The 72,089-nt window shown below is 47.1% G+C and overlaps 1 long non-coding RNA gene across 1 annotated transcript; it reads left to right on the forward strand.

Annotated features, from left to right (window-relative positions):
* Window positions 1-6,353: 6,353 nt before the first annotated feature.
* LOC122464785 lies at window positions 6,354-26,804 on the forward strand. Its single transcript, XR_006289149.1, has 3 exons — window positions 6,354-6,506; window positions 7,146-7,335; window positions 26,678-26,804. It is a non-coding gene; the product is annotated as an uncharacterized LOC122464785 (long non-coding RNA).
* Window positions 26,805-72,089: the final 45,285 nt, after the last annotated feature.

Consider the following 72,089-nt stretch of genomic DNA (forward strand, 5'->3'; position numbering starts at 1 on the left):
TCTGACACATCCACACCTCCTAGAACAGTGTCTGTTTTACCACCAGGAGTAGGATGATCAGTTGCAGTCTCTGACACATCCACATGTTCTGGAAAGGTGTTTGTTTCACCAATAGAAGAAGGGACAGTCTCTGAAACACCTACAGGTTTTGGAAGGATGTCTGTGCTACTGAGGCAAGATGGTGCTTCAGATGGATTCACTTTGAAAAATGATGTCAGCTTTGGAAGATTTTGGAAAATTTCACTGGTTTTTTGTTTCTTTTCTTCCGCCAGTTTATGTTTCTGTGCTCCACTCAGTTGGTTACGTTTCATCCTGCCCGTTATCTCAGTTATCTGAACTTAAAAAAGACCCAAATTACACAACGTACACTATTTTTATGTCTATATATATGATATATATATGAGAAAAAAAACAAATCAAGTAGGTATAACTCAGAAGAATATATCAATAATAAAACATAAATTTATTGCAATACATGACAGGATCTGATTTCCTCGCATTATTTCGATCTGTGTTAGTAGGACGCCCCCCTGGTTTAGGTGGTGATAAGTAATAAAAAGAGATCAGAAAAACAGGGGAAAGAGTGTGTAGTTGAGTGTAAGGAAATCTAACAAAGTTCTGATTTTTCCCATGATGACAACTTCAATGCTTTTTTTGAAATATCAAATTTTTTCAAAAAAAATCTCATTTTTTTTTGGTGCCCCCTGCTTTGCTGGTGCCCTAAGCACGTGCTTCATCTACCTATTGGGTAATCCAGCCCTGCACCCAAGGACTGTGTTTTCCCTCTTGGCTACAAGATCACACTGGGAGCTCATGTTCAACTGGTTATCTACCATATGTCCTTTTCTGAGTCACTCTTCTCCAGAATACAGTCCCCCTTCGTATAAGTGTGACCTACATTCTTTGTTCCACAATGTATGACCTTGCATTGGGCTGTGTTGAAATGCATATTCAACAAAAAGAAAAGGAGTACTTATGGCACCTTAGAGACTAACCAATTTATTTGAGCATAAGCTTTTGTGAGCTCAAATAAATTGGTTAGTCTCTAAGGTGCCACAAGTACTCCTTTTCTTTTTGCAAATACAGACTAACACGGCTGTTACTCTGAAACCATATTCAACAAAGGAGCCCACTTTACCAAGTAATCTAGATTATTCTGCATAATTTACCTATCCCCATCATTATTCATAATTCCACCCATTTTTGGGTTTTCTGCAAATTTTTCCAGAAACATACCATCTCTCTGAAAGTTTTCCTTAACATTCATACAAGAGATGAGACTATGGGTCTGCAAATATTATAATGTTCTCTGGCTATTTGCTCTTCCAACTCTTTCTTACCTAGGCCCTCCTAACTCCCATTTTACATTTCACCTTCCAGACCTTTTTCCTTTTATTGGCTTCATTTGGCTTGGATTTCTGTTTTCTGAAGGATACTTCTTGGCTTGAACAACTGGACAAAATGGCTGGACCTTGGTCCAAAGCCCTCTGAAGGCAATGGAAGAGCTTCCATAGGTTTCGTATTAGGTCTAGAACACTTGTAACAGGTATCAGTCCCGCACTGGCCCAGAGAGGGACTAAACGGACTGCAACACAGTGGCGGTACTCAAAAAAAATTCTCTCATTTTACCCATTTCAGTGACATTCCCTACACTTAAAATGGGGAGCTGGTAATCTCTGAAAATAGAAGAAACTTTTCAAGGGCAACCACTGGACTTTAGTCTCCCGTGTCTGTGCTTCCTAGCAATGGGAAGTTTTCCTGATAGTCAAGCAACTGTCTTTTAAAAGTGTTTTCTCACTATTCCAGATTGTTGGCAAATAGGCAGGCTTGGTAAATGTCGTTAGACATTTGTAAACACACAAACGGACAGAAAAATATTTCCATCAAGAATAATTGAAATTTACAGACAGGCAAAGAAAAATGCTTCTTGAGAGTTTATTAGAGTTTGATTTAAGGCTCTTTACTTTGTATATTTTGACATGTGATGTTGACAATTTGTGTTTTTACAGTTATAAAACTTAAATTTTTTGAATCTCAGCGTCTATTGGAATTAAATAATTAGTGTGCTATCCCCCCATAATCGCCTGCAAGTGTGAAAATGAATATAGATAAAAATTGAAAAAAGGCATAAAATAAATATCAATATTATTAACTGAAATTATGAAAAGTAAATCGAATTAGGGAGCAAGGGAATTGAACAGCTGCAGACTAAACTAAAATACAACAGAAACTTTTTGTATAGATGGGTCTGAGAGGCAACTTGGGATGTGGGTCTCAGTTTATCATAAGTTTGGAAATAGAGGCATTATTGGGAATAGAACTGAACAATTGTAGAAGGAACTGAAAGCAAAAGGTGATGTTTCTAATCTTGTACCCTCAATCCTGGGGTGGAAAGTAGTGGGCAGTAATGAATTGCCCAAATAGGAAAAATAGACAAGAGATGACTATGTATAAGTAAAGTCCTGTGAAAATTGTGATTTTTATGCCTCTGTGGAAATTGTGAAATTAGCCCAATACCACAATTTTCCCAATATTATTTTTTTTAAAAAGAAAGAAATGGAGACCATGGTCACATGATCTTGTTGCTTTCTTTCCGTCTGCTATTTTAGGTTGCATCTGTGACGGCGCCATAATAGCAAGAGAAGGAGGCACAGTAGCCAACTGCTGCTGTCACTTGGACCATGAGTAGCCATGGCCTCAATGAGGAGGCAGAAATGGGTATTTGTGTGCACCGGTCCCCCGCTGCCACCACTCAGCACATTAGCGGCCGCGGCCCCAGCGGGGAGGCAGAAACGGGCATCCGCGCATACTGGTCTGCCACTGCCACTTGGAACGTGAGCAGCCACAGCCTCAGGAGGGAAGCGGAAACGGACATCTGCACACTCTGATACCGTTCTCAGCGTGGCTCGTGGCATGTGGCAGCATCATGTTGGAGCAGCGGTTTGTGGGGGGACTTGCCACTCAGTTTTATGCAAAGGAATGCAGCAGTGACCTTTTGCTGACTACATTCCATGCATATTGTGTGAAACTCAATACTTTATTCATGATACTGCTTTGAATTTTCTAAAAAAAATCCACACTTTTCACAGGGCCTTATATATAAGTAATAGAGAGTCTCAGTGTATTTCCAGCCCAGGTGGAAACAGGAAGTACCAAGCATCTTGCAAGAGCCAGTTCTTGAAAAATTTCCAGGCTACTTTTGCAGACCCAAGAGGTTCATATAGATAGTTTTGATTTCATCATAGATTCGTGGTTTCCAAAGCCAGAAGGGACCATTGTGATCACCTGGCCTACCCTCCTGTATAACACAGGCCAGAGAACTTCCTGAAAAAAGTCCTAGATCCTACTTTTTAGAAAAACATCCAATCTTGATTTTAAAATTGCCACTGATGGAAAATCCAGCACAATCCTTGGTAAGTTGTTTTAATGGTTAATTACTCTCACTGTTAAAAATTCATACCTTATTTTCAGTCTGAATTTGTCTAGCTACAACTTCCAGCCATTGGATTGTGGTATACCTTTTCTCTGCTAGATTGAAGAGCCCATTATTTATTCCCCACGTAGGTACCTATAGACTGTGATCAAGTCACCCCTTAACCATCATTTGTTAAGCTAAATAGATTGAGCTCTGTGAGTCTATCCGTGTAAGGCAGGTTTTCTAATCCTTTAATCATTCTCATGGCTCTTCTCTGAACCCTCTCCAGTTCATCAACATTCTTCTGGAATTGTGGACATCAGAAATAGACACAGTATTCCAGCAGCAGTCACAACAGTGCCAAATATAGAGGTAGATTCTCTTGTTTATGCATCCAAGGATTGCGCTAGCCCTTTTGCCTGCCACAGCATCACACTGGGAACTCATGTCCAGCTGGTTATCCACCATAGTCCCAAATTTTTTTCAGAGTCACTGCTTCCCAGGAGAGAGTCCCCCATCCTGTAAGTATGACCTATGTTCTTTGTTCCTAGATGTATACATGTACATTTAGCTGTATTAAAACACCTCACAATCTTTAATGTATTCATCCTCAGAGCAGCTCTGTGAGCCAGGGCAGTGCTATTATCTCCTTAATACAGATGGGGAACTGAGACACTAAGAGAGCCTAAGTGACATGCCTAAGGACACACAGGAAGTCTCTGGCAGAGCAGGGACTTGAACCCCAATCTCTGGCTAGTCCCCTAACCACTGGAACTGCCTTCTTCTCTTCAGGCCATATGATTGGCCATCTATGTCACATGATGTGGTTTCTGTTCTCCCGACTGGAAGACCTAAGATAATATAAAGAGAATGCTACTTGGTTTGCAAATGATTTGTGAACCTTCATCATTGTTTGGATCTATTGTGCAAATAATAAAGAGCTTTTCAAAGTGGCCAGAATGAATGGTCTCATGCATATTTATTTGCATTAGTATTTGTTCTCCATGAAAATAAAAATCAGCTCACCTGAATAAAAGAGACTTTTTTTTGGCAAGGATATTTTCTTGTTTGTATCTAGCACTAGACACAATATATTCCATTTGAGATAGTAACTTCCATGTAACTAGAGTCTCTGTTGTAATGCCCTAACTAAGCAAGAATATGTCTCCCTTTTTTAGCTGTAACAATCTGCTCCTTAGTAGAGTTTGCATTTGGCTCCAGGGGTGGTGGCCTGTGGTTTTGCTGATGAAGATCCTGAATTGTATTTATACAAACAACCACAGTATCTACATGTTATGGCCATAGTGCATTGCAGAGATGTACAATGGGATAGAGCTGAGGTTCTAACTAGTTATGTATATGGCCCCTAATGCGGTAATAGCTCATTGCCTTGCAAACATTGAATAATTTATCCTCACGTCCCTGTGAATGAGGTAAACACTATTTTCCCCTTTCACAGATGGGGAACCAAGGCACAGAAGGATTAAGTGATTTGTCCAAGGTCACACCGGAAACTTGTAGCAGAGGCAGGAATTGAACTTACATCTCTTCTATCCCACTGCCACCGTCATGACCACAACCTCGCCTGTCCGCTCTGTGTGAGCTGGACTTCCAGCCCAGTGCCTTTGCTAAAAGGCTGTCCTGAACTGGAATTTCCTGGCTTTGGAAATTTTGGCTTTTGATGGCTTTTGGTGTTTAACTCTGCTACCTTAACAGTCACTGAGAGGCTTCTTCTTTGTCTGCGGTTTTGCATGGCGAAAGAGGTTTCTGGTGATATTATTCTAACCCATCCATCAGACAGCAGACAATAATATTTAGTTGCTTTGATCAATTTATTGTTACAGTCTATTTAGACAGCTTGCTGCAAATTCCCCAGCAGAAGCAGCAGCTGTTAGCAACGTGGTGTGTGAGGCAGCGCCCAAACTCAAAAGGATTCTTAAGTGCTCTGGAGTGGCGCTCGAGCCTCAGCCAGGCAGCATGACGTCACCACTCCTTTAATTTGTTTTCCAGAAAATTCATTTCGAAAAGTGCTCCATGAATCACTTGGCAGCAGCAATGGGCTTGTAAGTACTTCAGCTGCCATGCTCCTCTTCAGCTGCAATATTCATCCGGGGCCAGATCCTCAAGTCCAACCGCAGGGTTTATGTAGGTCAGGCTAGATTGTAAGCTTTTGGGGGCAGGGACTGTCCTTTTGTTCTGTGTTTGTACAGTGCCTAGCACAGAGGTGGGCAAACTACGGCCCGCGGGCCACATCTGGCCTGCGGGACCCTCCTGCCCGGCCCATGAGCTCCTGGCCCGGGAGGCTAGCACCTGGCCCCTCCCCTGCTGTTCCCCCTTCCCTGCAGCCTCAGCGCGCCCCGCCGCGGGTGCAACACTCTGGGCGGCCGGGCAGCACAGTTGCAGCGCCACGGACTGACCGAGTGCTCTGGGTGGCGCGGAAAGAGGGCGGGGGGGGGGGTGGATAGAGAGCAGGGGAGTTCGGGGGTGTGGTTAGGGGTCAGGGGTGTGGATAGGGGTCGAGGCCGTCAGAGAGCAGGGAACAGGGGGGTTGGATGGGTCAGGAGTCCCTGGGGAGGCAGTCAGGAATGAGAAGGGGGGTTGGATGGGGCGGCAGGGGGCAGTCCCCTAACCGGCCCTCCATACAATTTTGGAAACCCAATGTGGCCCTCAGGCCAAAAAGTTTGCCCGCCCCTGGCCTAGCAGAACAACAGCCTGGTCTGTGACTGGGGTTCCTAGGTGCTACTGCAGTACAAACAATAAATAAGTCAATGGCTCTGTAGAAGCCGGTGAGAGTTTGGTTTGTGTAAGGAATGGATAAACAAAACACACTGTATAAAGATGTCAGAATTAAGCCCTGATGTCTTTTCTGTCCTCTCTGGACCTGCGGAGGAACAACTCTCCATCTCACCTATATGGTCTTCATCCCCCACAGACTCTGTGCACCCAGCGCTATCCAGTCTCCTCCAGCTACCCAGCTCCAAACCATTCGTAACAGGTGAAAGGATGTGCCGTGTGCACTGGGCCAGGAGATATGGAAGAGGAAAGAGATGGGCAAAGTGACTCCCACAGCAGCCTTGTCGGTGGTAGCTTGGTGAGTGGTTTATCTGTCCCTTGGCACCCATGGAGGGGGTAATGGGCCCTTCTTTCTTGTGGGAGGGAATTTCTTCCTTCAGCCACGTGGTAATCAGTTCCTTCCTACCTGCACTGCTATTGGTAATGTGTATTATGACGGTGCCCACAGTCCCACACTGAGACCTGGGACCCTTACACTTTCCATACACACAGTAAGACGGTCCCTGCCTCAAAGAGTTTACAATCTACTTCGCCAAAACTGACAAAGGAAGACATGCTAGGGAAGCTGACATGGAGAGGGAGGAAGTGACTTGCCCAACGCTACATGGGAAATCTGTGATAGAGGCAGGAACTGAACCCATATCTCCTGAGTCACCTCCTGCCTTACCATAGCAGCCCTTCTTTCCCATAGCAGGTGTAGGCTCTCCCTCCTTTCCTCTCCAAGGCAGGGATAACCCCCTTCTTCCCTCTCTTGGAAGGACAGTGGAAGAAAAGCTGCTTCTTCCCGTGCAAGGTCTTTGACCTAAGTGTTGTGTCTAGCTGTCTGGTGTCACATGGGAAATGTGCTGTACGAATCTAGAATGCATAGATAATGAATGTCTTTGGCCTTTCCTGGGAGGATGGGAGCTTCATTGTGTCCATCATGTTTTATCCATAGGTACCTTCCATTCTGCCTCCTTGGGGAAAGAGGCCAGCCTTATGGATCTGGGAATTGGGATTCAAATCCCAGCCCTGCCACAGGCTTTCTCGATGACCCTTGATCACATGGGCACCTGGCCAGCAAAGCACGTCTAGGGTGGAAGCAGAAGCATGTGAGCAGTCCCATTGACATCAGTGGGATTTAACATGTGAGTCCAGTTACGCACGTGCTTAAGTGCTTCGACGGAGAGGGGCCGTGGTTGCCTAACACTAGGCACCTAAATAAGAGACCTGATTATTGTAAAGTGTAGGGCACCCACTGCCCCCATTAATGCAATCAGCTCTCAAAGTCAGCCTCCTGGGGCTTGAACCTGGGTCTGTAGGGACTCATCATGGGACCCGACAGCTTGCTGGCATTACCTAGAACCAGAGCTCCTTGAAGCCCAGCCAGTGCTTAATTTGTAATGAAAGAGGTACCAGGGCTCAAGCAATTAGATGCCGGGACTCAAGCAATTTTTCTACATTCATAACTAATACCGCAAGCCCAGAGGTGCCAGGGCTATGAACTGCCAAGCCCAGAGGTGCCAGAGCTCAGCCCTGGCAAGCCCTGGCACAAATTAAGCACTGAGCCTAGCTCAGATAGGAGGCTCCACCCTTGGGCCCCAACTGGTGTAACACTGGAGCTCAGACTGACCTGCTTCCCCGATGTAAGCCTGAAGGAGGAACAGGAAGTTGTCTGTACAACCGGGCTCCATCCTGCTTTGGACTGTTCACCCAGCACTACCTGCTCTTGTATCTTGGTCCTGATCTCTTGGTGTCCTGACTTGACCTGATTCCTGGTATCTGAATCACGGCTCTTCACCTGGTCCTGAAGCTTGGCTGGTGTGGGGGCCCAGCCCCCTACCCTAAACTAACAATTACCCCTGGCCCTGCCAGTCAGGCTATCATTATTTAGGCTCCTAAATGATGGATTTAAGTGCCTAGGTGTAGGCACTTAAATCTTTGGCCTAAATTTCCCTGATCTTCAATTTCTCCTTCCCCAACGTGGGACTAGTAGCACTTACTTCACAGCGCTGCTGTCCAGCTGAGCACATTAGCATTCATAAAGCACGTGGAGACCCTCATCTGGACGGTACAAGAGCAGAGCCTGATCCAAAGCCCCTTGTCTTCAATGACAAGACTCCCAATGACTCCCAAGGGCTTTGGATTGTGCCCAAGTGCCACGTATTAAGGCTTCCTGCTGTAGGTGATTGGAAGGGCAGTGCATTCATTCCAGCTACCTCTCTGCAAGTCACCTTGCCCATAATTCACCCAAGTCATTTGCTGGTGTGGGCGGAAGGGGATATTTGAAGAATTCAGTTGGCCGGAATTGGGGTTTTGTCCATTTGGAAAAATAATGACATAGCGATTCTTTCACTCGCCCTCTCCTCTGCTGCACCGGTAGCTGTGCTGGCAGCATCTGAAGCTGATTGATTAGTTTAATAACAGGCAGTTGATATGCAGCCATAAAATTATGCACTTTTACTCATCAGCCTGATTGAACTCCTCTGCTGCTGACAGACCAGGAGCAGAACAGCAGGGTTATAATAATGAGGGAGACAGCTAGGGGAAAAGCTAGGGTGTGGTATTTTGTTGTTGTTTTTTCAAGCCAAGGAAGAAAATGACCCTGAGGAGCTGTCTTTGGAAAATAAGTACCCAAATACATAAGGAGATGTTCAGATGCAATTAGCACTGGAGTGCCACTAAAAATGCACAGAGCAGTGAGGCATCAGCATGGCTTCTTTTGTACAAACCTTGCCTCTGGCTTCCAAAGGTTGTGGGGCCTGATCTTGCGAAGTGCCGAGCCTGCTCCTGCAAACAGCGGAGCCCTCTCCATTCCCACGGATGCCGGTGGGAGTCATGGGTGCTGAGCGCCATGCAGGATCAGGCAGATTCAAGTTGGTTGCCATATCTGCTGGGACATGAATATGGGGTGCTGGACAACGTGGGCTTCCGTTCTTGCAGACTCCTAGCAAGGAGGAAGGGATAGCAGAGTGGGTTGGGGGGGGAACAAGTGTCTGCAGTGTGAAGCGCTTCCTCCATGGCAGTGCTAAAGGGGGTGATTGCTAGAGCCCAAGTGGAGAGAGAATGGAGTAATGAGATCCTGGGAAGATATTCAGTGGGACTAATTACTAGGGCTCATGCCGTCTGGCCTGAGCCACGTGTGAATCTTCCCCAGCCCACTGATTATGCTCTTCAGGCTGAGCTCTGCTCTCAACATCACTGGAGCCACTCCAGATTTACACCAGTGGAACTGAGATCAGATTCTGGCCCTTATAAATTACAGCATGCAAATGTAAAGCAGCCACGGGGGAAAGAGAGGCTTTATTTGGCAGCAGATCAATGTACCGGGGGAGGGAGAGAGCTTTCTGATGGAAACCAGTGCTCCTCCCCGATCCTGCATGGATGGGCTCTTAAGCGTTTATTTCCCTTTTACTTATTTTTCAGCACTATGTTCCCCGCTTGGGTCTGCAGAACTGACTGTCAGGCACGGTGACTATTGCACATTTTGTTTATAAGATTGATTTGTCTCCGAGCAAGGCAGCTGCTTGTTGTATCTGGGATCCCTGTTTGTCTCACTGCCACTAAATGTTTTAACGGAAGGTAACCCTGTGCTGCATTTCCAACAGGTGTATCAAATGAGAGCAGGGGCTGACAGGCAGGCATGGGCACAGCAGAACTTAGGGTCTGATCCAAAGCCCCTACCAGACTTCCCATTGACTTCAATGGGCTTTTGGATCAGGCCCTAGGCTGTATGTGCAGCGTGGTTGGACGTTCTACATAGCAGCAATATGTGTCCCCTTTCAAATCCATGTCAGTGGGGTGTTTCTTCTTCTCCTCCACCTCCCATTTACCCCAATTATTATGGGTTCTGTCTCCTGTGATTCTGATCTGTTCTCAGGGGTGGCGCGTAATGGAGGCTGGGGGAGGATAAGCCACCCCAAACCTTGTGCTGCTGGGGGGGGGGGGGGTTGGGGAGGGCAGTGGCAGATTTGGGGCCCCCAGAAAAATCGCCCCCTGCCACGGCCCTGGGGCTGGAGGAGCTCTCCCTCCCTCCCATGGCAATGGGGCCACAGCGGGGTCTTGAGTCCGCAGTGGGGAGGGAAGGAGTGAGCAGGGGGTGGGGCTTCGGGGGAAGAGGTTCAGTGGGGATGGAACGGGGGCGGCGCCACAGGGAAATGGGCAGAATGGCGTGGGGCCACGGGCAGGGCCATGGGCAGAGGTGGTGAAATGGGGGAAGGACTCTGGGCTCAGAGCTCCAGCCAGAGCTGAGAGCTCCACCACGGTCCTGAGCGTGGCTGAAAGCTTGATCCTGGCCAGGGCCGAGCTCTCAGCACCCCCCTCCATGGCCCCGACTGAGCTCTCAGCCCCCTGTCGTCCGCCCCAGTGAGGGGGGTGTGGCCTTGGCCGGAAGAGGCAGGGCAGGGGGCTAGTGTCCCCAAGGGGAAGCCTCACCCGCCGCCCATGCCCGTTCTCATTCTCCGCTTGTCATCCATGGTCTCGCTCTGTGTCCACGGGCTACCACTGAACCTATTGGCTACCACTATTTCTATATATAATAGAGATCTGGATGCTTTTGTTGCAGACATAGGTCTGTAGTGTGGACCCGGCCAAAGTCTGAGGGTGTTTATAAGTTGATGGAGTCCACAATAAGATTCCAGCACTCAGCGTAAATAGGTTAGGGAGGCGTGACTAACATTACATGAAACCCAGCCTAAGCCTTCTCCCCAGGCATTGTTGCCACTGCCCTCAGAACTGTCTGTCCCCCTGCCCCTCCCCCCCCCCCCCCCCCCCCCCCCCCCCCCCCCCCCGTACTCTTCCAACCAGCTACTTCCACCCCCTTTGTCTAATGGGCCACATCTGCTTTGATTCAAGCATCATTACCATGCAGCTCCCTACAGGGTCCCAGCACCTGCTTTAGCACATCTTTCCTAGTCTCTCTCCAGCTTCTACCCTTAACACTGGGCCTAGTCCAGTGCCGACTGAAATCAGTGGGAGGCTTTCTGTTGGCTTCAGTAGGAGTTGGGTCAGACCCGAAGAGGGGTATTCCTGTCTGATCCCAAGAATTGGGGGAATGGGATCCTAGGCCTAGAGGTGAATTAAGATTTATTGGGGCTCTGGGCACAAAGAACACTTGGGCCCCCCACATCCCGGGGACCCAGGGGCACCGGAACCGGGGAGCCATTCCCCCCTCTTTTAACATGCATAGTAGTCTTGCACAGGCTCAGAGTGGTGGTGGCAGGGGCTGTGCTTTCAGGCAGGGGAGCTGATAAGATGATCAGCTCCCTCACCACAAATCACAGCCTCTGCTAGCAGCATCAGACTCTTCCCAGTGGGGGGCTGAGGTGGGCCTTAGTCCCCCCTCGCCACAGGGCCCTGCCCTTGCTCCTCCTCTTCCCCCTGAGGCCCTGCCCCCAGGCCAGGCAAGAAGCCAGAACTGGGCTGTGTTAAGAGCTGTCCAGGGAGCTGGGCTGCTGTTGAGAACTCTGGATGGCGTGCCCCAGGGGATGGGGACACTAGCCGGGGGCTGCTCTCAGCCCCCTGGCCCTCCACCCAGGGCAGATGGAGCAGGGGCCGGGCCCTGGGGAGAAGAGGAGGAGAAGGGGGCAGAGACCCCCCGCACACACTTCTACACAGTTTCCGGCACTCCCGAGGCCTCCAAATTGGCTGGGACCCCTGGACACAAGTTCCATGGGCCCATGCATTAATCTGCCACTGAGCCTAGACCACAGAAATAGAAGTCAGGACTCCTGGATTTAGTTTCTATCTCTGCCAATGAATTCTTGTGTTGTTTCTAGACACAAGCTCTCTGTCCCTTAGAGGAATGATTTAGAATGGTCCAAGAGGAAAGTAATGGCATGGAATGTCATTGCTGAAGATACTCTTTAGTGTTTATTATTTACATAACACTGTATCCTTTCATGGCTTGTCACAGAGATAAATATGTGCTTCCTGTCCCAAACAGCCTATTGTCTATGTTACACCACATAAGAAAAGGAAGACATGGTGTATGTAACTGAAACTGTTGTGCCGTTGTTTTCAGAGGACTGCACCTTTTGAAGCCTAAGAACTCTGCCTATAGGCAGCCATCTTTCTCTCAGAGCTGTTGCAGCCTGTTACAAGGGTGCGTTCTTACATACACTGTGCTCTCTGACAAAGACTTTGCTTTTGTTCTTTCTTAATGTAAAATGAAAGTAGAGCTCTTCAAAACTTTTCAAACAAAAATTAATGCAGTTGAAAAGTGACTTCTGTTTTAAAGAGATGACCTTTGCAAAAAAGCTTTAGGTTTGTCTGTTTGTTTTTAAACAAAATCAGAAAACAAATTTAGCTGGTGTCTCAAGGTCCATTTCCTCCCTCAACTTTTCAGGAGTGAATTGTGGAAAAAAATAAAATTACCAAAATGACAAATTTTCACTATGCAAATTTTTCATGAATTTTTAAAGCAAAAAAAAAAAAAAATCACTCCTTTTCAAAGCCTATGGAACAAAAATAACTTTTAAATTCTTTGTGGAAGTTTCCTCCTCCTTTTTTTCCCCAACCAACCCTAAATGTCAGTTCAGATGGAAACAATATAATGACACATATATGGAAAGCATAAGAGAATGACAAGGCAGGTGAACGTAACATGTGGACAGGGGCTATGGCCAATAAAGATCAGCTGAGTCAAAGGATGTTGCACAGAAATCTTATAAACTCAGCTGTATTTTTAAGCAGAGGGGGCAAAAGGGGAGGAGTAGATAGCACAGGAGCGGAGGGCAAAGAATACAGGGTTTGAGTTGGGAATTCAAAGAGTGAGGATTAGTAGTAGCTCAGAGGAAGAGGGTTATTCTTTCAGGGCTGGGTACAGCATGAAAAGAGGTGTGGGCAGAGAACACAAGGGAGCGTTGAGATAGGAGAATGGACAGAGGTGACATAAGGAAACTGTTTTGGGGGCCTACAGTGTGGCCTGAGATACCTAACTCTAGGCAACCAATTTTGGCCTTAGTGAAGTTGCCAACTATGCCATCATAATAGTGTATTCCTGTGGGACGGGGCATGTCAGGCAGATAACAGCTCGGACTACTGACTTAGCAAAGACACCTATCACCAGTGCACTCCTCGTTTGACTCTCTGTTCACCTCTTACACTAGGGTTTAGATAACAGGTAAGTCACACCCACTCAGTGTGGTGCTCTGTCCCCTCATATCAGCTGGGCCACAGAGATTGGTGAGTCTGTTGCAGCCTTGGCTAACAGAGCTGGGGTCTTTTAGTTCAAGCAGTAGAGGCTCATGCATTTAGATCCAGAGTCCTCAGGTCCGGTCCGTGCTGTTGATGGGCCACCCACAGGCATGGTGTTACACTAGATTGTTAGCTCACTGAGCCAGGGATTGTCTGTTTGGACAAAAACAACGAGGAGTCCTTGTGGCACCTTAGAGACTAACGCATTTATTTGGGCATATTGTCTCATTAGACTGACCTCCCATTTGGTAAGACAACTCCCATCTTTTCATGTGCTGGGTATTTATACCTGCTACTGTATTTTCCACTCCATGCATCTGATGAAGTGGGTTCTAGCCCACAAAAGCTTATGCCCAGATAAATGTGTTAGTCTCTAAGGTGCCACAAGGGCTCCTCATTGTTTTTGCTGGTACAGACTAACACGGCTGCCACTCTGAAATCTGTTTGGACAAGGGCCCTGAACCCTGTTTGGGATCCTTAGGCATGCCCACAATAGTAATCATAAATGATGGCTCCTGCACATCAGGCTTATCAACTGTGAGGAGGAACGCCACCAAACACCATGTCTCTGATTTTAATTTAATCAGATTCATTTTATTTATTGGTGTTGAGGGTCAGCAGTGTAATGCCGTAGGGAAAGTTCCGAGAGAATTTAATAGTAAATGATCATCTTTCCCTAGAGTTTTAAAAGTCTCTAGGATTTTGGAGTAGTTCCTGCAGAATCCAATTTTATTTCTATAAAGTCCTAGCCATTTCATCCCTTATTTTTTCCTTAGGACTTTCCCCAGAAGGATAGAACAACTCGCTCAGCTTGAGACAAGTGAACAGCGCACCCAGCCAGCATATAGTTACATGAGAGCTTTCAGTCTTGCTGTTTGCCTCAAGCTCTTCACCATTTTGTTTTCCTTCATTAGGCCCCTGCTGCCCTTTCTCAGAACTCCCCCTCCTCTCTGTAACACAAACACCAACTGCAATCCAGCCAGAGCTGACAGGCCGCTTCCTCTCAGAGCTGAAAGGTCAGGCCTCCTTGCTGCAGCACGAGTTCCTGAGCCCAGCCACCTTCTCAGATTCAGGGACGTCAGTTCTTTATTTTTCCTCCTGCACCAGAAGAGCCCTGTGTTTGCCAGGGAATTCGGAAAGTTGCATGGTGAGTGGGAGGGAAAGTGCCCTGTGGTGAAATACAGCTGCGGGTGTGTGTAGTCACCGCTATTTTTTCAGCACTGTTAATGAGAGTGAATGTTATAGAATTGTCCCTGGTTTTGCTTTCTTCTGGCTGGTTACTGTACTGCATGCCATGGCCACTTGCAACTTCAGCACTGGAAACAGAATTCAGACCCTCGTTCGTGCTCCCCTTGAGAAGGCTCTGCCTGCCCATGAAGAGAGCCTCCATTAGCAGATGAGAAGCTCCATTAGAGAGTAGAAACAACACGGGACCTAACCAGATCAGCCACACCATCTGTTGCGGTTCATTCACCTGCACGTCCACCAATGTAATCTACGCCATCATGTGCCAGCAATGCCCCTCTTGCTATGTACATCAGCCAAACTGGACAGTCCCTACGTAAAAGGATAAATGGACACAAATCGGATATTAGGAATGGCAATATACAAAAACCTGTAGGAGAACACTTCAACCTCCCTGGACACACACTAGCAGATGTAAAGGTAGCCATCCTGCAGCAAAAAAACTTCAGGACCAGACTTCAAAGAGAAACTGCTGAGCTTCAGTTCATTTGCAAATTTGACACCATCAGCTCAGGGTTAAACAAAGACGGTGAATGGCTCGCCAAGGACAAAAGCAGTTTCTCCTCCCTTGGTGTTCACACCTCAATTGCGAGAAGAGGGCCTCATCCTCCCTGATTGAACTAACCTCGTTATCCCTAGCCTGATTCTTGCTTGCATATTTATACCTGCCATTGTAAATTTCCTCTACATGCATACGACGAAGTGGGTATTCACCCACGAAAGCTTATGCTCCAATACGTCTGTTAGTCTATCAGGAGCCACAGGACTCTTTGCCGCTCTAACAGAGGATGGGATTTTCAGACGCACTCCGTGTTGGCCTGGCTTTGCTCCCATGGAAATTGATAGTAAAACTCCCATGGTCATCAACAGGAGTAAAGATAGGCCAAAGGTAAATAGTGCAGATGGAGCCTATGGCACGCAGCCAACCAAGTTGATTGCCCTTAAAATTAGTGAGGGCCTCTTTGCTCTTCATGAAGGCTACATATCCTGTGTGGCACTTTCAATACAAGTCCAGAGGCAGCAAAAAACCTAACTGTATTGAGGAGTCATCTTTCCCCATTCCTCTAGTAAAAAAGGCAGAAGAATCATTCTCCAGGGCCGTCCTTACACATACGCAAACTACGCAGCTGCGTAGGGCAGCAGGAAATTTGGAGCACCAAATTGCCCCAAATTTCCTGGTGCCCTATGTAGCTGCGTGCTGCTCCAGCGGCCAGCCCGATTCCCCAGCCGGCTGAGCTGGCCAGGAAAGCTGCCCCCGCCCCGCCCCGCCTCTTCCCCAAAGTCCCCGCCCCTGGTATGCCCCCACCCCGCCTCTTCCCACCCCTGCTCCGTCCCTTCCCCCACTCCACCCCTCCCTAAAGCCCCCACTCCACTTTTTCCCCTGAGCTACATCCCAGGGGACTACAGCAGGGGTCAGGTGTGCCCTGCACTCACTGGGCGGCGGGAAGTGGAGCGACCCAGCCCCAGCCCACTCTGCTCTGCCGGCTCGTGCTGGGGGGCGGTTTCCTGCCTGCTCCTGCTCCCCACGTGGAGGCCTGGGGCCATGCCCCATCCTCTCCCGCGGCGGGAGGGGTGCTGTATAGGGCACCAAAATGTCTAGGGAGGGCCCTGTCGTTCTCCATGGGTCAGTTTTAAAAAGAAAGGAATCTACTAAGTCCAAGTCATGGAATCAAGGTGTGACAGACAGCTGGATCCTTGTATGCAGTGTTGTAGCCATGTCGGTCCCAGGATATTAGAGAGACAAACTGGGTGAGGTAATATCTTTTATTGGACCGCCTTCTGTTGGTCAGAGAGACAAGTTTCGAGCTGACACAGAGCTCTTCTTCAGGTCTGCAAAACTTACTCAAAAAGAAAAGGAGTACTTGTGGCAAACCCACTCTCCTGTTGGTAATAGCTTATCTAAAGTGATCACTCTCCTTACAGTGTGTGTGATAATCAAGGTGGGCCATTTCCAACACAAATCCATGGTTTAACAAGAACGTCTGAGGAAGGGGGGAGGGGGGTGGGAAAAAACAAGGGGAAATAGGTTACCTTGCATAATGACTTAGCCACTCCCAGTCTCTATTCAAGCCTAAGTTAATTGTATCCAATTTGCAAATGAATTCCAATTCAGCAGTCTCTCGCTGGAGTCTGGTCACGCGATTACAGACATGAAAGTTGCGATATTACAACAGAAAAACTTCAAAACCAGACTCCAGCGAGAGACTGCTATTATCAACAGGAGAGTGGGTTTCTTGAGGAGGGTGGGGAGAGAACCTGGATTTGTGCTGGAAATGGCGCACCTTGATTATCATACACATTGTAAGGGGAGTGATCACTTTAGATAAGCTATTACCAGCAGGAGAGTGGGGTGGGGGGAGAGAAAACCTTTTGTAGTGATAAACACCCATTTTTTCATGGTTTGTGTGTATAAAAACATCTTCTGTATTTTCCACAGTATGCATCCGATGAAGTGAGCTGTAGCTCACGAAAGCTTATGCTCAAATAAATTGGTTAGTCTCTAAGGTGCCACAAGTACTCCTTTTCTTTTTGAGAATACAGACGAACACGGCTGTAACTCTGAAAACTTACTCAGAGTGTCACAGCTAAATACATGATGGAACAAATTGTTTAACATAAGTAGTTAACACATATTTCAAGGGACCATTCAAGGTGAAGTGGCCCATTAACAAACAGCTATAGGGTAATTCTTCATTTGGTACCTAGCTACCACAGAGATGCACACATTAAAAATAATCCAACGCTTGGTGAATTCTGCTTCACAATGATAGTAATGACAGATTTCAGAGTAGCAGCCGTGTTAGTCTGTATTCGCAAAAAGAAAAGGAGTACTTGTGGCACCTTAGAGACTAAAAAATTTATTTGAGCATAAGCTTTCATGAGCTACCGATGCATCCGATGAAGTGAGCTGTAGCTCACGAAAGCTTATGCTCAAATAAATTTGTTAGTCTCTAAGGTGCCACAAGTACATTAAAAATAACTAGATCAAAAGACAAAAGTTTGCCCAAGGCCAGGAGCTCAAGTGTAGATAAAATGCCAGTGGCCACCGCGTTTCTAACACTACATTGATTAGATTAATAGGCTTCATATGTTTAAGGCCAGAAAAATATGAATTATAACTGTGCTAAGTATGTTTAAGAACAATTTACTAGATGCCCAAAAAGCCACAGCCCCACAATTAAGAAAGAAGGCCATACTGGTTAAAAAATCCAACCTGCCTTAGAGAGGAAATGAAGGGAGCTCTAAAAAATAAACTAACAGTATATAGCCCATTGAAGAATGAAGAAATTGATAGTAGTGAATATAAAGCAGAAGCTAGGAATTGTAGACAATTGATAAGGAACGCAAAAGGACACAAGGAGAAATCTATGGCCAGCAGAGTTAAGGACAATAGGAAGGAGTTTTAAAAGTATATTAGGAACAAAAAGAATCCTAACAATGGTATTGATACATTGCTAGATGGGAATGGTAGAACTACCAATAATAATGCAGCCCAGTAACTCATTCATCTTTATCCATCATAATGAGGTACAAAATAGAGTTGCCTTATGTTGGGTACAATACCTTTTGTGTTAGAAAAATCATCTATAATTTTTTAAAACTCTAATGATATTTTACTACTGGCTGCCTGCATCTTCAAGCATATGTCTCCCAAATTGAAGTTCCCCAGAACAGCACAGTGTTTCCTTCCACACATAACAGACAGATGCTTAGGCAATAACTCATCCTGGTTTGGTTCAGTGGTCTGGAACAGACCTCCACAATTACTGCCTCCTGGGCTTTGTTAGTTAGCACACTGATCTGTATGCATTCAAGATCCTGCACTTCTGAGCGAACTCTAAAACAGGGAATGGTGTCTTTAATGTAGAGCACTACCCCCCACCTCTGTTATGCTCTCTATCCTTGCTGAGCGGGTTATAATGAGTGATTTTGGCATTCTAATGTTACGAATCATCCCACCAAGTTTCAGTAATGCCTGCTTACCCAGGCTCCTAGCTTCGGTATATAAACAGTTGGAAAAATTTCCTGTGTCGCACATTTCTCCCATCAATACCCCCTCTTGTGTTGTTAGTTTAACGTCCTCCTGTCTGCTCCAGCTAGCCTCCAGCTGAGGAGAAGATTAGCCGGTTGTTTGTGAGATGCCATCCTGTTCCTACAGCCCCCTCTCCCACTGGAATGTGGCCCAAAGCATCACAAAACCAAAATCTTAAGCTTCAGACCGATCGTGCTACCACCAGTGGTTCACATCCAGTATTTTCTGCCTTCTCTCGCTCATGAGACCGGAAGGATATTTGAAGATATCACTTGGACTTTCCTCCTCTTCATCTGCCTTCTAAAATCCTGAATCTCTCCCGAATCTGTGTAATTCCACGTGGTGTCAAGTCATTGGTTCCAATGTGTATCATCACCAGTGGAGACTTGCCAGGTGTCTTCATAATCCTGCCCAACCTTGAAGTGATATCTCGTAATTCAATCTATTCTGACAGAGTACTACCTGCATTACTCTCAAGCCTGCCCTGGACTGGTTGTAGGGGAAGGGGCAGACATGAGTCCAGCCAAGTATACCCCATCTGCTGTTCTTCACCTGGCATGCATGCAGCTTTCTGAACAGGTGATGAAGCTGGTTCCCTCACCTGCCAAAGCTGTTTCTGAAGTGTAGCACGGTAGGATCGCACCAGCGCTAGCTGTCTGCAGTGCATGGTAATGGAGGACACAGTGCCTGTCCGCACTGGGTGCATCTTCACTCACCACCAGTGAGAGCAGCAGCAGAAACTGTACTGTTGAGCGGTATATACAGCCTGGGGTCTAACCCTCAGAGTTGGCAGAGCTGCGCTGCTAGTCTATGATGTGTCCTGCCTTATGCAAGCAAAGCCCCCTCGTTGTCCACCTTCAGATCCCTCCTCAACATTCTCCTTTGCTGTGATGCCTAAAAAAACAATGACAGTGATTAGGCTGCTGGTGCCTACCACGCTGACCAATATTGTCTCATTGTTTCTTGGTACTGCCCTGTCTGACTCTGTCTGTTGTCTCCTGAATTACACTGTAAACTCCCTTGCAGCAAGGACTGTATTTTTGTTCAGTCTTCGTACAGCACCTAGCACAGTTGGATTCTGGTCCACGACTGGGGCTCCTAGGTGCCATTGCAATGCAAGTACTAAATAAATATACGTAAAAGTGAGCACAGTCCCACGGGAGGTGTGATCGCCAAGGCACTATCATCAGAAATGTCATGTTGGGATGTGTATTGTGTGGTGTCTCAGGCGCGTTGGGCCATAATTCTCTGGTGTATATAAGTCCAATGAGGTGGGGAAAGAAAGACAGCTTACTGCAGAATTAGCACCGCTTTTCCTGGCAGAGGAAAACAGTTTCGCTTATTTTCTGCGTAACTTTTATTTTGGGCTCAGCGAGGCAAAATGCCAGGGAGCAACAGCATGTTTACCTAACAGCAGCTAAAAGAGCCATGTAGCAATCAAGGTATTGAGTGGGTAAGGCTGAAAATAGATCAGCTTGGAAAGGCTTTGATCAAAAGCGATCAGCGGGGGACTGGATGGCTCAGAGCACTGGTAATGAGATACGGTGACTTTCGCACTCAGGAGGCAGGCTCCCTACTAGCCCAAGCTAATGAGTAGGTCGGGTGAACTAAACTGGTGATCTCAGTCTAGTTCCTTGTGAGCTGCTGCCCGCCGCATGGTTGGAAGGCCCAGGATGAAATGGGCCATGGAGACTGAATTACCCTCTCTGCCCATACTGGATATAACCATTCAGCCTCCAGGACTGTCGGGGGGTATTTTTCACTGTGCCCAATGACAGAGTCTCTCTCTTTTCTAATAGTCAGTAAAGACGGGCAGGGAATGAGTTATCAGCATCTGTGCAGGCTAGGGGAGCAGGGAAGAATGCTGAGACAGGGCGACATCGACAGGCCACAGACCCTGCCATCAGCTGAGGTGGTGCCGGAATGTGCAGCTGCCGTTATGATTGATACAGACACAGAACAAGGAGTTACAGGCATAGCGTGAAGCTGACTTGAGGAAGCCTGAGGGACAGATGCAGGTGAGAACCCATGAAACAGAGGGAGTCCTTCAGCTGTGGTAGCCAGCAGCTAAACTGGGGCTGCAAGAGCAACTCCCAAACCCAAATGAAGCCCGCTCTAGAAAAAGGGAGAGCCTGAATCACCAGTCTCCTGAAAACTCGGTGCCAGCTCTCCACGCTGAGATGATGGGTTTGGTCTCAGGTCCTGGCTCTGCTGTGTAAGGCCAGGGATTGAAAACAGAGGGGTTTCTATAAAGAGCAATGGTGGGACGGGACGCCAGTATTTCTCTTTGCTGCCTGATGGACAGAGGAAACAGGACACACCCAGAGCAGATGCTCAAGGCAGCCATGTTGGGAACAGCCATTTGTTTATGTATTCTCCTCATCTGTTCTGGTCATTCCAAAATGGTCACGCTCCCCGCATTCTAGTGACAGCCTTGTCTGGTCCTGGCTGCAGTTCTCATTGCCATGGTGCAGGTTCCTCCTTTGAGCCACCCATGGCTCTATAGCAGGGGTTCTCAAACTTCATTGCACCCCCACCCCCTTCTGACAACAAAAATTACTACATGACCCCAGGAGGGGGGACAGAAGCCTAAGCCGCCCAAGCCTCACTGCCCTCTGCCCAGGCTTTGCCTTTGGTCCCCACCACCTTGGGCAGAGGGCCAAAGTCCAGGCAGGGGACCTGTAACCTGAGATCTGCCCCCAGGGCTGAAGCTCTCGGGCTTTGGCTTCGGCCCTGGGCGGTGGGGCTTGGGCTTGGGCATCAGTTCCGGGCCCCAGAAAGTCTAAGGCAGCCCTGGCAACCCCATTAAAATGGGGTCACGACCCACTTTGGGGTCCTGACCCGCAGTTTAAGAATTGCTGCTCTATATAGTGACATGGGACCCCACGGAGATCCTTGTGAATGGGACACATGCTTTTTGGGGGGTGGCTCACTCTGAGCAGGTGTCTGTGGCCACCTCTGCCTTCTGGGATCACTGTGAAAGAAAGAGGCTTATATATTCCCGTCTTCCAATGGCAACTCATAGGTGCCGACTCCGTGGGTGCTCCAGCCCGGCAGCCCCCCCGATTAGCACCTCCCCTTCCCCCCAGTGCCTCCTGCCTGCTGACAGACCCGCCAATCAGCTTCTCCCCCTTCCTTCCAGTGCCTCCCACCCGCCAAAGTCAGCTGTTCAGTGGTGTGCAGGAGATGCTATGGGGCAGGGGGACGAGCGAGGTCAGGGCGTGGGAGCTCAACGGGGCGGGAAGAGGCCAGGCAGGGACATGAAGAGGCAGGGTGGGGGCTGGGCCTGGGGTGGACCAGGGAGCTTAGAAAGTCAGTGCCTCTGAGTGCCCCAATATAATTCCTTGAGACTCTCCTTAGGCCTCCCCAATAAGTGTCCTGATTCCTCGCCCCACTGACAAGCCCTTGCGTTTCCCACTGCTGACAAGCACCACCAGCTTGCCCTCCAACCTTGTGATTACTAGGCTATTTGCCTGGAGCCTTAATCAGGGGCGCTGGAACAGGGGGACCAGGGGGCCATGGCACCCCACTTGTTATCCGCTGTAAGGTCAAGCAACAGGGGGAGGGGGCGGAGAGGAGTGAGCAGGGGGCGGGGTTTTGGGGGGAAGAGGTGGTGCAGGGTAAGGGTTTTGGGGGAAGAGGCAGTGCAGGAGTGGGGGCTGAAGGAGAAGGGGTGGTGTGGCTCAGGGGGGCAGGGCCACGGTTTGGGTGCCTGCTGACCCCTCCCACCCCATATTTAGGGCACTTCCACGGCTCCTGGCCTCAATGTCTGATCTCATACAAACCCTAGGGCCAGGTCTCTTTGTAGCACCTTCACTTAGTGTGAGAGCAATACAGTTCCCTAATAGCCTTATTGTCGTAAATTACCCAGAGAGTTTCACAAAAGGATTTCATATGATAAGTGAGAACAACATCCTCAAACGCTCTCTTTGGAAGGGTTGTGAGTCCTCACAATCATGACAAACCGGTCACCAAATGGGTCCAGGAAGGAATTTCTTCTCATGGTAATAGTGTGGCACCATTAGGTACATACCTGGGGTTTTACAGCTTCTGACAAAACATCCAGCATTGAGGTGCAATACAAAGGACAAAGAAGGAAGGCAATTCTTACAGGATGGGGGACTCTATCCGGGGAAGCAGGGAGTATGAAAAAGATTTGGGGCAGTTGTGGATAACCAGCTGAACATGATTTCTTAGTGCAACAATGCTGTGGACGAAAGGGCTAATGTGATCCTGGGAGGCATAAACAGGGGAATCTCAAGTAGGAGTATAGAGGTTATTTTACCTAGGCGTTTGGCACTGGTATGATCACTGCTGGAATCCTGTGTCCAGTTCTGGTGCCCACAATTCAAGAAAGATGTTGATACTTTGGAGAGGGTTCAGAGAAGAGCCATGCGAATGATTAAAGGATTAGAAACCATGCCTTATAGTGATTGACTCAACAAGCTCAATGTATTTAGCTTAACAAATTAAGGTTAAGGGGTGACTTGATCAAGTCTAAAAGTACCTCCATGGAGATCAAATATTTGATAATGGGCTCTTCAGTCTAGTAGAAAAAGGTCTAACATGATCCAATGGGTGAAAGCTAAAGCTAGACAAATTCAGACTGGAAATACAGGGTACATTTTTAACAGTGAGGGTAAATAGTCATTGGAACAATTTACTTAGAGTTCTGTTGGATTCTCCACCAGTGAAAAGAAAAGGAGTACTTGTGGCACCTTAGAGACTAACAAATTTATTTGAGCATAAGCTTTTGCGAGCTACAGCTCACTTCATTGGATGCATTCAGTGGATCCACCGAATGCATCCCATGAAGTGAGCTGTAGCTCACGAAAGCTTATGCTCAAATAAATTGGTTAGTCTCTAAGGTGCCACAAGTATTCCTTTTCTTTTTGCGAATACAGACTAACACGGCTGCTACTCTCCACCAGTGGTAACTTTTAAATTAAGAGTAGGTGTTTTTCTGAAAGATCTGCTCTAAGGATGATTTTGGGGGCAGTTCTCTGGCCTGTGTTATCCAGGAGAGCAGACTAGGTAATCACAATGATCCTTTCTGGCCTTGGAATCTGTGAATCTATTAATCATAGATAGTGTATAAGAATAGATGGGTTGTGGGTCTGTTCCACATTGTGTAATTCCTGGGTTCTTTGCCTTTAGGGGTTTTCAACAGCTCTCTAGGAGATTTAGATGCCTGGTTCCTATGTGAAATTTATGGGAACTGGGCATCCAGCTCTCTCAGATGACCTTGAAAATCTCAGCCTCATTCTCCACATTAGTTCTCTCGTGGCTCAGTGAACAGTATTGGTTGACCTCACTGTGCAGATTTCTTTTGTGTGTGTGTGTGTGGCGTTTAAGGCCAGATGGGGCCGCAAGATCATCTAGTCTGACCTCCTTTATATCACAGGCCACCAACACCACCACATCCCCTCACACTAACCCAACAATCAAAATTAGACCAAAATATTCCAGCCCACAGGAGATTCAGCTATTATGTACCACAGTGTCGTTGGAGCCATGTTGGTCCCAGAACACTAGAGAGACAAGGCGGGTGAGGTAATATCTTGTATGGGACCAACTTCTGTTGGTGAGAAAGACAAGCTTTCTCTGAAGGAAGCTCTGTGTAGCTCGAAAGCTTGTCTCTTTCACCAACAGACATTGGTCCGATAAAAGGTATCGGGAGGTATTGCCTCACCCACTTTGTCTCTCTGTTATGGGCCACAGGCAGAGAAAAGGAGGGACTGAGGTGCACCAGTGCCTGAGGCCCCCGCCCTGGCGAAGAAATGATTAAAAACTACAAACTGCAAAACTACGACAGTGAGCAACTCAGAGAAAACTGCCAGATGTCTGGGCTTTCCCACAGCTTCTGTGCTTAGACAGAGAAATCTGAATGGAAAATAAAAATAACAAAACTTTGCAGTGTGGCTATTTTTGCCCTGGGATCATGACGCCTTTCCGGTCTCCTGCTCTCAGATAAGACTGAGTGGATCTCCAAATGCACTAACTGTACAAATATTGGCAGCTCTCAGGCTGGCTTTTCATCACCAGCCAAATCTGCGGATGGCAGTGAGCGCGTGACATCTCTTATGTGAGCTTAAAGGGGGTTGTTGGATACTCCAGCACACAGCTCGCTGCCGCTCTGCAGAGAACAAGTGAGCAATAAAATGGTGTGACCTTCCGACTTCATTTGAAGGCCTTTCTTGCGTGCTGGAGGAGGGGCGTGCTGGCTGTGTATGTCTGTCCACCAGGCAGTTGCATATGTAGCTGTGCTCCCTCCCCCTGGGCTTCTTTAGCTAGTGGTGAATGTGAAAATGAATTTCAAACATGGGGGTGGAGGCAAGACTTCCTTTAGCAGATCACACCTGAGCATTTAGTAATAATTGGCATGCAGCACAAAACACCCTTAATACAATGCTCTTCCACAAGGAGTGGAACCCAGTGAAATGGAAATCTAGCTTGGAGGGATGCAGCCCTGTCCCAGATCCACAGGTCCGGTGCTCTGGAACAGCTCTGGGAAGACCCCCTCGGTGTGCCAGATGCCCTTAGGGTCTCACTCTTTCACTTGGACTGCACCTCGGTGCCTTCAGTACCCCTGCTTCACGCTGTGAGTTCCCTTCAGTGAGTCCACCTGAGTGGGACACCTGAGGGAGACTTGTATCCCCAAAGGGAGCAATGCACCCCCACTTTCAGCATCTGCAGTGACTCTCAGCCAGTGTTGTAAAAGCAGTAGGGTTTATTAGCTGTCTGGAACACAGTGTAGAAAGTCGTTGGTTAGCATAGAGAACAGAAAAAATGTCCTGGTCTGTTCTGGTTACCCAGAGCCCTGGCCATGTGGTGTCCACCCTGGCTCCCATTCTGTCTTTCTCTGTCTTCTTTGTTCAAGTTCCTGACCAGTCCTTTGTTGTCAAGCTGGTCAAATACAGGTGGCTTTCTGTCTAGGGATGGGCCATCTCTGGTCACTAGTTGATCAGTACAGCAGAACCTCAGAGTTATGAACACCTTGGGAATGGAGGTTGTCCGTAACTCTGAAATGTCTGTAACTCTGAACAAAACATTATGGTTGTTCTTTCAAAAGTTTACAACTGAACATGGAGTTAATACAGCTTTGAAACTCTACTCTGCAGAAGAAAAATACTGCTTTCTCTTTATTTTTTTTAGTAGTTTACGTTTAACACAGTACTGTACTGTATTTGCTTCTTCTTTGTTTGGTCTCTGCTGCTGCTTGATTGTGTACTTCCGGTTCCAAATGAGGTGTGTGGTTGACGGGTCAGTTCGTAACTCTGGTGTTCATAACTCTGAGGTTCTACTGTAGTAAGTGTCCTGGTGATTGGATTTGCCATTGTCTTCACGGACTCTAATGACCTGGGCCCCCAAACCTGAGACAGCTAGGTGCCATTCACAACTTTGTGGTAACCTGCCCAACCTAATTAACCATGCAGCGTATAGGGGAAACTGAGGCACACACAGTATTCATACTAAATATTTAGAGAAAATGCCAGCTCTGTCACAAGCCCATCCTCTGTGACAGCAGTGGTCAGTCTTGACCAGCTAGTGTACCACACCTAAAACACAACAGTACATGGCGTGCCACCTCAGTAACATAACCTGTGTAGTTACGAGGGATTTTTATTTTCATTAAACTCATCCATGAACCACCTGATGGCAGCCTACATACCATGATTTGAAAACCACTACTCTAGGGTACACAGCTCATAAGATACAGAAGATAAAACGAGGACGTAATAGCAACAAATATCTTTATATAATATATCATAGGCAGAAGCAGAGGTACAGTATTTCCAGTTATATGCCACCACGCAGCAGCGGTTTTGGTTTCCTGGGGATAAAACATCCAAGCAAGCGCGCAGCTGAGGGATCTCTGCACCTCTTGGGAGGTGAATGAAAGTGATGTTGTCGGGTTCATTCTTCCGCAGTGGGCACCAGACAAGAGTGGCTGAGTGCCCAAGTCAAGAGATTTTTTTAAAATCAATTAGTTAACCCTTTCTTTCCATTCACAGGTTGTGCAATCGGAATTCAGCTGATAGCTCTGTTGATGAGAGGAGAGGGGAAAGAGATTCCAATTGGCTTTGCACATCTGCATTGGCAGTGCAAGTGCAGAGTAAAAAAACCCAGGAGATCTGCAATTCAAACCATCAGCTATGGCTGCAAGACACCCAAGGAAGGAGCAGATACTTTGGGCGCTCTTCCGTGTTTGGTTTCTGATTGTGAGTGCACGTTAACTGGAAATGAAATACGCTATTGTGGTGTTGGGGTCGGAGCGAGGTGGCATGAGATGTGGGGAGAGAAGACATACATGTCTGAGCTGTAGCGAGGTTCAGTTAGGGGCCCGCATGTCTAGTGGGCAGGCCACGGCTCACCAGGTGGCTTTGTGGGGCAATCTGACAGCCTGGCAGCCAAGTTACAGGCTGTCCTTCTCTCGGTTTCCCTGGTCAGACAAGGGGCAGAGGGAAAGATACAGGGACCACCCCCCTCCCCAGGCCCTCCCTCTCCACTGGGTCCAAGAAAGGAGGGGTGAGGAGTGTCTCAGGCCCCTCTAGCTGATTCCTCAGACCCACCTCCGCTGAGCCACTTCCAACTTCCCCTGTGCTCTTCAGTCTGGGGCGCGGTCACAGCTCTCTGCTTCCCTCCCCACGGAGGGCTGCTCAAGCAAACTCAAATAGTCAGTAGGAGCTTTTCAGCTCCCTTCATAGTATCCAGTTTTCCCCCTTGTCAGGGCGATGGGGAGAGAAACAGGAGTCAGGCCCCTGGCTGTCCAGCCACAGTCCAGGCCCTTCCCCTGTGGATTCCTCTGTCCCAGGAGATACTAGCTGGCGTCCTTCCAGCAGATGGCCCCTCTTTCACTGTCCACCTGCTCGATTGCCAGAGTCCCCTTGTAAACAGGTCACCCTGAGTGGCAGGGCCATCTTGGCCCAGTCCTGCGCCATCGCTGCTCTAGGCTTAGTGAAAGGTCTGAAAACCTCATCACAGGGGGGGAAGGAAACAAGTCAGCAGCTGCGAGTACATTGAAGATCACTCCTTCTATCTAAAAACTCCAGCTCCTGTTGTGATGCTTCTAAGGACCTCAAGGCTGATAGTGATTTCAACAGCATTGCGGTCCCCAAGCATTCACAAATCACAAGTCAGGCCCCCAAAAATCATGAGATTGGTTTAAAAAGCCATAAGATTTACTTTTTAATAATAACTTTGGTATTTTTCTTTGCCTTCTAGTTTCTGCATCTTTAGGATGCACCTGGGTCATGTTTTCAAGCTTTTCTCTGCCACGATGAGGGCTAGAAACGTCCTTTTCAAAAGGAAAGCTGGGATTATCACCTAATCACATGATTCCAGTAGCTGGAGCTTTAAGAGAAACACCAAATATCCCCAGCCTGGGGATAAAATTGCAAGAGCTGGCAATGTTGCTTCAGTAGGAGTAAGGACTGTGAGATAATCTCACGGTTACCTTGTGCCCTCAAATTCCACCGTGACCCTCAGTTTGTTGTATCCACTTGTTGTTTCTCATCTTATACTGTAAGTTTTTTGGGACTGTCTATGTATAGCACATAGCACAGTGGGGCCCTGACTCCTGACTGGGGCCTTTAGGTGTTACTGCAACACCAATGACTAATAATTTTAATTAAGTGTTGGATATTTGGCTCCAAATTATGTATCCAATTACATTTTCCACGATTTTTTTTTAAAAAAAACAACACTTATGAACCAGAATATATTTAATTTGGGGCAGCGCTCTCCCCTATTCTCTCACACCGTGTGTGTGTGTTGCTACTCTGCCACCTACTGGTATGGATGTTTCAGACCCAATACATACAGTTGGCTGACTAACAAGAAGGCTCTGCTTGTGTCTCTGTGGTGTGAGTGGGAGTAAGAATTTTGTCAGAAAACGGAGGCACTTCGCCCATCTATGCGTTGAAGGGTCAGTAAATTAAAGAGGCCCTACAGACCACTAATTATATCTATACCTCCCACAGTCCTGGGGAGAGGTTGGGCGTTGGATAATTCCTTGTCTTGGTCTCATGATAGGAGCCAGCTAGGTGTCTGTCAATGATACTTGAGAAGGTAATGCATCCAGATGGTTGATCCTGCCTACTGATGAGATCCTGGGAGGCACTCTTTGGATGCCAGGATCGGGTCTAGATCCTTAGACGTGTCCCCATTAATATACATCCATGCAAGAACACCATAAGATCAGTGCCCAGCCCATGGGGCCAGGAGAGACTTCAGGAACCTGTGCACTTTTTTATTTTCTCTCTTAGATTTGGAAACGCACAAAAAATGCCACATTTATTTGCCTGTATCTCTCTTGCTTGGAGATTGTTCATACCTCATGACACCTAGGTCAAATGGCAAAGCCAAAATACTTGCAAAGCTGTAACGCACAATCTCCAGCTACAAGGGAGAGTTCAAATCTGCAGCATTTTACTCCCAAGGTTAATCATCTTTATGCACCGCTGGAAGGCACTCAGACACTACAGTGATGAGTGCGGTATAAAATCCGATATAGCATAGAAAGGATTTCTGTAATCAACAATAGGAACAGTGATATTGTGCACAGAGGAGCTGAAGAAAAGAATGCTAGGGCATAATGTAAGGAGCAATTTCATGTCTGTGTCCTTCCTGTATAATATTTGCAGAATACATCATCTTAGTTTTCATCCTTTCCATATTCTCACGTACACATATGATACTTTCTCTGTCAGGGCCAAAATGATCAAAAGGTAGGCAAGCTGAGGGCTCCATCCGAATCCCATTGAAATGAATGGGAGCCTTTCCCTTGACTTTAATACAGGTTGGATCTGGCCCCGAAGGAACCTACATAAAAGTTGGATTTTCAGAAATGCAGCCATGGGCTGCTTTGAAGTTTCAATGAGCTGTCAGCAGGGAATCTTGTCAAGTGGAATTCTCTTAGCTGCACGTCTACTGTAATCCTAGGTGTGTTGTGATGCTGTAAACGTAGCAGATTAAAATACAGGGACAAAACAAGGGGGTTGACCAAGACGTGCCCTTGGACAGTGGTTGATGGAGGCCAGTATGAGTTAGAGCCACCCTATGTAGGCTGTCTATGGGCTGTGCAGCAGCCCAGAATCCTTTGTAGTGCCATGCCCCCTCCCATCCCATCCTTTACGCTGGAGTTTATGTCAGCTCTACATTGTTCCTACACCTGTTACTCCTGAGGGAATTCTGCATCAAAAAAATAAAAATTCTGCACACAGTATTTTAAAATTCTGCATCCTTTATTTGTCAAAATAACACAATATAATCACACCATTTTCAATTATTTGCTGACAAGTATTTTGAAATAAATTACTAAAATAATTGAAAATGGTGTGATTATGTTGTTATTGTGTTTCTGTGTTATTCTGACAATTAAAATATGCGAACATTGCAGAATTTTAAAATTTTTAAATTTTTTGGCACAGAATTCCCTCAAGAGTATCAGGGTTCTATGGCTGAACTTTGTGACTTTGTCCTTACCCATAACTATTTTACATTTGGGGACAATGTATACCTTCAAATCAGCGGCACTGCTATGGGTACCCGCATGGCCCCACAGTATGCCAACATTTTTATGGCTGACTTAGAACAATGCTTCCTCAGCTCTCGTCCCCTAACGCCCCTACTCTACTTGCACTATATTGATGACATCTTCATCATCTGGACCCATGGAAAAGAAGCCCTTGAGGAATTCCACCATGATTTCAACAATTTCCATCCCACCATCAACCTCAGCCTGGTCCAGTCCTCACAAGAGATCCACTTCCTGGACACTACAGTGCTAATAAACGATGGTCACATAAACACCACGCTATACCGGAAACCTACTGACCGCTATTCCTACCTACATGCCTCCAGCTTTCACCCTGACCACACCACACGATCCATTGTCTACAGCCAATCTCTGCGATACAACCGCATTTGCTCCAACCCCTCAGACAGAGACAAACACCTACAAGATCTCTATCAAGCATTCTTACAACTACAATACCCACCTGCGGAAGTGAAGAAACAGATTGATAGAGCCAGAAGAGTTCCCAGAAGTCACCTACTACAGGACAGGCCTAACAAAGAAAATAACAGAATGCCACTAGCCATCACCTTCAGCCCCCAACTAAAACCCCTCCAACGCATTATTAAGGATCTACAACCTATCCTGAAGGATGACCCAACACTCTCACAAATCTTGGGAGACAGGCCCGTCCTTGCCTACAGACAGCCCCCCAACCTGAAGCAAATACTCACCAGCAACCACATACCACACAACAGAACCACTAACCCAGGAACCTATCCTTGCAACAAAGCCCGTTGCCAACGGTGCCCACATATCTATTCAGGGGACACCATCACAGGGCTTAATAACATCAGCCACACTATCAGAGGCTCGTTCACCTGCACATCCACCAATGTGATATATGCCATCATGTGCCAGCAATGCCCCTCTGCCATGTACATTGGTCAAACTGGACAGTCTCTACGTAAAAGAATAAATGGACACAAATCAGATGTCAAGAATTATAACATTCATAAACCAGTTGGAGAACACTTCAATCTCTCTGGTCACGCGATTACAGACATGAAAGTTGCGATATTACAACAAAAAAATTTCAAAACCAGACTCCACGAGAGACTGTTGAATTGGAATTCATTTGCGAATTGGATACAATTAACTTAGGCTTGAATAGAGACTGGGAGTGGCTAAGTCATTACGCAAGGTAACCTATTTCCCCTTGTTTTCTCCTACCCCCCACCCCCCGACGTTCTTGTTAAACCCTGGATTTGTGCTGGAAATGGCCCACCTTGATTATCATACGCATTGTAAGGAGAAAGAAAAGGAGTACTTGTGGCACCTTAGAGACTAACCAATTTATTTGAGCATAAGCTTTTGTGAGCTACAGATTTACCTCTCCCCTGACTGCCTGAACAGACATGCTGGGGAGGGGTGAGTGAGTACTGGTGCAGTTTTGCTTTGCTTCCCCACACTAACCATTTTTTCTGCAAGGAAGCAAAGAGAATCTGCAGGGGGGCATTTTTCTGCTGCACCGCAGTGGCGCAGAATTTCCCCAGAAGTAAGGACCTGTGGGATCCTCCTCTAGGCCCTTGTGGCTCTTGTGTAGCCTCGGTCACCACATCAAATCCATTTAGGGGCCAGAGCAGGGGGAAGAGTTTACCCCCTAATCTGAAAATACAGAGACACAGTGGTAGCCGTTAAAAAGTCAGCCTTCACCCACAGTCACCTTGCAGATGTATGAGAGTCCATGGCGACTTCCTGTTCTAGGTCCAAGGGAAATAAAGGCTTGATCTTGTACTATTGATGTCAGTGGGAGTTTTGCCATGGACTGATTTATTTATAATCGGCTCATCTGTTTAGTAGTTGGTTAATTTTAACTTGTGATGGGGCAGAGAGGCTCCATACCAGCAGAGAATGGGTTAAGGAGAGCCCTTGGGCCCAGCTATCCCCTCCCCACTATACCTGCAGCCAATGCCAAGCCTGGAGGGAGAATAGACGGAGAGAGCCTGGCTCAGTTAAGGGCTGACTGGCCAGGAAGGAGGACACCATCAGAGGAACAGCCAGACCCCAAGGAGCAAGCAATGCTCGAATCAGAGGCTGGTTGGGGAACCAAGCCCCTTCCCTGGGAGACTGAGGGATGACCCAGTATTGAGGTATGTTTGGTTTGTTTGGCTATATGGCGTGTTGGGGCTGAGCCACTCAACCTCTCAGAAGAGGAATAAGACAGAAGGGTCAACTAGTTGGTGGGCTGCAGCCTGCCTCATTGGATTATACCCTTTTCTCCTCCTCCTTGCATTCATAGACCATAAGTACTTCGAGCCAGGGACTGTGTCTTCATGTATGTTTGGACAGCACCTAGCACAGCAAAGCTTAGTTAAACATTTGCCTCATCAGTAGTCTAGATTCCCTGATCATATTTGTGTCTCTTGAACAAGTTCTCATTCTAAGCCATGAGGCCCTTTCCTCTGCTAAGGGCCTAAGACTGGAGTCTGTGCTGCATCTCCTCAGAGGACATACAGAAGTGCCTTGGAGGGCTGCTCTAACTTATGAGAACCTCCATAAGGCTGCCTATGGGCTGTACTGCAGCCCAGAATCCCCTGTAGTACTCTTCATTTGGGCCAGGCCCCCTTGCATCACGCCCTGTATGCTAGAGCTTAGGTCAGCTCTGTATTGCTCTACACCAGTAGAATGGTCCCCTGGTGCTTGTGGCTCCTGTATGGCCCCGCCACCACACCAGGAGCATACAGGGACCCAAGCAGGGGGAAGAATTCACCCCTTAACTGGCAAATATCCAGGCACAGCATTGTCCATTAAAAATTCAACCTTAGACTGACAGATTTTAAGGTCAGGAGGGACCATCAAGATCATCTAGTCTGATCTCCTGCACATTGCAGGCCACAGAACTTCACCCACCTGCTACTGTAACAGACCCCTAACCTCTGGCTGAGTTACTGAAGTCCTCAAATCATGATTTAGAGACTTCAAGCTACAAAGAATCCACCATTTACACTAGTTTAAACCTGCCCGTGACCCGTGTACCACTCTGCAGAGGAAAGAGAACCCCGACCCTCAGGGTCTCTGCCAATCTGACCTAGAGGAAAATTCCTTCCCAACCCCAGTTATGGGATCAGTTAGACCCTGAGCATGTGGGGAAGACCTACTGGCCAGACACCTGGGAAAGAATTCTCTGTAGTAACTTAGAGCCTCCCCATCACCAGCCCTTGGAGATTTTTGCTGCTAGCAGTCGCAGATCAGCTACATGCCCTTGTAGGCTGTCTCATCATACCATCCCCTCCATAAACTTATGAAGCTCAGTTTTGAAGCCAGTTAGGTTTTTCGCCCCCACTGCTCCCCTTGGAAGGCTGCTCCAGAACCTTCACCCACAGTCACCTTGCAGATGTCTGAGAATCCATGGTGGCTTCCTGTTCTATGTACAAGGGAAGCGAGGGCTTGATCTTACACTATTGAAGTCTATGGGAGTTTTGCTGTGGACTTTAAGGGGAGCAAGATCAGGCCCCAAGTGAGGTATCTCAGCTGCCGGTTACCCCTGCAAGGAAGTGACTGACTTTTTAATTTCTATCCCTGTGCAGCCCCCTTTATATTTTCTCCCCAAGTGCAACAGTCAATTTATGTCAATTGCTTGAATGTTGTAACCTGAGGTAGAACAGTCATCCGGCCTAATGACTCCAGTAAAGGCACTATCTCTGGGTGGCTTGAACGCCACCTGTGGCTTGAAAAGGAAACGTCTGTCTTCCTTTCACCTCAGTAAAACAGCCCTGGAGTACCTGCATGCCCCTTTCTGTGTTCATTTCATCCCTCTTGTTGGGTTATTGCCAGGTATTGCTGTCAGATCAGTAGCTCCAGCAAAGCTCCATTTTAGTTTCACTGCCTGAAACAGGCATTTAGTCACATCATCAGGCAGAGGTAAGTCCCCATCGGGCATCCTTTTCCTGCACTTGTCTTTGATATTTGTCTTTCCCTGCAAACAGCTTTCAGGTGTCACAATTCTTGCTCTAGCCGACAGCAATAGCTGGCTCTTTGATCTCCAATGAAGCTCAAGAAAAGTGGCAACACAACTGATTGTATCCTGGTCATTAACTCATCGTGCGCCTCATTCCTTGGGGTGCCATAGGCCAGAGGCCCTCAACCTTTCCAGGCTACTGTACCCCTTTCAGGAGTCTCATTTGTCTTGCGTACCCCCACGATTCACCTGATTTAAAAACTACTTGTTTACAAAATCAGACATGTCACAGAACACTATTACTGGGAAATTGCTGACTTTCTCATTTTTAACCATATAATTCTAAAATACATTAATTGGAACATAAATATTGTACTTACATTTCAGTGTATCGTATATAGAGCAGTATAAACAAGTCATTGTATGAAATTTTTGTTTGTACGGCCTTCGCTAATGGTTTTTATGTAGCCTGTTGTAAAACTAGGCAAATATCTAGATAAGTTGATGTACCCCCTGGAAGGCCTCTGTGTACCCCCAGGGATACGTGTACGCCTGGTTGAGAACCACTGCCATAGGCTACTGTTTCTGTCTGTGATTCTAGTGGGAGCACGTGAGGCATCTCTTGGATTTAAGGAAAATACTTGGGTGGGAGCATATCGAAAAATGTTCTACATAAACAAACTTGGCGTTTATCAGACAAAGAGGGATCTTTCTTACTTGATGACTCAAGGGAATAATGACCATTGTTGCCTCATTATTTCTTTGTCCTCTGCCCATATCCACCAGTTGTCTCTTGTTTTATTTTTAGAGCACAGGCTCTTTGGGGCAGGGTTTGTCTCTTTTGTTCTGTGTTTGTACCGCACCTAGCACAAGGGGGTCCTGGCCCATGACTGGGGCTTCTAGATGCTACCACAATACAAATAAATAATAATGTTGTTATTCGGGGGCGGGGGGTGGATTAAACTGTGCTGAAGCTGGTGGGTATAACCACTTTATTCATCCTAAAGATAGAAAAAACAGCTGGAACAAGCCTGGGAGCATGGCCTTGAGAAAAGCTAAGAAAATGAGCTTTTGGGTGAAGGGCAGGCTGGAAACAGATTTGGAACTGAGAAAAGGAGTACTTGTGGCACCTTAGAGACTAACCAATTTATTAGGTGGCCACAAGTACTCCTTTTCTTTTTGCGAATACAGACTAACACGGCTGTTACTCTGAGACTTGGAACTGTGAGCAAAGAAACTCTCTCCTGTTGTTTGCTTCCTGCTGTGTTCAGGGAAACAAAGACTTTGTGGACATCCTTTCTAAACAAATAGGATTGCATCAAAGAAATACCTGACTCTTTCAACAATTTTCCCTCCTCACTGAAACAACCCTGCAATCTCCCATTATTTTGGCTAACGATTTGGGTCAAAAGGGATAACAATAAAAGACTCTGGAGCGCAGTAGAGGTCAGAGTTGGCCCAGGAGGGAATTTTGTGAAAACTTTTTCGAAAAAGTGTTTTCTTTTGTTTATTTGTGAAAATTTGTCTGTTTCAAAAATCCAAACATTTGGACGGCTGAATGGCTGGTGACAAAAAAGGGGGCAAGGCAGGGGCGGATTTCTTGAAAGTTTAATCAAAAGGCTTTTCCTAGTGTATTTTTGAATGTTGAAATATGTGGCGGAGAGTGTAAAAAAAAAAAAAGAAGTCTTGAGAATGGATTTAAAACTGGATTATTGCTTCTCTGATTCCCCTGAGGCTGCAAAGCTGGGCTGGCGATCTGGTGTGAGCGCTTCAGATAAAGTTTGAGTGAGCATCCCAACTGGTGTGTTTCTTATCCAAACCAAACCTGCCTAGCATCTGAGGGTGACTCATTGATTTATTAGAGACTAAGCAATTTATTTGAGCATAAGCTTTCGTGAGCTACAGCTCACTTCATCGGATGCATCTGATGAAGTGAGCTGTAGCTCACGAAAGCTTATGCTCAAATAAATTGGTTAGTCTCTAAGGTGCCACAAGTCCTCCTTTTCTTTTTGAGAATACAGACTAACACGGCTGCTACTCTGAAACCTGTCATTGATTTATATTATACTTAGCACCAAAGGGTATTCAGCCTGGTGACTGAATGTTCTAATGTCTCTTTCCAGGAAAGAGGCTTTGTGAAACAGAGGCAAAAACAGGTCATTGCCATGGTTTAGGGGAGTCGATTCTTTGCCAAAAACGTTACTGCTTCTGTTATGTCTATAGCTGCATCAAAACAGAAGACCAGATCATGAAAGGTGAGGAGCAGCCACTGTTCCTGCTATGTGAAATCAATGGGAGCTGGTGGGTCTTGCTCACATGCTCGGGGTCTAACTGATTGCCTCATTTGGGGTTAGGAAGGAATTTTCCCCCAGGTCACACTGGCAGAATCCCTGGGGGTGTTCAACCTTCTTCTGCAGCACGGGGCACAAGTCACTTGCTGGTTTGAACTAGAGTAAATGGCAGAGTCTCTGTAATCTGTAACGGTAAGTCTTTAAACCGTGATTTGAGGACTTCAGTAGCTCAGCCAGAGGTTCTGGGTCTTTTACAGGGTCGGGTGGGTTAGGTTCTGTGGCCTGTGATGTACAGGAGGTCAGACTAGATGGTCGTGATGGCCCCTTCTGGTCTTAAAGTCTGTGGGTCTGTGAGCTGCGAGTGCTCAGCAAACTGCAGGATTAGGCCCAGGGTTAGCAATAGACGTCAGATGCCAGTCGCTCACTCCACCACAGAAAGGCCAGTCTTAGGGTTAAGGCATTTGAGTGGGATTCAGCTGCCCTACGTTGGGTTCCTTGCTCTGATACAGACTCCCTGTGTGAGCTTGGGCAAACCACTTAACTTCTGTGCCGCATCTATAACAGGGGGGATAATGTTTTCTTTCCTCCTTGTGTCTGTCTTGTCTATTTAGATTGCAAGCTCTTTAGGAGATGGGGCGGTCCTTTGCTATGTGTCTGTACAGGGCCTAGCACACGGAGGCCTGGATCTCAGCTGCTGCCTCTACAGTGGTACAAATAATGAATATACATCTACATCACCACAGGGGATTGCCCATAAGAACATGGCAAGCAATCTTTCCATCACCAGCCTCAGTTGAGGGTTAAATCAAAGGAAAGCAGCTTTACGTACAGCCAGGGTAAGTAGTTGCACAACTGAAGTCAGTGGGAATTTGGTCATCGACTTTAATGGGTGATGGACCAGGGCCAGAGTTTCCCCTGGAGCCTGACCAGCAGAGATGCACTGATTCACCATATCCCCTACCAGCACACTGCTCACTTTAGGGGCAGCCTCAGCCACCTGCAGACCCCCTTCGGAGTAGCGTCTGCAGCCTACTCTTTTGGCTGTCTGCACCCAGGTCTGCGCCAGCGTGGACTCGGAAATGAAGCTGTCCCAAAGAGAACAAAGAGCTTCACAGATCATTCAAAATGTCCTCAACAAGTTTGCAGGTGAAATAACCCAGGGGAGAGCTCAGATTTCTCTTGAGGTGACTGTACAGCAAAGTGTGTGACTCCACCCCGACCTCCTCTCATGATTCTCAGTGCCTGTTGGAATTGCGCTGGGGAGAGCGGTGAGTGGAAGGGAGAAATAGGTTGCATTTGGAGGGGATTGCATACAAGTTTTGCCATTGCCCAGTGCGGGGGGAAAAGGAGCGCTTTGTTACTGCCATCAGACCTGTGGTTTTGTCCTAGCTAGGGTGGGTTGGGCTGTGCCTGAAACGAGCCGAACATCTGGGCTTGTGCCAGGGTTGTTTTACTGTAAGCACATCTGCCAGACGCCGGCTCGCCAGTCACTCAGCAAGTACATCTTGTTTGTGTTTTTTCTGCAAGTACACTCCCGGCGGGTTATGTCAGAGGTGAGGAATGTGGGCCACCCTCTGTCATGAGATCAGCCTGACATTTTTAGGCAGAACACATACCGTATTTTCTGGAAGAGAGCACACACAGTGCGCAGGGGATTTGGGGCCTGAGAGAAAACGAACGACTCCCCCCATCCCTGCTTCATCTCCAGCAGTTGAGGTAAGCTGAATGTGACTGGCTATAGGGCCAACCTCCACTTTTGCATCCATAACCAATGAGGAAAGAAATGCCAATGAATAGATAAGAATGAAAGAGAAACAACTGAAGTTTATTAGACCCCACACAGAAAGCTTTGGAAATCTAGTTGGAGGCAACACCATGGATATGTTACAGATTTTCTAAAGGGCTCAGTCCCCATTTTATTCACTTAAAACACAGGACCTGATCATAGAATCGTAGAATATCAGGGTTGGAAGGGACCTCAGGGGGTCATCTAGTGCAACCCCCTGCTCAAAGCAGGACCAATCCCCAACTAAATCATCCCAGCCAGGGCTTTGTCAAGCCTGACCTAAAAAACCTCTAAGGATGGAGATTCCATCACCTCCCTAGGTAACCCATTTCAGTGCTTCACCATCCTCCTAGTGAAAAAAGTTTTTCCTAATATACAACTTAAACCTCCCCCACTGAAACTTGAAACCAATATTCCTTGTTCTGTCATCTGCTACCACTGAGAACAGCCTAGAGCCATCCTCTTTGGAACCCCCTTTCAGGTAGTTGAAAGCAGCTATCAAATCCCCCCTCATTTTTCTCTTCTGCAGACTAAATAATCCCAGTTCCCTCAGCCTCTCCTCATAAGTCATGTGCTCCAGCCCCCTAATCATTTGTATAACCCTCCTCTGGACTCTAATTTTTCCACATCCTTCTTGTAGTGTGGGGCCCAAAACTGGACACAATACTCCAGATGAGGCCTCACCAATGCTGAATAGAGGGGAATGATCACGTCCCTCAATCTTCTAGCAATGCTCCCACTTATACAGCCCAAAATGCCTTTAGCCTTCTTGGCAACAAGGGCACACTGCTGACTCATATCCAGCTTCTTGTCCACTGTAACCCCAGGTCCTTTTCTGCAGAACTGCTGCCTAGCCATTCGGTCCCTAGTCTGTAGCAGTGCATGCTATTCTTCCGTCCTAAGTGCAGGACTCTGCACTTCTCCTTGTTGAACCTCATCAGATTTCTTTTGGCCCAATCCTCTAATTTGTCTAGGGCCCTCTGTATCCTATCCCTACCTTCCAGCGTATCTACCACTCCTCCCAGTTTAGTGTCATCTGCAAACTTGCTGAGGGTGCAATCCATGCCATCCTCCAGATCATTAATGAAGATATTGAACAAAACCAGCCCCGGGACTGACCCTTCGGGCACTCCGCTTGATACCAGCTGCCAACTAGACAGGAAGCCATTGATCACTACCTGTTGAGCCTGACAATCTAGCCAACTTTCTATCCACCTTATCGTCCATTCATCCAGCGCATACTTCTTTAACTTGCTGTCAAGAATACTGTGGGAGACCGTATCAAAAGCTTTGCTAACATCAAGGAATAACACGTCCACTGCTAGGGCTAGGACTGCAGGGCTCAAATAGTAGCGTAGACATCCCCACTCAGGCTGGAGCCCAGGCTCCGACACTGGGTGTCAGAGCCCAGGCTCTAGCCCCAGCAGGAACATCTACACTGCTATTTTTAGCTCTGCAACTTGAGCTCTGCAAGCCTGTGTCAGTTGACCCGGGTTCTGAGACTCAGCAACGTGAGTTTTTCTTTGCATTGTAGATGTATTCTGAGGAGCCAGGAGGGTTCTTAGTTGAGCTGGTCAGAAAATCTTTGACAGAACCATTTTCCATTGAAAATGAAAGTTAAAGTTCCACTGAAGTTCCAAATGAAGTTCCATTGACATGGAACGGCTCCCTGAAATTGTGTCAATTTCAACAAAATTTTGTTTTAGAGAAAAAAATGGGAGAAAAGTTCTGGCAATGTTGAAATGCCCCATTTCAACATTTTCAGGGTGAAATGTTTTGATTTTTCATGTTGAACTTTTTTATTGTGTATGACATTATATATGACAATATACAACTTTTTTAAAAGTCAAAACTGATCTGATACATTTCGATTGATTCAGAAAATTTCAAAATGTTCAGCTTTTGTTCTGAATCTGAATCGAAACAAGTGTCATAATCCTTTGTGAAATGGATTTTCCATCCTCTGCTCATTTGTAGTCCTTAGTGTCCACTGCACACAGCCACCATGTGGGGCAGGGGCACTCCCCCAGTGGGAGGGGCCTGTTAAAGACTCCTCCTCTTCCTTTGGATAAGAGAACAAGAGCCAGGAGAACTGAATTATGATCTGAGCTGGGCTGAAATGATGGACAAGAAAATGATCTGAACAACATCCTCATCCTGCTTTGTCCCAGTCTCTCTGTTTGTTATTCTTGCTCATTGTGTCACAACATCATTTAGGCCTTGATTCTGCATTTGGATCCTTTCTGCCAGTGTAAAACTTCAGTGGGACTCCATACCGACATAAGCATCCACCCGTGCTGATCCAACGGCAGCACTGAGGCCTTCCACTGTAAGCAACTCAGAGAAAGGATCTTTCTCTAAGGTGCTCAACGTACCTGTGGGAAGTATGAATAATTAATACTAAGCACAGCACATGCATGTTTATATTTGATAATAAATCAGTGAAAAATGGTGAACTCATTAATTTTTGTTACACTCCTCCTTCAAATTGGCGGAAATAAGCCAACATGGTATAGAGACCCTTAATCACTTTGGGGAAGGTAGTCCAGAAAGGCTGAAGCTTGTATGCTACGGTTCCCCAGGTGGTATCTTGATTGCCAAGGTAAACATAAGCATCTTTAACCATCTTTGGCCATTCATTGCCGATCAACATTATTCTCTGAATCACAAATTAACAGGATGGAAAGCACATAGATTGTTTTTAACTTTATCCATCTGGGATTGTTATCCCAAACAGTAACAATATTAGCTTTAGCCATAATATTTCAGACTGATCCAAGAATGCTATTCTGCAATATCTATCCGCACTCTGCATCTGACCCCAGGCAAACATCAGGGGACACCAGTTTCATTAGGCAGTGCTCAGCAGTTGGATGTACTGTTCCTGCCAATGCACACACTGTAGGTTCTTTATTGCCTAATTGTCTCTTTTTCTGAGATGGCTTACAACAAATACAAAGGCCATGGAAAAAGCAGTGCTTTAGCTGTCAGGGGTAGGCCTGTCACATTCTGAGACAAGGTGGGTGAGGGAATATCTTTTATTGGACCAACTTGTGTTGGTGAGAGAGACAAGCTTTCGAGCCACACAGAGCTCTTCTTCGGGGCTGGGAAAGGAACTCCCAGCATCACAGCAAAATGCAAGGTGGAACAGATTGTTTAGCATAAGTAGTTAGCACATATGGTCAGGGACCATTCAAGGTAGGACTGAAAAGAACAGAAAGAGGCAGAAAGAAAATGGGTGAAAGGCTTCAAACCCAGGGGCCTGATTCTGATCTCACTTGCAGCAGTGTAAATCAGCAGTGGTTTTAGTGGAATTTCTTGTTACACTGGTATACGACTGATGTGAGATCAGAATCAGATCCCACATCATTAAGGCAGTAGAGCAGGGATTACGAATCTAAATAGTTGGGTGGCTGGTGAGTGTGGTTAGAGAGTTAGAGAAAGGCCAGGAAATCGAAAGTGGTGCTGCCTGTAGACAGGTGTAGTGGACACAGGCACTTCTGGGTGAGGGATCTGGCTTCCTTATTTTACCTAGATTCCAAGGCCAGAGGGACCATTGTGATCATCTAGTCTGACCTCCTGTGTAACACAAGCCAGAGAACTTCCCCAAAATAATTCCTAGAGCAGATCTTTTAGAAAAAACATTCCATATTGATTTTAAAATGGTCATTGATGGGGAATCCACCATGAGCAACCCTTAGTAAATTGTTCCAATGGTAAATTATTCTCACTATAGAAAATTTACACTATATTTCCAGTCTGAATTTGTCTAGCTTCAACTTCTAGCCATTGGACCTGTTGTACCTTCACTGTTACATGGAAGAGCCCACTATTAAAAATTTGTTCCCCAGAGGGGAACTTGTAGACTCTAATCAAGTCAACCCATAACTTTTCTTTGTTAAACTAACTAGATTGAGCTCCTTGCATCTGTTAATATAAGGCAGGTTTCTAATCCTTTCATCCTTCTCATAGCTCTTCTTTGAAACCTTTCCATTCTTCTTGAATTGTGGGCACCAGAACTGAGCACAGGATTCCAGCAGTGGTCACACCAGTGCCAAATACGGAGGTAAAATAACCTCTCTACTCCTACTTGAGATTCCCCTCTTTTTGCATCCCAGGATCACATTAGTTCTTTTGGCCACAATGTCTATTGAGAGCTCATGTTCAGCTGATTATCTACCATAACCCCCCGCCCCCTTTTCAGAATCACTGCTTCCCGGGATAGACTCCTCCATCTTGTAAGTATGGCCTACATACTTAGCTGGCCCCATCACTATAATATCAGAACCATTTTTTAATGTATCGTCACAATTCTCTTGTGAGGCAGGGAAGCACTATTATTCCCATTTTAATGATGGGGACTGAGACACAGGGAATATCTGCACAGGGATGTGATTCCCAGCTGGACGAAACATACCCATGCTGGCTGTGATTTTACTCTGTTTGTTCTTCAGGCTAAAGACAGGCTGCTACAGATACATCCCACTGAGAACCATTGCATACATTTCCTCCTCGATTTCTTCCACAGACTCCAAACCCTTGTTTTATCCTTTATTGCTATCTCTGTAGTCTAGGAGATAGATGAACAGGACCATGATTTATGGACGCTGCCTGTGGAACACTTCATGCTTATTGTTTGATTTCTAATGGAAACAAACTCCACATAATTAGAGATTGGCTCAAGTTATAAAGCTCAATTCCAGATTTCAAATAGCCCAGACTCCAGGGGGTGATTGATCCAAGCTTTTGGTTCAGCCTGTTAGAAAGATCAGATTTCTTAGCAAAACTGGGATCAGGACCTAGATTCGAATGCTGAACAACCCCAAAGTTACACCAATGGGAAGCATCAGCTAAACAGATGATTTAAAAAAATGTGGACTCAATATGCTAAATATCACGGGCCTTTTAATACCACCTCATCTCCCAACTATAGCTGCAGGGAGCCATTGGTTTAGAACCTAGAGGCTGCTGGTCCTTGCATGACTACCACATCTACACCACCACTCAACAGCTCTGGGAGGGCACTGAGTCATAAGCTGTGAGCCTTGAGGGCCCAAGCATCACAGGATGTACCACCCACAGAAAGCCTGATTGGCAGTGCTCCCAGGGTCCCTGATTGGTCCAGGGACACTATTTAAGCCTGGAGGGGACACCAGAAAGTTGTCTGTGCAACTAGGTGGATCCTCAGCTGCTAGAGATGCCATACCTTTATCCTGCTCTGTTTTGTTCCTGTCCTGCTCAGTTCTGCTCTGGCTTCAGATCTGGTTTCTGACTTCGGCTCTGATTCCTGACTTCTGACTCCAGCTCCACGCACTAGGCCTGGCCGCCTATGCCCACGCTGTTACAATAGCCTTGTCTAAGCCGGGACATTATCTTTAACATTTCCCACCATTCTACTCCTGCTAGGAGTAGGAGTGAAGGCTAGGACTATAACAGGGTTTAAAAGAGAACTGGATAAATTCATGGAGGTTAAGTCCATTAATGGCTATTAGCCAGGATGGGTAAGGAATGGTGTCCCTAGCCTCTGTTTGTAGGAGGGTGGAGATGGATGGCAGGAGAGAGATCACTTGATCATTACCTATTAGGTTCACTCCCTCTGGGGCACCTGGCATTGGCCACTGTTGGTAGACAGGATACTGGGCTGGATGGACCTTTGGTCTGACCCAGTATGGCCATTCTTATCTTCTTATGCTGGTAAGAGTGAGAGCGCTAGTGTAGAAAAGACCCGAATGTAGACTTATTCTGAACAGGGGTCCTGACACAATGCTTAAAACACCTTGTCCGTTCTAGTGCTCCCACCAGCAGTCACATCACCACTCTGTGCCTTACCTTCCCCTTCTGTGAAGTGGGAGTATATTTGCCTCCTTTAGGTAGCACTTCGAGATCTGTGTCTAGAAAGTGCTATAGAAGGGCTAGGCACTATGATTCTGCTCTACAATTTCGAGAGACCTTTGTTCAAAACAAAAGCGTGATTGAGATTTCCTTGCATCCTAGTGCATGGTGCGGAGAGGAAAGAAAGGAGGGAGCGGGAGAGGAGTGATTGCTGCAACTGCTGGCCTTGAGGAAGGCTTCGCTTGCTGGGAAGTTGTGAATTGCACCAAAGCCAGGACTGTAGAGAGAAACAAATTCCAGCTCTGCCTTCCAGCAGGGCCTGATTTAAATTGGATGCTCTAATAATGGAGTGACTGTCATGCACATCTACCCAGGGACCTGGCTAGATGCAAGAGAGCGGGAACATGACAGGTACATCCATATACAGTTGATGCAAAGGTTAACAATATCTTCCTTTCAATGCCCATGTATAAATGTGACTCAGAACGTCCCCTTAAAAAGGACTTATTGGCATCTTAGCCTGGAACATGAAATGTTTTTCAGGATCATCTTAAGCAAAAACAAAACAAAAAAACAAAGCACCCACCGCGTCGGCACCTATGCAACTTCTGTTGGTGGAAGAGACAAGCTTTGGAGCTATACAGTGCTCTTCTTCGGTAAGGATTATTGTCAGCTGTAGTATTTTGCACCATTTCTGTAGATTTTTTTTTTTTAAATTAGGGCTAGGTTCCCATGTATCTTTATGATCAAATGAAGTGCAACCAGTGTGGAAATCTCATGCTGTCTCTAGAGGGCCTCTTTTCCCATAGCAAAACTCCCGTGCAGTAGACTCCTTGACACTTTTGCTAACATATTCAGTAATGAGTGCGAATGCGGTACAGCCAACCCACAGAGATCAAATATCATGAGATGGGCTGGTTTAAAAATCCTAGAATCACAGAATCATAGAACTGGAAGGGACCTCGAGAGGACATCTAGTCCAGTCCCCTGCACTCATAGCAGGACTAAGTATTATCTAGATCATCCCTGACAGGAGTTTGTCCAACCTGCTCTTTAAAATCGCCAGTGATGGAGATTCCACAACCTCTCTAGGCAATTTATTCCAGTGCTTAACCACCCTGACAGGAAGTTTTCCCTAATGTCCAACCTAAACCCCCTTGCTGCAATTTAAGCCCATTGGTTCTTGTCCAATCCTCAGAGGTTAAGAAGAACAATTTTTCTCCCTCCTCCTTGTAACAACCATTTATGTACTTGAAAACTGTTACCATGTCTCCTCTCAGTCTTCTCTTCTCCAGACTAAACAAACCCAATTTTTTCAATCTTCCCTTATAGGTCATGTTTTCTAGATCTTTAGAAAACATGATCATGGGTTTGTTCATTTTAAATAACATTCTTTCAGGGTTGTGTTTTTGGTTTTGAACCTTTACGGTCACAACTTCAGCTTTTCTCTGTAAGCAGCAGGACTAGAATCTTCCTTTGCTCTTAAATGAAAGCTGAGATATTCACCTAATCATGTGACTCCAAGAGCCGGAACTTGAAGAAAAACTCCAAATATTGTCAGACTCATGATAAATAGCAAATGTTGGCAAGGCTGCAAAAATTAGCTAATTAATCTTTTCAACATCTCTGTGAGATGGATAGGCACGTCAGTATACCCTGCATGTCACAGATGGGGAAACTTGGGCACAGAGTGCAGTAGCCTTGGTTGTTGTAATTAAATTAATTAATTCAGTGGTGTTCTGCTAATTTACATCAATTGAGGGAACTGAGAGATTAAGTAGATTATTCGAAACCGTAGAACTGGGATTAGAATTCAGAAGTAGAACTGGGCAAATAATTAGGGTGACCAGATGTCCAAATTTTATAGGAACAGTCCTGATATTTGGGGCTTTTTTTTATATGGGCTCCTATTATCCCCCACCCCCTGTCCCAATTTTTCACGCTTGCTATCTGGTCACCCTATGAATAATGGATTTTTCAGTTCATCTGCTATTTCAAAAAGTTGAAGAAAAAAACTGTTCCAGGTGAAATGAAATGTCTTGTTTCAATTTTGATCATTTTTTAAATGTTTGGGGATTTTAAAAATAAAATTAAAGGAAATATTTGAATCAAAAACTCATTTGAAAGCAAAAGATTGACATGTTGCATTTTGAAAATATTGAAGTGAAACATTTCGATTTTTTTTCTTCAAAATGAAGAATTCAGCATACTTGACGCCAATTTAGGGAGTGTTTCGGTGTTGCCAAATCTGCATTTTTTTTGCCAAAAAAAGTTTCAGCTGACAAATTTTGCCCAACTCTATTTGGGCAGGAGTTGCCCAACTCTATGCCTAGTCCTGGTCCAGTGCTTTGTCCACTAGACAAGACTGTGTCTCAGTTAGGATGTAACAGGCTGATCTCTTCTCAGAAAAGGCGCTGCAGGGGAATAGCAAGGATGAAGTCAGGAGTGGCCTGGATCAGGCTTGGTGCCCTGTTGTAGACAGAACTATCAATCTTCTGCTCATGAAGACTTAAGTACGGGGTGGAAGCCCATACTCAGTGACGAGTTTAAAAACAAAGAATAAGCACAACAAATAGGAATTTGAAAAAAAATCAAGCAGTGGGCAATGCTGTTTTCCTTATTATCCCTTCTCCAGTTGTAATGCTTATTTCTGATTTGTATTGCATTCGTGCCTAGACCATTCAGGATCAGGGTCCTGCTGCGCTAGGTGCTGTACATACACAAGGCAAAAGACCGTCAGTTCCTCAGGATAGTGGCTATCTATCTGGCCTAGATTCAGCTTTAGCCAGCTGCTGCTCTTTCAGGGCTGGTTCCAGCTTGTATTGAGAGATCTGGGAGATGGTGCTGTTTGACAGACGGGAGCTGTAGGTGGGTGTCAGCTGCATACTGTTGGCCCTGCAGCCTGCGTTCCCTACTGCTGCCATACAGATGTTGAATAATATGGGGGAGCGAAGTCAGCTCTGCAGGCCTGTGCAGGTGCAGGCTCCGGAAATGGAAGAACAACCCATAGCATCCCTCTGCGTTCGGTCTGAGAAGAGTACCTGAAATGGCTCAGGCTATCTCCATTACCCAGGCACCTCCTGGAATGTGTATCTTCCTACACTGTATGAATGTCCTACATTTATAGACACTGACTCTGTGGGTGCTCCAGGGCTCGAGTACCCCTGGGAAAAAACAGTGGGTGCTCAGCACCCGCCAGCCACAGCTGTTCGAGGGCGGGGGTGCTGATCAGCTATTTGGTGGCAGGAAGCGTTCGGGGGAGGGGGAAGAGCAGGGATGGGAAGAGGCAGAGTGAGGGCGGGGCCTCAGGAGGTGGGGGAGCAGGGGCAGGAAGAGGCGGAGCAAGGGCGGGGCCCGGGGGCAGAGTTGGGGGAGGGCCTCGGGGTGGAGTGGGGGTGGAGCACCCAGCGGGAAAGATAAAAGTCAGTACCTGTGCCTACATTCACTCCGTCCACCCAGAACCTGATTTGAATGATCCTAAATAACAACCATGAGGGCAGAACTTGCCTCTGCGACCCCCCTCAATGGATCTCAGCTCCTTTGCTGTCCCCGGCATTCGGACGGAGCAGGGCAGCTGTGATCCTCCACGTGCATCATGGAGGAGGATTTCACTTTGGTTGGAAAGCATATAGAGAGACGTCGCCATTTCGGGGTCCTGAAGTCCCTATAGTCCTAGTGCTCCGCTCAACTGGCCCTGTGCTCACTCTGAGTGGTGGAGGTGGAATGGTGGAGGTGGAGGTGCAGGCAAGAGCAAGAATGACTGCAGGGAAAGTATTGACTTTCTTTGCTAAGTGCTGAAGAAAAGAGCCAGGTTGTCAGACAAGGAGACTATGGCTGTCTCTGGTCACAGAACAAGCAGAGCAAATGCTGCCTAGTACCTGCTTTCCCAGTGCACAGCAATGCTACCAGGCTGGTCTTTTGTGTGAGCAATGTGAGCGACTCGCTGGGGCCTTGCACAAGCTCGCATCTCGCTCCCTTCTAGGGCTTGAGGCCACACCAGGTTGAAGGCATCCCCTCTAGAAGTGGAAGGAAAGTTGTCTCTGTGTCAGCTGGACCCTGGACATCTCTGCTGAAGTGCTCATTAGTGGCAACCTGTCTGCTAGTGTAATGCCAACAGATCCTGGTCGTCAGCAGGCAGGATTGAACCTGGGACCTCTGGAGTTTAGAGCATGAGCTAAAAGCCAACTGGCTATTAGCTAAGGCTATAGAGCAGACTCAACCTCTCTCTCTTTAAGTGGTCTCGGTGCTACTAGATGGGATAGACCACCACACCCAGAAGGTGTGTGGGTTACACTAGGAAGTCACCAGCTCTTTTAATTCAGGCCACCAAAGAGCCAGCAGCTATTAGCAGCTTTTAGTCATGAACAACCTAGGCCAGATTCATCCCACCAGCCTGAAGAAGCTGTTTCCCATTGCCAGTCCTCAAACCCAGCCTGTCTGCTGTGAAGGATGTATGCCAGCTACCCAGGCTCTCCTTCTTGACTAGCGGTTCAAGGCAGGGAGATGGCGGGGAGTCAGAAGTCAGTGCAGGGAAATAGATAACTGACAGGACAGGAGTGAGATGGAGGAGCCCGAAGGCACAACAGGGGGGAACAATTGTATTTGGCACATTTATAGTGTCTGGCATCTGAGAATTCCAAAGCACTTTACAAAGGTGGGTCTTACTGGGCGACTCACCTCTGTAACCTGCACCCCTGTAACCAGCAGAACAGCAAGGTAGGGCTCACTGCAGTGTGCGTAAATCCACTCTCTCTCGAATGCCCTTGGGCAGCGTTCTGATGCCGTGCACACGCGGAGGGGCACTTTATATCGTCTCACTTAAAAAGTTTGTCTTAACTAAAGTATTACAATTAAAACTCAACCCTGAATAATTGAAAAGTGCCTGAGCCCAGAGCCATTAATACAGGAATGTACGTTTTAAATTATTTTTAATATGCTTTGCAAGGCATTCATAAAAGACCCCTTGCCAATATGCATTTGAATTCCTTGCATTAGGCTTTGCAGAATTTAAATTCATTACGCTGCGAGGGATTGGAACGCCCCCAGCATTTCAATTAGATGGAACTCCCATGTGGTCACAAAAAAGGGGAGGGGGGAGACTGAATGGGGGTTGGCAATAGGACACAGCAGCTATCGTCTGTAGGTCACTGGTTTCAATCCAGGCCAGGCCCTTAGCGATCTGCCTGTGTTGCAATGAATTGTTAGCTTCAGCCCAGTGCCTCAGGAACAGATGTCAGATCACAGACACTGACATTTATTCATGTTTGTGAAGCTCTTGGAGATCCTTCTTTGTAAGTGCAATGGGCACCTTTCCTGGCAGCTAGGCCTATATCAGTATTAATTGGCACCCTTGGTTACATAACTATTAATTGACCCTTTTGCTGGCAGACAAATCAGAGATGCCAAAGATGGAATGGGCCATGGAGACCAAGCTGCCCTCTCAACCCTAGAGGCGATGCGTCCATCCCAGGTGTTGCCTCAAGCATAACAGCAAGGCAGAGGTGGGGGAACTCAAAGTCCTCACAGGCACCGTTAATGTGCCCACATTGTACATCCTGCATATTAACGAATAAGTGACGTCCCTGCTTACATGCAGGTGATGGGGGTCAGCTTCTAGGACGTGGCATGGAGCCATAGGCCAATTTGGCTGAGTCACCTGCTGCCAGATCAGGGGAGACACATTGGCTCCAACACCAGAGTACACGAGGTTGAGAGTCTCTCTGGGGCAAGAGGGAACTGGGGCCCTGATCCAACTTAGCACTGAAGCACGTGAATGGTCCCATTGAAGTTAAACACGTGCTCAAGCTTTTTGCTGGATCAATGCCTAGGGGCCCAGAGAGGAGACGTCCTGCAAGGAGAAGCTCCAGGAAGAGCCAGGCTCAAGAGGAAGCTTGGAGAGAGGTTTATGTCAGCTATTTAAGTACAAATAAAGGTCAGTCCCCCCAGGGGGAGGGGGGGAGGGGTGTTGGGATAATATCCAGCATGTGCAAACAGTGTGAACAGCAGGATGAGTAGTGACCTGCTACAGTGCAACATAGAGAGCTGCAAACTCCATCACTCTCAGACACACCATGAGAATATGCAGCATCATACCCTTGTGGAGTTTTATAATCCTGGGTCTGGTACAGGGATGTGTCCCTGAACCCTGCTTGGGGCTTTCGTCCTCCCATTCAGCCTCAGGATAGCGGCTGTCCTCCTTAGATTGTAAACCCTTTGGGGCAGGGACCTTCTCTTTGTTCTGTGTTTATACAGCACTGAGCACAAGGGGGTGCTGATCCCAGACTGAGGCCCTTTGATGCTTCTGTATATATAATAAAGAATAATAATAATGTGCCTGATCAACATCAACTAGATGCTGGATTGAATAAGAAATTTTCTCTGGCCTCTCCACATCTCCACTTCTGATCCCAGCCCTGAGCCCTGCTAATCTGTCCCCCACCCCCAACCCAGGGCCTCCTCTCCCTGAATAGCTCTATATTATTTAATTAATTTATTTATTATATGACTGTGGTGACTAGTAGCCCCCATCATGAACCAGGGCCCCATTATGGTAGGTACTGTACAAACAGAACAAAAAGACAGGCCCCGCCTTAGATAGTTTACAAGCTAAGACAAGAGACGACAGGTGGATAACAGACTTACCAGTGGGGCAGCACAAAGAAACAATAAGACACTATTATAACATTACATAAGTACAAACTCAGAGCAGTGTGATCTTCCTGAGTCTGCAGACAGACAGCACGAGTGCCTCTATCACTATTCACAAGCATCAGTAGGGGGAAAATGGCATGATTCTTGACAATTTTACTGCTGCCTATAGAGCTCTGAATGCCAAACCAAAGTGATGTTCATTTCACACTGCCACAGCTTGGTAAATCTCTGAGCAGGAGCAGAGGCACCGGCGCTGTCCATCTGCAGACTCGGGAAGGTGAAATTGTGCTGTTTAAACTTGTTTCACATTCAGAAATTTAACTTTGCAATTTTAACGGCTAGAAAAGAAATTTAAAACAAGAAATTGGAGCTAAAACCCTGCATACATCAGTGGTTTATGCTCATGTAAGCAGTGATGAGCAACCTGACAGTGATTCAGTTTGGGAAAACATCCAAAAGGCTGGACCCTTCTCAAAAGTTCACCTGAACTTCTGCCCTGTAGAAAATGGGCTGGCAGAAATCACAAGAAAACAGGATTTCTCATAGCTTTTCTAGCAACTCCTATTTTCAACCAGGGGGCCAGGAACTGGTGTTTTGGTATTTCTGCTTCTGATTTCTGCATGAAAGGAGGGAATTTAGAAGCATGTCAAAATCTTTTCTAGTGTGGCGAGTCAGTTCTTATTTTATCCAAACTGGTTCATTATCCATCCTTCATCGTAGCCACATTTGAAGCATGCGACTGCGCTTTTGGGAGTCCCACCCATCCCACCAATCTCCCCAGCCTCCTGGCCCAGCAAGATAAAGATCCAGACCATCCCTGATCCTTAGTTCCCTGATTCACTTCCCTGCTGGTAACATCCAGATGGATTCATGCTCCCAAATGACAAAATACTTCTGACCTCCCCCATGACAGTGGGGCCATCTCACTGCTGCCAAACCCTCCTCCCCCAGAGTTTGCTAGCGTCTGCCTCAGGCACCCACATGCCTGGCTTGTCTCAGAGCCCTATAGATCCTCAGGCCAGCCAAAGCAGCTGACACTGACTGACCCGTTTAACACAGGGCAAGATGCATGGGGAGACAGATGTAACCTTTCCATTACTGTGACGAGAGCATTAAAGGGGCAACTATTGTCACCGTTTGTGCAGTATTCTAGACAACGTGGTCCGTGAACCTAGCACGGCTCTCGTTTCGGACTGGCTTGTGTCCTGAGTGGGGGAATGTGTTTGTATGTTTTCAATGCATCTAATACTAGGCCAAGAAGAGGCAGGCTCTTTTAAAAAAAAGATGATTCTCTCTTCAGGGAAGGGAGCGCAAGGGGCAGCAAAAGCTCAAAGGCATGTCTAATCCGTTTTAACTGTAAAGGGCCTTTCTGGGTTTGCAAGTGCCCCTCCTGTGAGGCACCCCAGCGTGGAGACGTTGGCGCAGGCTATGTAGTCCAAAAAAACAGGAATGTTGAAAACTGAAGAGGCCCCGCATTACTGGGGAGGTGGGTCGAGGGAAGGAAAGAACTGTAATGTCTGCAAAGAAGAAAAATACGTGGAAAGGGAAGGAGACAGCCTGCCATCTAGCGGGATTTGCAGGCTGCTTCATGTCAGCAGTTATATAACCTGCAAATGGGAGGAGGGGGGTGGACAAAAAACACCCCAAACTGTTTTTAATGCAAATCGGTCCGATCATTGAAACACAGAGGAATGTGCCTGAGTTCTGGGGAATCTCAGGTTATTTCCCCTTGTCATTTTCTCGACCAGTTGAACTGCACAACCCAGCGATATTAGTGGCTGCTTGGCCTTTCTCCCAAGACATACAGGGCTATTGGGTACATCTGCCAGAGAAATGCAATGAGACATCAGAGCATAAATACATTCAATAAAATACACTGATCTAAAAAAGTTAAATCAAACAGCTGTGTATTCTTCTCTTGCTTTTTTCCTTCCAGCCTGTCTTCCCCTCTTCTCCCACCTCTGATTCATTCTATCCATCTAAAGTCCCACTGGCTTTTTCCTGCTCTTTATTACATATTTTTCCTATTTTTTTATTTAGGAATTATTAACAGGGTTACAAATCCTTGCCATGCAACCATCGGAAACAAAACAAGAATCATTACAACAGTGAGCCTTTGTTGAAAGGGACGTTATCCGGGACTGTAGTTATCAGATCTCTCTCTTTAACAGGGTGTTACCATATAACAGAGCGAGCATCTTTACAACGCCTATGACATGTCGTTTCTAGTGATTTGATTGAATTGAGTGAAATCGTTGATTACACACATTGAACAGACCAGGCACGTCTATCAAATGGTAATAGTCACAAAAATTGGACAGGTGTGTTTTTGTTTTTTGCAGGTGAATGTACTTTGTCGGAGTATTGCATAAAAGGTAACCTAGTATCTAAGTATCTATTTGTCCTCGGTCTATTTTGCTGGATATGTAATTGGTATCTTAATTTTTCCATAATGTCATCCTGACATTTTTTGAACCATTCCTCGATAGTTGGACTTTATTCCTTTTTTAAACAATTCCTTCTCCTTTCCTTTCTTTGAAAAGCAGCTTCTCCTTCCTTGCCATTCCTGTCCTGTCTCTCATTTGCTCCACTCTGTATTACCTCCCCCCTCTTCTGTCTCCTGGGTTTGTTTCCCTCCTACCTCCCCTTCTTCTCTCTGCTTGCCGCAGCATCATCTCTGTCCCCCTTGCTCTTACTGGCACTGCCTTGAATGTCCCTGCCTCCTTCTCCTAGTGGACAGAGCACTGACTGAGACAAAGAAGACCTGGGTTCTATTTCTGGCTTAGCCACTGGTTTGCTGGACAACCTTGGGCAAGTCACGTCACCAAGCTGTGCCTCAGTTTCCCCACCTGAAAAATATCGATAATGTAAAGTGCTTTGAGATCTAGTGATAAAAATTATTGGTGATGAGAAAGCCTGGATCCCCTCTTCATTTGCCCCCAATCCCCATGTTGCCTAACAGCTCCTTTTTATAAGAAGAGACTCTCCATATATCAGGGAGTTTATATAGGTTTTACTTTATACTCAGGATTGTAAGGATCCATGGAGTGGAACCCAGGTCTGCAGAGCTTGGGATGATTGACATTCCCACATGCCACTGGGAGTCTGTGCAGAGCAACCGGAAGTCCCGCCCAGTGACACTACCTTATGGCCTTCTGATTGGCCAAGCACACTATTTAACCCTGCTGGGTGGCCCAGGAAGTTGTCTGGGCAACCATCCAAACTTCTGACTCGCTGCAACTCCAGACCTTAGCTTGTCTTCTGATCTCCAGTCTCTGACCCTGGCCTGACTCTGATCCTGACTCTTGCCTCCTGATTCCAGCCTGTTATTATCTCTATGTAACCCTTCTGCCCGTCAGAGTTGGCAGCAACAAGGGCCGGGTTCAATATCTAGGGGATCCATTCCAATAACACAATGCAAACCGGCTCGAGCCCCCACCCAGTGACCTGGGACAAATATATACCACCCCCGCTGGGCGCCTCCAAGAGGCAATACTTCCCCTCTCGCAAGCACATAGTCTGAGTGTAGCAAAAAGCCTTTTAATAACAGAGAGAAACAATGTGGCATTATGTTGGGGAAACACCACCAACAGGATTCATAACACAACTCATGAGCAAAAAAACCCACCCCAAGCAAATTGGGGCATGCCCCTTTCCCTTTGGTTCTTGAGTCCAGCAACCCCAGATCACCCAAAGTCCCAAAAGTCCAATGATCCAAAAGTCTCTGTCCCTGGTCAGGGCAGCCCCAGAGTTCGAAAGTTTATCTGCGGAGCTTTACCTCCCACCCTAGGTGGAGATGGGACGGGGGTAAGAGGCACCTTACATGATCTGAAGCTGACCGCCCCACAGCTCCATAGGCCTTCGCTCCGCTCCGCTCCACCAGCCGCCCCACGAACTCCTTCGCTCAGCTCAGCTCTGCTCCGCTCCGCGGCCCACCAGCAGCTCCCGCCGTCCCACGAACTGCTCCACCAGCCGGTCCACAAACTGCTCCGCGTCCCACCAACAGCTCCTGCCGTCCTATGAACTGCTTCACCAGCCTGTCCACAAGGCACTCCAGCCGTCCTGCAAACTGCTCCACAATATATCTTCAGGCTCCCCCACTACTTAACACAATGCTCAGTGATTTCAGCTCTTAGTCAGGTCAGCTCTTTGGTGAATTCAGCTTGTAGTAGGGGAGCCTCAGTGCTGGTGCACTATTAGCCCAAAGTGAGCTCAGCAGCCTGTAACTAGACTTCTAATGAAATCAAAATTAGCTCTGATATTCCACAGTGGAGAGAAGAGGAAGTGCAATTAGCATGTAAGGCCCTCACTAAGGGGCCCATGCCACCAAGTATTAATACTTGTCCCCAGCCTCTCTCTATTCACACAGTTTTGGAACCCATGACCCTTGCCTAGCGAGTGCTACTTAGTTGATGGTGAGTCCCTCCATCATAACACAAGGCCAAGTACAGTTCCAAGCACAGTTCCCATAATCAGGGTAATAACAATTTATTCTTCCTGCCCCAATAACAGAGACACTGGGGATCCCACAGCAGCCAAAGTGACCATTTGGGCAGCTATGGCCTCAGTCTAGGCGGGGTGGGTGTGCCTATGCAAATGAGATCAGCCCCTGAAGTTTTTTTCCACAACTTGCCACACCTCACCACCAGATGTCAGGGTGGAGTTCATCCTGACACTGCTTACATCTAGTCTCTGACTGCGGTCTGACTCTGATTCTCGCTTATCGAACCTGGCTCTAGCCATTTCTCCCACCCCTGCTCACAGACTACCATCTTATGGCCATCCATGACATGTGGACCCCATTCCAGCAGTGACTGCTAGGCCTGAATGCCTGTGCCCCCAGTCCCTTACAGCTTGCTGAGACCCACTTTTGACCCCCTCTGTGGGAGCCCCTTAACAGGTATATGGAAGGGGTGGGTCCATCACCACCCATTGGACCCTATGCAATCCCAGGTCTGTAGGTGCGGGTCACACAACTCCAAACCAAGAACGATCTGCTGCGGTCCCAAGGGGCACAGCTCCTAGGAGAAAATCAGACACTCCAAGAGCAGCTAGCGGTGTCCCAGGAAGAGAAGTCCAGACTCCAGGCGTGGGTTGGGCCACTGCCTTCTGAACAACAGGGTTCCACAGTACCGCTACTGGAATGTTTTGATAGGACCTACCAGAAATTCAGTGAATTTCTAAGCCAATGACATCTCCTCTTCCTGCTCTGCCCTGGAATGTGCCCTGCTGACCAGGCCAGGGTGGGACTAGTGATCAGTTTGCTAGCTGGAGAAGCGCTGGATTAGGCCTCCCCGCTGCTGCAGCAGGACCAGCCAATGTTAATGGACTGGAATGTCTTCCTGCCAGATTTTTCCACAATTTTTGATGACTCTCATTGAGCTCACTCAGAAGAAGCCTCACTATGAAGGCTCCAGCAAGGGCCAGCTTCCTCATATGCTGACACTGAGTGGAACGGGGCACCCCCCCGACTGCATCATTTTCAGTGTGGACATAGGGAGGAAGTAAAGGATGACCTTGCCCGGGTCGAGACCCCGACCAGCTTGGATGCCTTCATTGACCTCTCTCTCTGTATCGACAACCGGCTTCATGAGCAAAAGGAGGACAGAAGAGGCACCATGCCACTGCTTTGCCCATATCCCACTCTGAAAACCCCAGGGCCCATCCATGAACCGATGCAGGTTGATCTTGGCCACTGACACTTGACCCTGGAAGAAGAGAAACAGCGACAGAACAATAACTTATTCTTTTGTAAAAAGAAAAGGAATACTTGTGGCACCTTAGAGACTAACCAATTTATTTGAGCATAAGCTTTCATGAGCTACAGCTCACTTCATCGGATGCATACTGTATGCATCAGTATGCATCCGATGATGTGAACTGTAGCTCACGAAAGCTTATGCTCAAATAAATTGGTTAGTCTCTAAGGTGCCACAAGTACTCCTTTTCTTTTTGCGAATACAGACTAACACGGCTGCTACTCTGAAACCTGTTATTCTTTTGTGGCAGAGCACCAGGACATGCCCATGTCCCTTGCCAGTCGTGGACCTCTACCACCAAGGAATCAAGAAACAAGTGAGCCCAGGCCATGTGGAAGGAGGGTGGCCTGGGCACCACCACCGGCACTATGTTCCTAAACTACCCTCCCAGCCCTTGAGGGAAACCCAATCCAGAACATGTGGGCCCTCCCTATGCTTCCAAGGACAAATAAAATTATGTACCATGGATGGGGCCCTGATCGATTATGGGGCTATCAATAATTTCATAGAGGATAAAGCTACTCAAGGACTACAAATCCCCTTCTGTTTTAAGTCTACATCAGTCTTTGTAGAGATGATAGATGAGTCCCTCCTTTCCCTGGAGACAGTGACGCAGGAAATAGTATCCCTAGAGGGCATATGCCAGAGTCATCAGGAAGCATTACAATTCAATGTGATCCATTCTCCACACTTCCCCCTAATTCTCAGTATTACCTAACCGGAGCAGCATGATCCTTGCATCTCCTGGCAAGAGAAGAGGATCAACTTCCCCTCTGAATACTACCCAAGGGCCTGCCTGCGTGCAGCAGGCCCCAACCTTTTGATCTGGGGCTTGTGCAGCCTATCAGAAACAACAGCATCTGTGAGGGAACCCCAGATGGTGGTGGCTAATCAGAAGAAACCACTCCCAAACCTGAATCCCCATCTCCCTGATAAGTATTGGGATTATGCAGATGTTTTTGTAAAGAAGAATGCAGATTTGCTACCTCTGCACTGGGATAATGACTGCCCCACAGACTTACAATGCAGGGCAAAGGTCCCTTACGGATTGATCTATGCAATATCACATCCAAAAATGGCAGCCCTTCGTGCATACATCCAGGAAAACCTGGCCAAGGGCTTCATCTAGTGCTCCACTTCCAGGGGCTCTGGTCCTTTTCATTAAGAAAAAGGATGGAATGCTACACCTCTGCGTAGACTATCAGGCCTTAAACCAGATGATGATCCAAAATCTATATCGCATGCCCCTAATTTTGGAGTTACTAGATCATGTGCAATCTGCCAGGATTTTCACCAAACTGGATCTCCGGGGCACTTCCAACCAACTGTGCAACAGGGCAGGAGATGAATGGAAGACCAGCTTTCGAACCCACTATGGGCACTTTGAATATTTAGTAATGCCAGTCTGGCCAACGCTCCCGTGACCTTTCGACACTCCATGAATGACGTATGTAGAGACATGCTAGACCAGTATGTAGTCATCTATCTTCATGGCATATGTGTGTTTTCAGATAATCCTGAGCAGAATTGTTACCATGTTCAATCCGTCCTGAAAAGACTACTGAACAACAGCCTGTTCATGACACCGGAGAAATGTACCTTTGACCAGCCTTTCACAGAATTTTTGGGTTATATTCTTTCTTCTTAGGGCATCAAGATACACCAGCCAGAAGGTGGAGGCCATCTACAGTGGGGCAGCACCCAGGTCCCCTTGGGACTTACAGAACTTCCTGGGTCTTGTGAATTTTTACCAATGGTTCATTCCAGGCTTCTCAGAGCAAAACGCCCCCATTATCAACCTCCTCCACAAGTCACCAAATTTGTTTGGCTGCCTGAAGGTCTCCACTGCTTCCATTTGAGCAGATCTGGACCCGGCCCTGGCATTCACAATGGAAGCCAATGCCTCCAGTGGCACCATACTCTCTCAGAAGCATGGTCCATTGCAAGTGTTGCACCCTGCACCTGCTACTCCTGAAAACTCACCCCTGCTGAGTGGAATTATGAGATATTAGATAAAGAATAGCTCACAATTAAATCAGCCTTTGAAGAGTGGTGTCATCACCTTGAGGGAGCCTGACACCCCGGTACAAGCCTTTTCTGACCATAAGAACCTTGAATATCCGTGTAAGGCTCGAGCTTTGAACCAAAGATAGCTCAGATGGGTAGTCTTCTCTCAGTTCAATTTCATCATCACCGGTCACCTGAGAACCAGGCACAGGAAAGCAGATACCTTATCCTGAAAGGGGAGTACTACCAAGTGGGTGAGGAACCTAACCAAGACCATCTTGTCTCTGAAAACCTCACCGTTTCCTTAGCACCACAATACTCCAAGACCTGATTGATCTAATCTGACCCACTTTGCAGGGCAATCCAGTAGCCCAGGAGGTGACGGAACAACCTGAGGAAACAAGAGCCAGAACCAAAATGCAATGCTCCACACAGGATGAGATCACCTAACTTGATGGGCGCATATACATTCCATTGGGGTGCCCCCAGTTAGAAGTGCTCAATCTCTGTCACAACACTCTATTGGCAGGCCATTTTGTCTGCCTTAAAACTTCCCACACAGCTTCCCATTTCTTCTGCTGGCCCTATATGCAAGCCAAAGTCCAGGACCTTGTTGACTTTTGTGACCTGTGAGCTCACACCAAGATGCTCTGCACTAAGCCCGTCAGTATCCTGCTACCCCTGGAAACCCCACCTAGACCCTGGGCCTCAATCACCCTGGATTTCGTAGTACAACTCTCTGGGGCCGATGGCCACACATTGGTCTTGCGCATTTTAGACCAACTGACGAAAATGGCACATCTCATCCCCTGTGACCACCAGTGGCGGATTAATGATTTTGCCGCCCCTAGGCCCTGAAATAATTGCCCCCCCGCCCCCAGCAGCTCCCTGCCACCCCGCCCCAGCTCACTTCTGCTCCGCCTCCTCCTCTGAGCACGCCGCTGGGTCCTGCTTCTCCCCGCTCCCTGCCAGTGCTTGTGCCTCTGGCTGCTTTTATAAATTTGCCGCCCCTGCAAATTTGCCGCCCTAGGCCTAGGCCTTTTTGGCCTAGGCGTTAATACGCTTCTCGTGACCACCTGCCCTCTGCTGAAACAACGGCTCAAATCCTACTGGTGCACATGATCCATCTTCATGGGCTTCTGGATCATATCACCTCAGACCGAGGCCCGCAGTTTGTCTCACACTTTTGGCATGAAGTACTCCAGTTAATGGACATTTGCCCTTTTACCATCTCCATGTACTACCCTGTAATGGGGTTCACTCTGCGCCTCTGGGTATTTGGCCCCTGGGCCTCCCTCTTCAATGAGTCAGGAACACTTCAGTCTGGTGCAACACCTGAGCTCTTTATTCTCAGAAGGTTTCCCACCACAAGTTCCCAACTATATACAGGCTTCACAGCTACTTTGCCTATAACAGGCCTGGCCAGCAACAGACTAGGAGACTCCCACTTCCTTCTGTGCCTGACCCTTCCCTTTCCCTCTCCCCTTCTCTGGCTTCCTCCCAGCATTTATACCTCCAGGCTAATAAGACTGGAAGGTGCAGCCAGTTACCAGGCAGGCACCAGGCTATTCACCCAGCCCCAATCCATTCCCCTTGATTGGGGCTGGAGTAGCAGCAGCTGATTAAGGGCTTTTCAACCTGCACTCTGCTACATACCCACAGGCAGATGGGCAGAGCAATACCTAAGGTGCTTTGTAAACTACCATCAAGATAGTTGGTTTGCCCTTCTTCCTTATGCTGAGTTTTCATACAACAATGCTGACCAAACCTCCACAAGGCAGAGTCCCTTTTAAGCAAATTACGGGTTTCACCCTTGCTTCCACCCAGCCTGGCCAGCAGCCTCCCCAAGCCCAGCAGCTGCCAACTGGATCCAATGGATTCCCCATATCCAGGGGAAGCTTAAGGACCATCTTGAAAAGGTGAAAAGGGACTACAAGAGGTACACAGACTGCCAACACCAGGAAGGCCCATCTCTCATGGCAGATCAAAGGGAGCGGCTTGCAGAAAAACACCTCTGTACCAACTGGCTGTCCCACAAGCTAAACCACCAGTTCCTTGGAACCTTCCAGATCTGTCAGCAAATCAACCCCACCACCTTCAAATTGCAGCTCCCTCAATCCCTTAAAATACATCCTGTTCTCCCTGTATCTCTCCTGATACCTTACTTAGAGGACCCCTTTCCCAACTGGTCCCAACAGCTTCCCCTGCTGCTCCAGGTCCAAGGGCATGAGGGATATATAGTCCACATTGTCCATGACTCTAAATTTGTAGAGGGGGAGACTGTACTACCTAATGGATTGGGAGAGCTTTGGCCCTCTAGAGCGCTCCTGGGAGTCTGCTGCCCGTGTCCTGGTAAAAAGGTTTCATCAAGACCACTCAGACAAACCAGGCCAGGTGCTAACCTGGAGGAAGGGTGCTGTTAATGTAAGGAACCATGGATTAGAATCTGGGTCTTCAGAGCCTGGAATTACTGACCTTCCCACAATGCCACTGGCTAGGGAGCACTGTGGGAAATAGGAACCACAGGAAGTATCGCCCAAAGGATCCAAAGTGACAGTACCCCGTGGCCCTCTGATTGGCCAAGTGTACTATTTAATCCTAGAGGGCGGCCTAGGAAGTTGTCTGGGCAACTACTGTGACTCCAGACCTTGCCTTGTCTTCTGATTGCCAGTCTCCATCCCTGGCCTGACTCTTGCCTTCTGACTCCAGCCTGGTAACTGCTTCTGATCTCTGGTCTCCAACCCTGGCCTGATTCTGACTCTTGCTTATTGAACCTGGCTGTAGTGATTCCTCTGCTCCCTGAATGCTGTCTGCTGGCCATTCTTGACATATGGATCCCAGCCCAGCTGTGATTGCTAGGCCAGACCCCTTACACCCTGGTCTATTACAATGAGACAATGCAACATCCTGGGAAGAGGAGACATAGCTGGCTTCCCTCTGCCCATGACTAGGGGTGGGGAGAGGGGGAAAGCACCCAGGGAGGAGAAGAGACCTACTGGTAAAAAAAGAAGAAAAAAAAAAAAGGTGAACAACTCGATTTTTAGGGTGCCAGGATGCAGGAACCCTGCATAGGAATTGCCAGACCTGAGGTCCATCTAGTTCAGTATCTTGTTTCTGGCTGGTGCAAGATGTTTCTGAAGAACGTGCAACAAACTCTGCAGGAGGTAGTTCTGGAATAACCTGCCTTCAAGATAGGTTTCAGAGTAACAGCCGTATTAGTCTGTATTCGCAAAAAGAAAAGGAGTACTTGTGGCACCTTAGAGACTAACCAATTTATTTGAGCATAAGCTTTCGTGAGCTACAGCTCACTTCATCGGATGCATACCGTGGAAAGTGTAGAAGATCTTTTTATACACACAAAGCATGACAAAATACCTCCCCCCACCCCACTCTGCTGCTGGTAATAGCTTATCTAAAGCGATCACTCTCCTTACAATGTGTATGATAATCAAGGTGGGCCATTTCCAGCACAAATCCAGGTTTTCTCACCACCACCCCCTCCCCCCCGGCACACACACACACGCACAAACCCACTCTCCTGCTGGTAATAGCTTATCTAAAGTGACCATTCTCCTTACAATGTGCATGATAATCAAGGTGGGCCATTTCCAGCACAAATCCAGGGTTTAACAAGAGCATCTGAGGAGTGGGGGAGGATAGGAAAAAACAAGGGGAAATAGGTTACCTTGCATAATGACTTAGCCACTCCCAGTCTCTATTCAAGCCTAAGTTAATTGTATCCAATTTGCAAATGAATTCCAATTCAACAGTTTCTCGCTGGAGTCTGGATTTGAAGTTTTTTTTGTTGTAAGATTGCAACTTTCATATCTTTAATCGCGTGACCAGAGAGATTGAAGTGTTCTCCGACTGGTTTATGAATGTTATAATTCTTGATATCTGATTTGTGTCCATTTATTCTTTTATGTAGAGACTGTCCAGTTTGACCAATGTACATGGCAGAGGGGCATTGCTGGCACATGATGGCATATATCACATTGGTGGATGTGCAGGTGAACGAGCCTCTGATAGTGTGGCTGATGTTATTAGGCCCTGTGATGGTGTCCCCTGAATAGATATGTGGGCACAGTTGGCAACGGGCTTTGTTGCAAGGATAGGTTCCTGGGTTAGTGGTTCTTTTGTGTGGTAGGTGGTTGCTGATGAGTATTTGCTTCAGGTTGGGGGGCTGTCTGTAGGCAAGGACTGGGCTGTCTCCCAAGATTTGTGAGAGTGTTGGGACATCCTTCAGGATAGGTTGTAGATCCTTAATAATGCGTTGGAGGGGTTTTAGTTGGGGGCTGAAGGTGACGGCTAGTGGCGTTCTGTTATTTTCTTTGTTTGGCCTGTCCTGTAGTAGGTGACTTCTGGGAACTCTTCTGGCTCTATCAATCTGTTTCTTCACTTCCGCAGGTGGTTATTGTAGTTGTAAGAATGCTTGATAGAGATCTTGTAGGTGTTTGTCTCTGTCTGAGGGGTTGGAGCAAATGCAGTTGTATCGCAGAGCTTGGCTGTAGACGATGGATCGTGTGGTGTGGTCAGGGTGAAAGCTGGAGGCATGTAGGTAGGAATAGCGGTCAGTAGGTTTCTGGTATAGGGTGGTGTTTATGTGACCATCGTTTATTAGCACTGTAGTGTCCAGGAAGTGGATCTCTTGTGTGGACTGGACCAGGCTGAGGTTGATGGTGGGATGGAAATTGTTGAAATCATGGTGGAATTCCTGAAGGACTTCTTTTCCATGGGTCCAGATGATGAAGATGTCATCAATATAGCACAAGTAGAGTAGGGGCGTTAGGGTACAAGAGCTGAGGAAGCGTTGTTCTAAGTCAGCCATAAAAATGTTGGCATACTGTGGGGCCATGCGGGTAGCCATAGCAGTGCCGCTGATCTGAAGGTATACATTGTCCCCAAATGTGAAATAGTTATGGGTAAGGACAAAGTCACAAAGTTCAGCCACCAGGTTAGCCGTGACATTATCGGGGATAGTGTTCTTGACGGCTTGTAGTCCATCTTTGTGTGGAATGTTGGTGTAGAGGGCTTCTACATCCATAGCGGCCAGGATGATGTTATCAGGAAGATCACCGATGGATTGTAGTTTCCTCAGGAAGTCAGTGGTGTCTCGAAGGTAGCTGGGAGTGCTGGTAGCGTAGGGCCTGAGGAGGGAGTCTACATAGCCAGACAATCCTGCTGTCAGGGTGCCAATGCCTGAGATGATGGGGCGCCCAGGATTTCCAGGTTCATGGATCTTGGGTAGTAGATAGAATATCCCAGGTCGCGGTTCCAGGGGTGTGTCTGTGCGGATTTGATCTTGTGCTTTTTCAGGGAGTTTCTTGAGCAAATGCTGTAGTTTCTTTTGGTAACTGTCAGTGGGATCAGAGGGTAATGGCTTGTAGAAAGTGGTGTTGGAGAGCTGCCGAGCAGCCTCTTGTTCATATTCCGACCTATTCATGATGACGACAGCATCTCCTTTGTCAGCCTTTTTGATTATGATGTCAGAGTTGTTTCTGAGGCTGGGGATGGCATTGTGTTCTGCACGGCTGAGGTTCTGGGGCAAGTGATGCTGCTTTTCCACAATTTCAGCCCGTGCACATCGGCGGAAGCACTCTATGTAGAAGTCCAGTCTGCTGTTTCGACCTTCAGGAGGAGTCCACCTAGAATCCTTCTTTTTGTAGTGTTGGTAGGAAGGTCTCTGTGGATTAGTATGTTGTTCAGAGGTATGCTGGAAATATTCCTTGAGTCAGAGACGTCGAAAATAGGATTCTAGGTCACCACAGAACTGTATCATGTTCGTGGGAGTGGAGGGGCAGAAGGAGAGGCCCCGAGATAGGACAGCTGCTTCTCCTGGGCTGAGAGTATAGTTGGATAGGTTAACAATATTGCTGGGTGGGTTGAGGGAACCATTGCTGTGGCCCCTTGTGGCATGTAGTAGTTTAGAAAGTTTAGTGTCCTTTTTCTTTTGTAGGGAAGCAAAGTGTGTGTTGTAAATGGCTTGTCTAGTTTTACTAAAGTCCAGCCACGAGGAAGTTTGTGTGGAAGGTTGGTTTTTTATGAGAGTATCCATTTTTGAGAGCTCATTCTTAATCTTTCCCTGTTTGCTGTAGAGGATGTTGATCAGGTGGTTCCGCAGTTTCTTTGAGAGCGTCTGGCACAAGCTGTCAGCATAGTCTGTGTGGTATGTAGATTGTAATGGATTTTTTACCTTCAGTCCTTTTGGTACGATGTCCATCTGTTTGCATTTGGAAAGGAAGATGATGTCTGTCTGTACCTGTACAAGTTTTTTCATGCAGTTGATAGATTTCCACTCCATACGGCTAAATGCAGTGCCTTGCATAATGACAGGTTTCAGAGTAACAGCCGTGTTAGTCTGTATTCGCAAAAAGAAAAGGAGTACTTGTGGCACCTTAGAGACTAACCAATTTATTGGAATATAAGCTTTCGTGAGCTACAGCTCACTTCATTGGATGCATTCTGTGGAAAGTGTAGAAGATCTTTTTATACACACAAAGCATGAAAAAATACCTCCCCCCACCCCACTCTCCTGCTGGTAATAGCTTATCTAAAGCTATCACTCTCCTTACAATGTGTATGATAATCAAGTTGGGCCATTTCCAGCACAAATCCAGGTTTTCTCACCCCCCCCCCCCCCCCACACAAACCCACTCTCCTGCTGGTAATAGCTTATCTAAAGTGACCACTCTCCTTACAATGTGCATTGGCACCCTGACAGCAGGATTGTCTGGCTATGTAGACTCCCTCCTCAGGCCCTACGCTACCAGCACTCCCAGCTACCTTTGAGACACCACTGACTTCCTGAGGAAACTACAATCCATCGGTGATCTTCCTGATAACACCATCCTGGCCACTATGGATGTAGAAGCCCTCTACACCAACATTCCACACAAAGATGGACTACAAGCCGTCAAGAACACTATCCCCGATAATGTCACGGCTAATCTGGTGGCTGAACTTTGTGACTTTGTCCTTACCCATAACTATTTTACATTTGGGGACAATGTATACCTTCAAATCAGCGGCACTGCTATGGGTACCCGCATGGCCCCACAGTATGCCAACATTTTTATGGCTGACTTAGAACAACGCTTCCTCAGCTCTTGTACCCTAATGCCCGTACTCTACTTGTGCTATATTGATGACATCTTCATCATCTGGACCCATGGAAAAGAAGTCCTTGAGGAATTCCACCATGATTTCAACAATTTCCATCCCACCATCAACCTCAGCCTGGTCCAGTCCACACAAGAGATCCACTTCCTGGACACTACAGTGCTAATAAACGATGGTCACATAAACACCACCCTATACCGGAAACCTACTGACCGCTATTCCTACCTACATGCCTCCAGCTTTCACCCTGACCACACCACACGATCCATCGTCTACAGCCAAGCTCTGCGATACAACTGCATTTGCTCCAACCCCTCAGACAGAGACAAACACCTACAAGATCTCTATCAAGCATTCTTACAACTACAATAACCACCTGCGGAAGTGAAGAAACAGATTGATAGAGCCAGAAGAGTTCCCAGAAGTCACCTACTACAGGACAGGCCAAACAAAGAAAATAACAGAACGCCACTAGCCGTCACCTTCAGCCCCCAACTAAAGCCCCTCCAACGCATTATTAAGGATCTACAACCTATCCTGAAGGATGTCCCAACACTCTCACAAATCTTGGGAGACAGCCCAGTCCTTGCCTACAGACAGCCCCCCAACCTGAAGCAAATACTCATCAGCAACCACATACCACACAAAAGAACCACTAACCCAGGAACCTATCCTTGCAACAAAGCCCGTTGCCAACTGTGCCCACATATCTATTCAGGGGACACCATCACAGGGCCTAATAACATCAGCCACACTATCAGAGGCTCGTTCACCTGCACATCCACCAATGTGATATATGCCATCATGTGCCAGCAATGCCCCTCTGCCATGTACATTGGTCAAACTGGACAGTCTCTACATAAAAGAATAAATGGATACAAATCAGATATCAAGAATTATAACATTCATAAACCAGTCGGAGAACACTTCAATCTCTCTGGTCACGCGATTAAAGACATGAAAGTTGCAATCTTACAACAAAAAAAACTTCAAATCCAGACTCCAGCGAGAAACTGTTGAATTGGAATTCATTTGCAAATTGGATACAATTAACTTAGGCTTGAATAGAGACTGGGAGTGGCTAAGTCATTATGCAAGGTAACCTATTTCCCCTTGTTTTTTCCTACCCTCCCCCCGTCCTCAGACGCTTTTGTTAAACCCTGGATTTGTGCCGGAAATGGCCCACCTTGATTATCATGCACATTGTAAGGAGAGTGGTCACTTTAGATAAGCTATTATCAGCAGGAGAGTGGGTTTGTGCGTGTGTGTGTGCGGGGCGGGGGGTGGTGAGAAAACCTGGATTTGTGCTGGAAATGGCCCAACTTGATTATCATTCACATTGTAAGGAGAGTGATAGCTTTAGATAAGCTATTACCAGCAGGAGAGTGGGGTGGGGGGAGGTATTTTTTCATGCTTTGTGTGTATAAAAAGATCTTCTACACTTTCCACAGTATGCATCCGATGAAGTGAGCTGTAGCTCACGAAAGCTTATGCTCAAATAAATTGGTTAGTCTCTAAGGTGCCACAAGTACTCCTTTTCTTTCTGCCTTCAAGATGTTTCTTCCTGACCCCCATTAGTTGGAGGTTGGCCTATATCCTGAAGCATGAGAGTTTATATCCTTTCCAAACCTACTGGGCTGTTGTTTTTTTTAAATCCTTATTATTACAACACTGGATGTTCTTGCTATCCATAGAAATGTACAATCTTTCTTTCTTAAATTCATGCTAAGCTGTTGGCCTCAATGGTACACTGGCAATGAGTTCCACCAGCTAATTGTGTGCTATACTAGAAAGTATTTCCTTTTACCTGTCTAAAATTTGCTGCCTTTCAGCTTCACTGAAACTTGTTTTTTTGTTGCTGGAAAGGACAAGTGACAGGTTACCGTCTCTGTACCATTCAATATCCTGTCTACCTTTATCTTGTTCCATCCTGTTCATTTCCTCTCTTAGTGATAGAGTCAAGAAGCCCAATCTCTTTAACTAAACTTGACTTGATCACAGTTGATAAGTACCTACCTAGGGAACAAATATTTCATAATGGGCTCTTCAGTCTATCAGACAAGGATCTAACAAGATCCAATGGCTGGAAGTTGAAGCTAGACTGGAAATAAGACGTAAATTTTTATCAGCAAAGGTAATTAACCATTGGAATAATTTATGGAGGGTCGTAGTGGAGTCTTCATCACTGGCAATTTTTCAGTCAAGACCAGATGTTTTCCTAAAAGATCTGCTCTGCTTCAAACAAGAATGAATTAAGGGAAGTTCTCTGGCCTGTGTTATACAGGAGATCCGACTAGATCGGAGGTGGGCAAACTACAGCCTGCAGGCCACATCCAGCCCACGGGACCCTCCTGCCCGGCCCCTGAGCTCCTGGCCCGGAAGGCTAGCCCTGGCCCCTCCCCTGCTGCCCCCACACCCTGCAGCCTCAGCTCACTACACGGCCGGCGCAACACTCTGGGCGGGGGGGGCTGCGAGCTCTTGGGGCAGTGCAGCTGCAGAGCCTGGCCTGACCCGGTGCTCTGTGCTGCGCAGTGCGTGGCTGGGTCCAGCCGGGCGGCGTGGCTGTAGCGCCGCCAGCCACTGGTGCTCCAGGCAGCGCGGTAAGGGGGCAGGGAGCAGGGCGGGTTGGATAGAGGGCAGAGGAGTTCGGGGTGGTGTTCAGGGGGCAGCGATGTGGATAGGAGTCGGGGCACTTAGAGGGTGGGGAACAGGGGGGTTGAATGGGGGCAGGGGTCCCTGGGGCGCAGTCAGGAAGGAGGGGGGGTTCGATGGGGTGGTAGGGGGCAATCAGGGGCAGGGGTTCTGGGGGCAGTCGGGGACAGGGAGCAGGGGGGGTGGATGGGGCAGGAGTCTGGGGGGGGATATCGGGGGCGAGAACTGGGAGAGGGGGGTGGATAGGGGGCCGGGCCACACCTGGCTGTTTGGGGAGGCACAGCCTCCCCTAACCGGCCCTCCATGCAATTTCTGAAACCTGATGCAGCCCTCAGGCCAAAAAGTTTGCCCGCCCCTGGACTAGATCACAGTTTTCCCTTCGGGCCTTGGGATCTGCGACTCTGTGATAAACAGCTTCAATCTTGTCTAGTTCACTTCAAATGTAGAAAAAAGAAATGTTCTCCCAGGCTCCAGCTCTGTTGGTGTGCTCACTCTATGGAAGAAAGCAAGGACACACTCTGTGGGTTTTTAGCCAGGCCTCAACTTTATGAGTCAAATTATATCCAAGGTTCCCATCTGGGGACAGCCCAACGCAGTCACTCACACCCCATTTTTTGGCCAATTCTTTGGGTGCTCCCACTTCAGGGGGAGCTAATCATCACACGAGGAGAGTCTCTGGGTACCTCCACCCGCCCGCTAGCATCCCTCCCTCTTTCAGAGGTTGAGATGAGAGGAGACCTCAACACCCAGCCAGCACCACCAAACAGCGCATTGGTGGGGGCGGTCTGCCTGAGGGTAGTGTCCTGGATCCTGGTTTGCATTTTCCACCAGAGGGTGAAACACATTGCCTCCCATCTCACAAGGAGATGCCGTCGGGATGCCCACTGTGACGCTCTCCTCAAAACAGTAAGCCACTACGTTACGTCAGTGCCTCACCACGTGAGAACTTTTCTGCTGCTAAGCTGTGGGTCAGCCTCCTGCCACACCAGCCTGTCTGCCTTGCCAGCAAACTCCCTGTAGCTCTGCCTGTCCAAACCTTGACTTGCGGGTACCAGTCAGTGAAGCCCAGTTCCTCAGTTCTAAGAGATGTCTCCCTGCAGTGTCCAGTCCCTCTCGCTGGACACTCACAAAAGTTAAGTTCGCTCTCTCCAAAGAGCCAGAGCACATGCCAGACTCTTAGTTTGGCGAAGACTCACACATCACTTCAATATAACAGCACTGAGATGATTTTGTAATACAAGAATAGGTTTATTAACAAAGAACACAGGTTTACGTGATACCAGGCAAGAATCAAAGAGGCAGAAAAGGGTTACAAAGAAACAAAAAATAATGCACCTCAGACTTCACTCTGCAAGCTAAAACTGTGCCTAAAACTGTTTCTCACTCACAGCAAGTTATCAACAGCTTCTGCCCTTCACGCCAAGAAGATCCACCTTTCACAGACTCAGAGAGTGCTGTTCCCTGGGGTTCTCTCCCCTTCTTTGTATAGTCCAGTGAACCTTTGAAATGTATTCCTTTGCAGTGCATCCCCAGATAAAGGTTTTCTCCCTTGCTGCTTGTGCAGATGTCATGCTGTCTCCATCCTCCTCTGGTCAATTTGCTCCTCTAGAACATAAGAACAGGCATACTGGGTCAGACCAAAGGTCCATCTAGCCCAATATCCTGTCTTCCGATACTGGCCAACATCAGGTGCCCCAGAAGGAATGAACAGAACAGGTGATCATCAAGTGATCCATCCCCTGTCACCCATTCCCAGCTTCTGGCAAACAGAGGCTAAGGACACCATCCCTGCCCATCCTGGCTAATAGCCACTGATGGACGTATCCCCCATGAATTTATCTAGTTTGGTTTTGAACCCCGTTATAGTCTTGGCCTGCACAATATCCTCTGGCAAAGAGTTCCACAGGTTGACTGCGTTCTGTGAAAAAATACTTCCTTTTGTTTGTTTTAAACCTGCTGCCTATTAATTTCATTTGGTGACCCCTAGTTCTTGTGTTATGAGAAGGAGTAAATAACACTTCCTTATTTACTTTCTCCACACCAGTCATGATTTTATAGACCTCTAGCATATCCCCCCTTAGTTGTCCTTTTTCCAAGCTGAAAAGTCCCAGTCTTATTAATCTCTCCTCATCTGTTCCATACCCCAATCATTTTTGTTGCACTTTTCTGTACCTTTTCCAATTCCAATATCTCCTTTTAGTGAGATGTGGTGACCACATCTGCACGCAGTATTGAAGATATGGGCGTACCATGGATTTATATAGAGGCAATATGATATTTTCTGTCTTATTATCTATCCCAGGGGTCCCCAACGTGGTGCCCGCAGGCACAATGGCACCCACCGGGGCAGTTGTGTGTGCCCACAGGACACCGCGCCACCGAAATGCCGCCACCGAGCACAGCCACCTGAGAACTGCCTGCCGAAATGCTGCCGAGAAGCGTTGCCGTTTCTCGATGGCATTTCAGCAGCGAGGCTTCTTTCCGCTGCCGCTTCTTGGCGGCATTTCAGTGGCGGGGTGTATGGCGCCCGCCACAGTCTATTGGGAATACGAATGTGCTATTCCCACAGAAAGGTCGGGGACCACTGATCTATACCTTTCTTAATGATACCCAACATTCTGTTCACTTTTTTGACTGCCGCTGCACATTGAGTGGATGTTTCCAGAGAACTATCCACAATGACTCCAAGATCTCTTTCTTGAGTGGTAACAGCTAATTTAGACCCCACCATTTTATATATATAGTTGGGATTATGTTTTCCAATGTGCAATACTTTGCATTTATCAACATTGAATTTCATCTGCCATTTTGTTGCCCAGTCACCCAGTTTTGAGAGATCCTTTTGTAGCTCTTCACATTCTGCCTGGGACTTAAGTATCTTGAGTAGTTTTGTATCATCTGCACATTTTGCCACCTCACTGTTTACCCCTTTTTCCAGATCATTTATGAATATGTTGAATAGGACTTGGCACAATACAGACCCCTGAGGGACACTACTATTCTGAAAACTGTCCATTTATTCTACCCTTTGTTTCCTATCTTTTAACCAGTTAACAATCCATGAGAGAATCTTCCCTCTTATCCTATGACTGCTGAATTTGTTAGCTTAATCACTTTGTTTACCTTAGATGTAAATGTATTTCCATTGGTTCTGGCCTCATCTTGCTCACTTTGCATTGGAGACACAGCAAAACAACATTCCTTTGTCTAGGGCAGGCTTGGGTATCCAGTGCCTCTAGAACATATTTTAAGTACGTATTTCCAGCACACATACATAACTCTTTGTACACAACCTGTACATAAACCACGTGATTATTTTCATGACCAGCACGTCACCAATTTTCATATGATACCTGACAAGACACTCTTTGGCTAAGTATTCTGACAAGAGCGTGCAGGGGTGTCCTTTGCCAATTGGCACAAAGGGGCTGTTAGGGTCACACCTACTGTGTTACCTTTTGGGGATCTGGAGTATAAATCAGCAAGTTCCTGCATTGGGCACATGCCACAAAGAGATGCCAGCATCAACTTGTTTGCCTCCATCCCACCCCACATGGACTACCTAGGAGTTTGACCAATCCAATACCAAGCTCATCCAGGAACAAATCGGCACCCATATCAGAGAGGTGTGCGCCATCCTTTCGATAAAGCTCGACCGGGCTCTGGGCTATGCAGCCATGTCCAATAACTGAGCCACCTTGCGACTTCAGCCATGTTGATACTTTCCGGCTGGCCTATCTCCAGGCCCCCTCTATCTTTTGTGGGTGGACTGCAGTCTGCCAAATCCTGCAGACTACTGTCTCCAACCAAGCTATTCCCACACCAAGAAACCTGTGGCTACAGCCCACCAC

Source organism: Chelonia mydas, chromosome 2 (genome assembly GCF_015237465.2).
Source record: "Chelonia mydas isolate rCheMyd1 chromosome 2, rCheMyd1.pri.v2, whole genome shotgun sequence".
Lineage (NCBI taxonomy): Eukaryota > Metazoa > Chordata > Testudines > Cheloniidae > Chelonia > Chelonia mydas.